At 33.4% G+C, this 72,089-nt stretch overlaps 3 protein-coding genes and 1 long non-coding RNA gene across 4 annotated transcripts; 2 read left to right on the plus strand and 2 right to left on the minus strand.

Moving 5' to 3' along the window:
- Nucleotides 1-12,411: 12,411 nt before the first annotated feature.
- LOC133033626 (polygalacturonase-like) lies at nt 12,412-14,196 on the minus strand. The gene is made up of 4 exons (XM_061108609.1): nt 14,017-14,196; nt 13,584-13,892; nt 12,959-13,480; nt 12,412-12,858 (listed from the first exon to the last, which is right to left on the minus strand). Exons 1-4 carry the CDS (start codon nt 14,143-14,145, stop codon nt 12,613-12,615), a joined length of 1,206 nt encoding a protein of 401 aa, XP_060964592.1. The 5' UTR covers nt 14,146-14,196; the 3' UTR covers nt 12,412-12,612.
- Nucleotides 14,197-28,180: 13,984 nt separating this feature from the next.
- LOC133035170 (uncharacterized) lies at nt 28,181-29,564 on the plus strand. Its single transcript, XM_061111009.1, has 3 exons — nt 28,181-28,190; nt 28,627-28,742; nt 28,851-29,564. The coding sequence occupies exons 1-3, from the start codon at nt 28,181-28,183 to the stop codon at nt 29,562-29,564; spliced, it is 840 nt and encodes a 279-aa protein (XP_060966992.1).
- Nucleotides 29,565-34,486: 4,922 nt separating this feature from the next.
- Nucleotides 34,487-37,867, minus strand: LOC133035175 (uncharacterized). The gene is made up of 5 exons (XM_061111018.1): nt 37,411-37,867; nt 36,524-37,356; nt 35,951-36,446; nt 35,707-35,791; nt 34,487-35,333 (listed from the first exon to the last, which is right to left on the minus strand). The coding sequence occupies exons 1-5, from the start codon at nt 37,865-37,867 to the stop codon at nt 34,487-34,489; spliced, it is 2,718 nt and encodes a 905-aa protein (XP_060967001.1).
- Nucleotides 37,868-52,705: 14,838 nt separating this feature from the next.
- Nucleotides 52,706-54,174, plus strand: LOC133029342 (uncharacterized). Its single transcript, XR_009683497.1, has 3 exons — nt 52,706-52,829; nt 53,433-53,494; nt 53,912-54,174. It is a non-coding gene; the product is annotated as an uncharacterized LOC133029342 (long non-coding RNA).
- Nucleotides 54,175-72,089: the final 17,915 nt, after the last annotated feature.

Raw genomic sequence — 72,089 nt, forward strand, 5'->3', positions numbered from 1 at the left:
GAGTGGCTATGATATCACCAACTGGACTGCGACTCCAGGCGGCCCTCCGATTTGACTTCGCAGCTTCAAACAATGAGGGCGAATATGAAGCCCTGATAGCAGGGCTGAAATTAGCAAAAGCTGTAGAAGCCAAAAGAGTGGAAGTCTACAGTGACTCCCAACTGGTCGTAAACCAGGTATCCGGAGAATACCAAAACACGCGGCGAGCGGATGGCCGCATACGTAACAATAGTCCGAGAGCTGCTCCACGAGTTCGCGGACTACAAAATAGAAAGAATCCCCCGAGAAAAGAACGCTCACGCGGACTGTCTGGCTAAGTTAGCCTGGGATAGCGAAATCGAAGAGCTGAGGGTAGTACCAGTGGAACGCTTGGCAAAGCCAAGCATCAAAATAAAAGAGACCACACTAACGGTTGGGCAAGAACCCAGCTGGATGGTCCCCATCATAAAATACATAACAACAGGTGAGTTGCCCCAAGAAAGGGCACTGTCTCAGAAGATTCAGTATCAGGCTCATCGTTATGTAATGATGGATCAAATTCTCTACTGAAGAGGACTCAGCATGCCTTCTTTAAGGTGTGTATCGGACCCTGAAGCTAGACAAATCATGCTAGAGGTCCACGAAGGGTTCTGTGGAGATCATACGGGAGGACCTAGTCTCTCAAAGAAAATATTGAGGCAAGGGTACTTCTGGCCAACAATGAAAAAAGATTGTATAGACTATGTCCAAAAGTGTGACTCGTGCCAAAGGTACGCGAACATACCGAGAGCTCCTCCAAATGAAATCACCCTGATGACTAGTCCCTGGCCCTTCGTGGTTTGGGGAATAGATCTTATTGGGTCCCTGCCAACAGGAAAAGGAGGAGTAAAGTATGCAATAGTAGCAGTAGACTACTTCACCAAATGGACAGAGGCTGAGCCTATGAAGATAATAACTGCTAAGAAAGCATTGGACTTTGTTATTAAAAACATAGTGTGTCGATATGGCTTGCCTCACAAAATAGTCTCTGACAATGGAAAGCAATTCGATTGCGAGGAATTTACTGACTTCTGCAACCAGCATCGAGTAGTGAAAAGCTTCTCCGCAGTGGCCAGACCTCAAACAAACGGTCAGGCGGAAGCAGTCAATAAAATCCTAAAGGTCACTTTAAAGAAAAAGTTGCTGGTCTGCAAAAACAACTGGCCTGAAGAGTTGCCAAGGGTGTTATGGGCCTACCGGACGACCCCCAGAACCACGACCGGTCACTCGCCTTTTTCAATGGCGTACGGTTGTGAAGCGATGGTCCCGGTAGAAACGTTATTCCCATCCCACAGGAGGACGACTTACAATCGTGCCACGAATAAAGCTTTGCTTCAAGAGGCTTTGGATCAAGTCGAAGAACTCCGGGATGAGTCTCAGATACGAATGGCAGCTTATCAGAAGAAGGTGACCAAGTATTTTAACTCTAAGGTTAAAAACAGAAAATTTGCTATTGGGGATATAGTCCTAAGAAGAGTCTTCCCAGCCACCTAGGAACCCGGAGTGGGGGTACTTGGGCCAAATTGGGAAGGACCATATGAAATCGAGGACGAAATCGGCTCCGGCACTTACAAACTAAAAAGAATGGATGGAACCATTGTGCCTAGAGCCTGGAATGCCAATCACCTTAGAAAATATTACCAATAGCAAAAATATAACTTAGACTTTGTTCAAAGAGTTTGTACCGTCCAAATGTATACCTCCTCTACATGTTGAATAAAACTGAGTGCCTTAAAAACAAAGTTTCTATGCCACTCAGGGGGGTACTAGGGTATACCGCACGGACAGACGAAAAACAAACTAAGTAAAATATCCTGACCCAAAGGGCAGGTCAAAAAATATGCACAAAAATAAAAAGCATAAGTATAAAAATCCTGATCCAAAGGACATGCCAAAAAAGAGAAATATGTGGCAAAAGAGAGATCACATATAAATATCTTGACCCAAAGGGAAGGTCATATATATACAAATGGCCCGGGGACAGGCCTTAAAAAAATTGTCTCCCCTTCAAATAAAAAACTGCTACCTAAATATATTGTCCCAAGGTAGGAGCAAATATGTACAAAAAAAAAAGAGATATAATAATAATAAAAGAAGTGGGTGGAATCCTGGTTGTACTGGGTTAATCTCGAAGCAGCTCAGTCAATGCGCGGAGGAAGGCGAGGTCCAATACGCGCCTCTACCATGGCATCAAGCTTCTTCTTCTTCTCCCAAAATTTGGCCATCATTTCCTCAAGTTTGGGGTAGAAGGTAAGCTTGATATTTTGGTCGTTGGTAGACCAAGCCATGAAGACTCCATCGTCAAAGCGCTTTGGGCACCGGCCGCAGGAAATAGGAGAAAGGAGCTCGGCTCTTTTTGCCTTCTTGGTGGCTTGTTCCTTGAAGTCCCTGAGCTCCTTCAGCTCCGCGGCTAGAGCGGCCCTGGACTCTAAGTTTGCTTGGTGAGTTTCCTCTAAGGATCTCACCTTGGCAACCATCTCGTCCAAGGCTTCCCTGGCCTCCCGGAGCTCCCGCTTGGCCTTTGCAACAGCCTCACCTTCCGCCCTCAGCTCCTCTTGATGCTGGGCCTCCAGCCTGTCTCTCTGCTGGGCCTCATCCCGGATCATGGCCTTCGCCTGGGCTTCCCTCCGCTTGGCTTCCTCCTCATTGGCCTTGCAGCCGCCACCCGGCGCTCAGCAGCCTCCTGGTAGAGCTGCCTCTCCGCAGTAAGATCCTGAAGGACCTTCCGGACGTCGTTCATGTCGCCAAAATCAGACAGAACGAAGCCATGGTTAATAATGTTCTTGGAGAGGCGGCCAGCCTCAGCAGCAAGCTGAACAACAACACAAGTGTAAGAAAGAATCCCCAAAAAGAAAAATAAAGGGAAAAGCAAAACTACAAAGCACTTACCACAATGAGGGAGTGGCTGAGGTCCTGGACCTGGAAGATAGAGTTCAGGGAGGCGCAAGTTGCGAACCGCTTAGGCGCGCACCGGGTTAGCTGAGAAGCGAACTCGCCAGTCATCTCCGCGGTGAAGGGAGCCAAGGTGGGCCCAAGGAAGCGACGGAACCAGTCCGATAGGGGGTCCAAGTTAAGGTCCCACGGATCATGGTACTCCGGGTTGTTGATGGTTTCCTGCACCTCAACCCGCAAAACCCTCCTAAGGGCTTCCACCTCGGCATACCCTCGGGAGTATTCGTCCATGGCATAGTTATGCTTGGCTATCCGCAGCTCTTGCCTCACCTCATCTCCAGGAACTGGAGTCAGCACAATGTTGGGAGGAGCAGGATGCTCTTCCATGGGAGAGACCCCACCATAAAGACCATGGGCCGGAGTGCAGCTCTTCGAGGCCGCTTGGGCTCGTCCTGGGCAATCACTTTGCCCTTGCGCTTGCGAATCAGAGTAATTTCAGGCTCTTCTTCACCTTCTTCAGCTTCCTCAGGAAGAGCCCGGAGCTCTCCTGCACCTTCTGCAACTTCCTCAGAAAAGTCGCATTGCTTTTCTTGACCTTCTCCCGGCAGCACCTCCTCGTCATCCACTAAATCAATAGTGTCGGGGGGAGCGCTGGAAGAAATCTTTAGAGCAGGGGCTATTGGGGAAGAAGTAAAGGCCGGAGGAGCCTCAGGAGTGTGAACCCCAGCAAGCTGATCCAAGATGGCGTCCATGGAGATACCTGCTACAACAAAAATAAGCAAGTGTTAGAACATCCGTGAGAAACCACTTACACAAGATATGGCAAATAAGCTACTCCTACCCGGACTTCCTAATTCGGCCTTAGCAAAGTTCTGAACTTTTATGCTGGCAACATCATCTCCGAGATAGCTGTCCGAAGGCCGAAACCAGCTGGATGTAATGTAAGCTGAAGGACCTAAGGGAACAGGTTCCGGAGGACCAAAACCCATCCGGGACCGACCTAGGAAATCTCCTAAGTTTGAAAAATAAAATTCCTTCAAACGATCCCCCCACCGGGTCGAGGGCATCCTAAACCTATACAGACGCTCGTCGAACCCTACGGGCCTACGACTGGCATATTCGCCAACAGAAGGAACATAATGAATTATCAAAGGAGACTTACCAACGGCGCCGGAAGTGCTGGCACCAGGAGCCCCAGTGTTTGGCTCTGGAACCGAAGGCTGTGGCCTGGGAGCCCTTCTCTCCGATGAATCCTCAATGTGAAGGGGCTTCCCGGCACGACGATCTCCAATCTCTTCTTGAAGAATCTTGTCAAAAAATTTAGCCTCGAACTTCCCGGCAATCGCCTGGCTTCTTCTCTCCACCGGGCTCCCCACACGGAGCACCCTCCCGGAGGCCGCCTGGGCCTTAGAGTACGCCTTCTCCTGGGCCTTCTGGTAGAGATAATCCTGGTATTTCTTCTCTGCCGTGGCAATGATCTCGTCTCAGAAGGTCTTCTCCGCGACCGGCGCCCTCACATCGGGACAGATGACCCGGGAGAGGTTAGAGTCCTCCACGGATTGATGCGGAAGGATAAGTTTGGCCTTCCTGCAGTTCTCCGTAGTGACCAAACCCCCGACGTCAAGATCGGCTCGGTCGTAAGAAGCAAAGGCCTGGGCTCTCCGGAGAAAGGTCTGGGTAGGGGCGGTCCGCTGATATGGAGGGATCCTCACCCACTCAGTGAGGAGCTTCGGGTGGTCCATTGCCCTAAATCCGGAGGAAAAGAAAAAGCGATGGCGATACTCCTTGACGTGAGTCTGCCTATTATACGGGACCATCCCTTCGTTAGCAGGGTGGATCCGGAACCCATAAAAATCGTCCTTAAGTTTGTCCCCCTTCTTGGGGACGGATACAAGTTCATAAAAGTACAAAATTTCCGCCGGGCGGGGAGATCCCCATCCTCGGGCGGCATAAAAAATAAACAAGCCTGAAAGCAGGCGGTAGCTTGGGGAATGAGTTGATATGGCGCAAGGCCGACAAAAACAAGAAAATTGACAAAGTAATCCTGAAGAGGAAGCATGGCACCGACCATCATGTGCGTTTGGCTCCAGGCTCCGAAGCCGCCGTAATTGTGGTTGGGCGTCTCCGCGTCGCGAGGTGGCCGATGGTAGGTTCCTGAGGTGGAAGGCTTGATCCCAGCAACCTCCACAATGTTCTCCAGTTGGTGGGGACAGGTTAAGGTGGAATGAAGCTCGACCGCTTCCCATCCAGTTGCCCGGGACTTATACCCCTCCTGGGCAACGGGTCCCAAGGAGACCTCCTCAAGAGTAGCCATGCGCTTTCCACTTTCTTTGAGGACTTTGAGCCAGAAGCAGACATTTTTCTATGCTGTGAAAAAAAAAAAGAGTAAAATTCCAGCAGTTAGGCTCCGTACCAAACCCTAAATCAAGAAAAAGGGAATGGGGGTCCCCTAACCGCTGGAAAGAGGCCCCCTCCGGACACGTGTCATACGGGAAACCCTAGAAGGATTCCCTGAACAAGTGTCGGGTGCAGTAAATTTGCAGAAGATGGCTTTACACGATAAAGGAAACAGAAAGAAAAGATCATATTCTATGCCCTAAGCAACCATTGTGCGAAGAGCGTATGGTCTTCTACAAAGAAAATACACAATAATAACAGAGGCATGACAATGGCGATCCTACAACTAGAGCAGTAAATTCAAAACAGACTACATGAAGAACTTAAACACTTGCATGCCCAGAAATGTCGAATGCAAACCCAGAAAAGAACAAACAGAATGAGTAATAGCATGCCATTCAATAATACCAAAGGATACAAAAAACTTACAATGAAGTGTTGAACTGGGGGTCCTGATACAAGTCGAGTGAAGACGAGAAGGACTGGTAGCAGCGAGCAAAGAAGAACTGGGAAAATCGCAAAGTGTTCAAAGGCTTCGTGCTAGGTCTGAGAATTTTCTCTCTAGGAAATTCGAGCAAAGTTGGCAAGAAATGGGAAGTAACCGAAATGAAGGAAAGATGGTGGCTTTTATAGGCAAAAATGCATGAGGAACAGGCGTCACCACCTACCAATCGAACGGTGGGGGAAGCGCACGATTCAAATACCCAAAGATCAACGGGCCAGATTAATTTACAATAAAGGCGATGGAAACTCTTGAGTATCCGTCTGACACCATTAATGCGCCGTATCAATCAATGGGCGTGAAACGAATCGACCTCTGCAAAAAGTGAATCGCTGCATTAAATGCCATCATTAAATACACCCTCACGCACTCTAAGCTTCTGCCAGGAAAGCGAGAAGTCAACCGGAGGGACCTGGGCAAGCCTTGTTTCATTTTTCAAATAAACAAGGCATGGGAGGTAAATGTTGCCCCTGATTTCGCCCAATATACGTGGACCAACCGGACAGGGACACGTGGATCAAGCAATTTACAATATTTGCTAAGTCTTTTATGCCACAAGGTAACGTCCCGGACATAGGTCCCGGAGAAGGCACACGGAGCTTAAGGTGCTCCCAGAGGCTCACACAGCGCTAAGGCATCTCCGCGAGGTGTCAGGCTTCTCCTGAGCAATCAAGTCGCATTAAATGCCGCATGGGAGGAAGCGTGTTGGGACTGCAACACGCAATAAAGTCTGACGGCACAACCTCCAACCAGCGGCCGCCTACAAGAATGATCATTTAAGTCTAGCGACGGCTACACTGTGAAGAGTCACGTCAATCAAAAGGCAATAAGGACATTCCACATAAAAACCCTACAGCACCTAGGGATTTGACCATGCATTACCCATGGTATATTCATTGGGAATACCCAACTTTATGGATACTTACAGATACACTTGTAAGGACAATTCTAGGGATTACCCCACCAAAACACTATAAATACCCCCTCCAAGCTCATTAAATGGGATCGAGAATCTTGGGATGCATATGAGCAAGTAGAGTAAATACTCACCAAGAACATTCTCTGTATTTATAAGGCCGACATTCCCCCAAGTATAATCTCTGTATTAAATACATCCATAAATAACAAAGACTCGTGGACTAAGGCTCATTAACGCCCCAACCACGTAAAAATCCTTCTCTCACTTTCTTACAGCTCAATAGTTTTATAATATTTTACTAGTTGCCGAAAACCTCGGTCAACAAATACAATTATTAATATAAAATTTTCTAGTAATTTAAAAAGAATATATAATTTTATTATCATATTGTTTCTCTTAGAATTAATTTAAGTAACTATTGTTTAATTAATATCATTTTAAAATTTGAAAGCTTATGTATGATAATTTAAAATTATACATTTTTAATAATTAAATGAATAAATTTTTGATAAAAAAATATAAATAAATTTGTAATAATTCTTTTATTTAAATTCTTATTAAATTTAAAATATATTAACTAAATCAAAATTAAAAAAAAACAATAAAAAAAATCTCACGTGCATGGAATTATTAATTTCACCCTGCTGGATGGGATAAATAATTCCAGACAAATAGGATTAGCTGGATTAGTTGTCCAGACTTCCAACATGCCCAAACACTGGAATAGACAAATTAGCATGTCTAATCCAGTCCAATCCTGCATACTAAATAGGTCCTAAATGTTCAAACAATGCAAATCTCGATTAAATCTCTGATTTTGTGAGATAGATTCGCACCAACAAGAGAAAGAAGGAAACCCACCTAGTTTCCCTTTTTATTTCTCTTGATTTAGGAAAGTAATTAAGTTTTCTTATTTATCTCTTATTTCTTTTAGGAAACCAAACAATATAATTATTCCCTATAAATAGTTGAGTCATATCACTATTTAGGGATCCAAAATATTATTCATTCGAGAGAACACTTAAGCTGCTAAAACCATGGTAAGAGCTTTCAAAGAAGATCAAGGACACCTTGCTCTCTTCTCACAAGTCAATACAAGAAAAAATGGAGTAGGCTATTACCACTATCACAGGGCCAAATGTCTACAAAAATCTCTATGTTCTATTTGCTAATTTATTATTATTAATTTTTTCTATTCGCTTTAATTGACTCATTATCGTTGGCTAAAAGCAAGATCAATAAGGAGTGTTTGATTTGTTGTGCTTGTAAAGAATATGGAGACCATTTATTCTTTGAGTGTCATCTTAGTTGGTCTTGCTAGCAATAAGTTAATGATTGACTAAATTGGAGGCACTACTAGAAAAAGTACAATTCTCGTCGGTTTCTAAGTGCCATTAAAAGAATTTGCGTCGGTTTAAAAAACCGACGTATATGCCGTAGTCGCAAATAGTTTTTTATTAGCGTCGTTTTTTAAATGACGCAAAAAACAATTATCTTCATTTTAAAACCGTCACAAAATATACTTTCTTCTTTTTTTTCTTCTACGTCGGTTTGGAAATGACGCAAAATCATTTGCGACATTTCGAAACCATCACTAAAAAGTTATACCGTCAGTTATAAAATGACATATAAATTGCTGAAATAATTTTTTTTTCATCTATTACGTCGGTTATAAAATGAAGCATAAATGTAAGTAAGGAAAAATTGTAAATTTTCATACAATTTTCCCCACCTGCATTATCAAATTTTAGAATAATTTTATATAATAATAAATACATAATACAAGAAAAAGTTAAAATAACGTTTATAAAACTTATATAAAATTAGTAATCGATTCTATTAACTAATTACATAACACCAAAATTGTTAATAGAAACGATCCTAAAATTTATATTCCATGCATCGTAAAAACTAACTACAAACTAATTACATAATGTAAAAGTTAATAGCAACAATCATAAAACGTGTTACTCATGTATTATAACAAAAGTAGTAACCTTGTACTTAATCAATGATCAAAGGCTTCACAAATTCGGCCCACTTTTCTCGTACTGTATTGATCTCATCGTTACTGTATGAATTACGCGTCTAAATAAACTGTAAAACAAAGATAAAAAATATTTATCATTACATTAAAAATATATTTAAAATAAAAACTAAATAAGTATAAATGCTAAAATTGAACTCTATATAATAAACAACACAATCAGCAATACAATTTTAAAATAAACAAAAATATTGGCTGAATATTTAAAGTAGCATAATTGAGAACGGATGCATTTGAAAAAGTGTCTTCAAACATGGCAGGTGATTACTTGCCTCAAATGTTTCATTGCTGTCACCATCAATAAATAAGAGAAGTGGTCTTCTTGTAAAAGGAACCAAGTCACTGGGGAAAATGCAGTTTATTCCTATAAAATGATTCATTTAGAATAACCAAAAACTTGAGAAAATCCTCAAGCCAGTAAGAAAATTATGTCTGCATCTCATTATAAATTCAATACTAAAGATGCCATATAAATCACATCGTTAATGTCACTGAGTATATCAAGAGAAAAAAAGCAAAGAGCAAAGAATACAAAAACAATAATACAAATACAAAAGTAACAATCACGAACTAAAATTATTTTTAGAGAAAAAAAAAAAGAAAAGACAGAAATAAACCTGAAGCTGGCAAGTAATTTAACAAAATTCCATCAGAAGGAGCTCCTCACATATTGTGGCAACAACTTGCCATAAAAAAGTGGACATATAAATTTAAATAAGCTTAAGAACACACCAATTTTTGAAAAATTTCATGCCCACTAATATCTTTTAAGCACCTTACATCACTCTGTAACAACATAACTAAAAGGAGGTAGGAGTAAAAAGTTTTCTCACTAAAGATTTCATGATTTTTCGTATGCAAACTTAAAGAGGTTAAATTAACTAGTAACCAAATAACTACAAGTATAAAGCTACAATATAAGTTAGAAAATTATTATTTGCAATAGTGATGTCCTTAAAATGATGGATTACTGACCAATGTCTATGATTTCTTTATCCAAAACTACCATAACTTTTAGGCTAATAGCAAGATAGCAGGAGGAATATGGTATCAAGAGTCTCAATAGTCAATCAAATTTAAGAATTATTGCAACGTTACGTGTTATAATAGTAGAGAGCATAGATGAATTTTCACAATTGTATAAAGCCTTTTTGAAAAATATTTATCATACTTACAGCTAAAAAATGTGTGATGGAAGGACGATTTAAATCCGCCAAGGCAATATAGGATAGAGAATATCTTTAGTCGCAGCAGAAGGTCCGTTGTGACAATTCTACGTTAGATTTGATTGGTAAAATAAGACACAGGGCTCCCACTCCAGACACTGAAGCATTCTGAAAGTGTCAAGAGTTACTTCTAAAAATTTTACCTGTGTATCACCAAAGATAACAACAACAAGAATGAAGGCTTCACATTCAGTTAGCCATAAAATGTGGTTTGGTTATGTTGACAGACATTATCAAAGGATATCAATTAACAAAACCAAACATATGGAACAAAGCATTTGTAATTGAATTGAAAAAAAGAAAGAGAAAGAAAACCTTGATCGATACCTAACCTCATTGTGATGATAAATGGCAAGAACAGCGTCTCGAAGCCTCAAATTCCTTGAACAGTTGTGTGGAGACAACGAATCGGAAAAAGTGTCCAACAAAACACTATAACTACGAGGCCTGATATTCATAGAATTGGTATCATATTTAAAAAATGTAAGAGTAAGATATACCAAAAACATAATCTATATTTACAGTTTAATATAAATAATGACAGATCCAAAAAACACTTAAAACACAGAGAAATTAAACACAAAAATAAGAGCAAAATCAAACCATATTGCAACTCAAAAGACTCAATCAACATATATATAAACTCATAAAAAAACCTTAATCGTAAGATGAGTTTAGGATTTCGGCAGAGCAACGATGGACGGTTAGAGGCGGAGCAACGACGAAAGACCAGAGGCGGAGCAACGACGAAAGACCAGAGGCGGAGCAAAAGGATTTGTGCACCAGATCTAAGAGAGAGAAACAGTGAGGGATTGACAAAAAAAACTAGTTGAGAAGTTTAATTTCATTTTTTTTCAAAAAACATTAGGTTTTTAGAAGAACCATAAAAAGTTGAAATCTAATCATGAGAACAACCAAATAGATGATAAAAATAAGTTATCAAGAGAAAGTAAAAAAAAAATGAGCTAAAAGGGTTATACGTACCTGAGACAAAGAAGAGATGTTGGCTTGAGGCATTTATCGAGCTTGAGCGCCAACAAAGAATGATGAATTGTCAATGATCTCTGAGACTGAAGGGGATAGTGAGAGGAGGTAAATGCAGATGAAAATTTTGAAGAATCAAAGTGGTGGTGTCGAACGACTGCCGAGAAAGAAGAAATAAAGAGAAATGGAGAGGGGAGGGTCATGGAGATTGTAAAGAAATGGAGAGAGGGTATTCATGGATGAGAAGAGAATGACGGGGGACATGAGTGGATGAGGCGATGTAGTTTCGAAGAAGGGAACGACGGGGGAGATGAGAGGGTTTCTCCAAAGCTTTTTCGCGATTAAAGGTTAGGGACGAGTGTGTGAACAATGGCATCTGATTTGGGGGTTTAGGGATTTCACACAATTTTGCATCATTTACTCACTCTCATCATCATATGTTGCGTTGGTTTTAAAACCTCATAAACAAAATATTTAGTTGTTTATAATACACGCAAAAAGAAAGAAATTTTTTATAATTTTTTGAGTTTTATTCGTCGGGTTCTTTTTTACCGTCATTTGATAAATGACGCAATTTGTATACTTTCAGCGTCGTTTAGGAACAGACGTGACTAAATTTTAGGCACTATTTACGACGGTCAACACAATGAACAGTAGTGTTGACCGACGTTAATTGTATAATTTGTAGTAGTGAGGACTTCGACCTCAAATATTACAGTGCTGAAGTGAATCTCAAAGGCTTGAGTGTCAAAGTTTGAAAAGCATGTATAAGCAGCAACTGTGGCCGCTATAGTATACCAAGTGTGGCAGAGCAAGAATGAAGCTTATTGGAATCAAAGAGTCCCAACGCTAAAGGTGACTGTCAAAAGAATTCAAAATGAGATTAAACACAGAATTAGAAATGTAATTCCTTGAAGAGTTAACACAAGGATAAAAATTTGTTTTTTGTTTTCACCTTAAATCAAGGTGATGTATAGGTGTAAATGGTTGGTTTTTGAGCAATACATGATTCTGATTTACCAAAAACAAATAGATATAAAAATTCTTATTTTTATCATATTACTAATCAATTACTTGTTACACAAGCTTTCACTGTCTTGTCTAATTACAAAAGGTGGGGCGTTACATTGCTAGTGGTTAGTAAACCATAGTTGTTAATTTTATATTAAAGATTACATACTTTTAATACATTACCGACTTATTTTATTAATATGGTATGATATTAATTCTTTTATACTCTTACAAGATCATACACTATATGAATTTTTTGATATTAATAAATAATATTTCTATAATTAACTTATTCATTTGTAATATATTTATATTTCATACATTCTCTAATATTTTATTCATTCAATACTTATTTTTATAGCATAAACCCTAATAACAAAGGTGTGAACATATTAAAGACATCATTAAGATTAATGTCATGCAACTGTGTAAAGTTGTAATAAAACCACATAAATTAATACAATACTGTGAAGGTCAAAATAATGACCAATCTAAAAGAAACAAAATGGAGATAGGAGACACTAATTAAGAATTGTACCCCATTTAATTCATTTATTATAAGTCATGATGAATAACTCATTATAATAAGGAATGAATGATTAATTGTTGTTGAAGATTATGCAGAGTCATCAGTAGTGCAAGGCGGTAGGTTTACAGTGCCGGACATCTCGGGTTTAACATTCGTGCAAACGGATTTGGCTGGCCCTTTAATCTTACTACCAGTAGTTTTGAGATCAATATTATTAAGTTGTATACCTTCGCACGGATATGCCCCACAAACAAGATACAAAACTTTAGGAGTTGAAGAAGTTCCCTTAATGTCTTTGAACACCACATCGCTAACTTTGATCTTAGATGGCTTCTGTATACGTATATATACACACACAAACACATAACATGTGAATTTAACACACAAAACAATATATATATAAATAATCTAACATATATATATAAATACGAACCCCTTCAAACTGTGTGCATGCGCCCCATGGACAATATTTCTGATCAATAATTATTGGCGTTTCAACATTATCCATGGTGAGTTTCTCAAAGTGCATGCCCTTAGCAACACCATCAGTAGACCCTTGCCATGTCTTGATCCTGACTCCATTTGAGGTTCCTTTGAATGTGCAGTCAGTGACAGTGATGTCTTCTACTGGAAGTTCATTCTGATACTTTCCAAGACTGCCAACACTGATTCCATGGCCCGGCCCACATGTTACCTTGGTGATCTTCAACTGTTTGGTTCCGTCTCCAATAGAGATGCAATCGTCGCCAGTTGCAATGGTGGTGTCAGTGATAGTGATGTTGGTCGAACGACCAAGGTGGATTCCATCCGTGGTCCAACTTTCTTCTGGAGCTATTATCTTAAGATTTGTGAATAACAAGTTCTCTCCTTCTAAGACTGTGAAGTGAAATTGTTTGCTGTCTTTTGTTGTGATACCCTCGATCACAGAGTCAGTTATAAAATTTAACCTAATGTTCTGTTTGTTGTGTTGAAATATAACAAGAGAAGCACACATTATTATTAAGTTTGTAAATAAAGTAAATAATAGTAATATAATAATGTATAATAAGTAAGCTTACAATTGGGAGTTGTTCACAATAATCTGTTCTCTTGCATTTTTTTCCCCAACTTTGTCCACCATTACCATCGAAAGTTCCTGTACCAGTGATAGTTAGGTGTTGGACCTTTTCAAAAGTGACCCACCCTTCTCCATCTTTAAAGCCTTTGGCAGCGCTCGGGGCCATTAGTATACCGTCCATCTGAAACACCACAGGAGACTTGCATGGTCCCAGAAAAAATGCTTTGTTTAAATTGTATGTCCCTTTAGGAACTACTATTGTCGCCTTAGATGGGGCTGCACATGCTTCTTTCCAAGCGTCCGCTAAGGCCTGCGTACACATTAGACAAACACCCATATTTTCTTTTAAGCTTAATTGATATTTACATATGTATAAATATGAATTAATTTATTATTATGCAAAGAGAGATAAGTTGATTAATATAATTAATTACCTGATCAATTTGACCATTAGGTTTTGCTCCATATTTGGTCACATCAAAGGTTTGGCAATTAATGGTTGCTACTGAAATTGCTAGAAGAACAACCAAAAAGGAAACCTTCTTGTTTCGTTGTAGAACCATTTTGTCTATTTTTTTTTTTTTTTTCTAATTTTAATTGAACACTTGGAATGAAGAATGAAATTATTTGTCTTGTTTCCATCAATTTATAGGCAACATACAATTCTAAGGACCACTAGATGTCAACAAATTATTACTAAATTTATCTTTTGAATTTTTCTGAAGTGATCCATCAAATACTCATCGTGAAAATAAATCAATGATCATGAATTAACTATATATATTTTTTTAGGAAATTTAAAAAAAAAAAAAAAGGAAAGCGAAGCCTTAGGCTTGCTGCATCAAGTTTTCTATATCTTTGATCATTAATGTCCAAAATGTTCCAAATCACATGCAATTCTGTAACATTATCACTCCTTGGTTGTCTACAAAAATGTCTCTACAAGAACAATAAAATATTATAGCTCATCAACATCAATTCAAAGATGCATCTATAATTATATATATATGTAACTTTTCTTACATATGGATATATGATTGGGATCTTACAATTGTAATTTGGAATAACCTTCGAAAATGTTACTTGAGAAAACTCATTTGTGAGATTTAATTTAATCAAACATTGTATTATTATGTAAAAAATAATATAATAACAGTTCGCCATTTTATTTAACTAATAATATTTAATTTGCAATATTTATTTAATCAATTAATCAAAACATTGTAATATAATATATAAAAATATTTATATATATATCCTCTATATACTATACATATATAATTTTTAAAGCAACAACAAAATCTGAGAATATCTGAAAGAAAGCCAGTACGTGGTTTGAACTTTCAATGAATTGAAACAAAATCTCTCTGGTTTTTGCCAAACACGATATTCCTATACATGCCATGGAAATCAAGTAAATCTACATATATATATATATATATTAGGTGATTGTTACGTGCCAAGCCACGTAGTGTTAGTTTTATTTAATATTTTAGTTTTTTATTTGAATTAATAATTAAAATAGTATAATTATTTGAACGATTTATTTTATAAAAATAAAATATGTGTCAGTATATTTAGTAAGTAAAATATAGTTGTGTTATAATAATGTATGTTATCAATAGTAAAATGTACATTAATCTTCTAATTGAAAAAAGTTCTATTATCTCATTTCATATCTAATAATAGCTACACAACTATATATTTATAGACTTTCACATTCTTTGCAAATTACTAATAAGCACCAATAATATTTTCATATTCTAATATTTTTCAACCTTCTCCTCTTGGTGGTAAAATTAAAAATAAAACTAAAAATAAGCACAAACATATAAGGTAAATACTAATTACAGCCCATTTTATCTTTTTTTTATTATTATTTTTTTAAGCCCAAGCCCAAAAATGTCTAAGCCAACACAATCAATATTCTTTTATATTATCTTTTCTAAATATTTTATCTATATTTTTTTTAAAAAAAAAATAAATAAAAAATTATTAATATTCTCCCAAGATAGGTTTGTTAGAGAGATATGTGGCTAAGATGATTTTTTTAATTTAAAAAGAGATTATTAATATTTAAAAGATTGTTTATTTAAAAGATTGTTTAATTTTTTGGGTTTAATTATTAATAAAAAATTATTAATATTCTCCCAAGATAGGTTTGTTAGAGAGATATGTGGCTAAGATGATTTTTTTAATTTAAAAAGAGATTATTAATATTTAAAAGATTGTTTATTTAAAAGATTGTTTAATTTTTTGGGTTTAACGGGAGATCAAACCTAATCGTTAAATTTAACAGAATATTCTTTTATTTTTAAGTATATTCTGTTAAACCAAGAATGTTAAACCAAGAAATGCCGTTAGATAGGCACTTTTAATATATAAAGATATAATATTATATATATTTATAGGTTCTCAAGTGGCTGGCTTTAATATTTAAATGAAGAGATAGATCATATTTGAACTATACTAGTCCTGATTATTTTATTATAATATATTAATGGCTATCTCTAGCTGGTTCCATCCATTTAGAATTTTGTAGCTAATAAAAAGGTTCATTTTTCACTGTGTGCTCGATCGAATGGCCTCATGATGCACGTGTTTTGATTGTGCATATATGCATATGATAAATTATTGGGAAATTTTTATAGGGAAATTTGATTTTCTATACTTAAAAGTTTTCAAAATTTTTTTTTTGAACCAATAAATTTTATACTATGAAAAATATGCCTACTTTACCTAAATCCCAAAATTACCCCTCTCAAAATCCCACACCCATCAGCCCTCTCTCTCTTTCGCCTCTCTTTCTTTCTTTCTCTCTTTCTCTCGGTGCCGCACCCACAGACCCACGGCAGACCAGACACCCACACACCCACGGCAGATCAGCCCTCTCTCTTTCGCCTCTCTTTCTCTCTTTCTGAGTTGACTGTACCGCCCCCTCTCACTCTCTTCGTCTCTCTCTCTCTCGAACAGAAAAAAAAAAAAAAAAAAAATATGGTCCGATGGTCGGACCACATGGTCCGATGGGGTCCGACCAATCGGACCCATCGGACCATGTGGTCCGACCACCATGTCCATCTCTCTTCGTTTTCCTTAAAAAAAAAAAATATATATATATATATATATATATGGTTCGATGGTCGGACCACATGGTCCGATGGGGTCCGATGTGGTCCGACCATCGGACCATATATATATATAGATATATTTTTTTTTTTTTCCTGTTCGAGAGAGAGAGAGACGAAGAGAGTGAGAGGGGGCGGTACAGTCAACTCAGAAAGAGAGAAAGAGAGGCGAAAGAGAGAGGGCTGATCTGCCGTGGGTGTGTGGGTGTCTGGTCTGCCGTGGGTCTGTGGGTGCGGCACCGAGAGAAAGAGAGAAAGAAAGAAAGAGAGGCGAAAGAGAGAGAGGGCTGATGGGTGTGGGATTTTGAGAGGGGTAATTTTGGGATTTAGGTAAAGTAGGCATATTTTTCATAGTATAAAATTTATTGGTTCAAAAAAAAAATTTTGAAAACTTTTAAGTATAGAAAATCAAATTTCCCTTTTTATATCTATACATAATAATTAAATCAATTACAATTATACCGTACAAAATTAATATTATACAATTACGGCAACACGTTTAACTATTATATACCTGAATGAAATTAATTATATCCCTGATTTAGTGTTTGTTTGTTTCCTTAAACAAGCTATCATGATATTTTCTCACTTCTTAAAACTTCAAAAATAAATTCTGACTACATTACTTATTATTTGAGCTCAATGACACTTTCATGATCTACTTTTCTAAAATATATATTTTGTCATTATTTCTAAAATCAAAATAAACCAATTAATTACCTATTATATATCAATAAAATAGTACAATTACATTTATACAAGCAACTTTATTTTAATTAATTAATTGAAGCTTAAATTTATATTTTAGCTGATTTTTGTATTATTTTCAAACTTAGAAACCAATAAATTACAATATAGGATAACAGAGATACTTATATAATTCAGACAGTTATTATATATAATTGATTTAGCAAAAAAGCTATGTAGGTAGTCACTAATTTTTTATCAATTATAAAAACTTATTTTATGTTTATATTATTTAAGATACATTTTTGATTATTTCTAATATTTATTTTGAAAATCTTAATATGCCAAATTAATTACATTTAGATTATATTATATATCTTATAATTATTTAAAGTGTATTTTGGTAACCTTTTATAAATTAATGAACAAATTATCGTGCTATCAAAAAATTACTATGTAGTAATTCAACATATCAAAAATACACTTTTTGTTATCTTTTTTTTTTTAAAAAAAAAAAAAATTAACTAATTAGTTGCTTTTACATTTTTTTTGTTTATTTTCACTTCATATTGTGTGAAATACCTTTTAGTTACTTTAAAATTGTAAATATCTTAATATACAAATTAGTTATTAAGTTACATATTAGTCACCTTCAAGTTTATTTAGAAACTAATAAATTGTAAACTACCATATTTAGCAAATAGTTCCATTTAATATAAGAAAATTTATAAATTATATGCTTTATATTAAATAATTATGTGCATAAAAATATATTAACAATTTATAAATTGCTATGTAGTAACACATATTATCAAAATGCACATTTTGTTATCCATTTATTTATTATTATTATTTTAAAATAAACCGATTTCTTTATTTTTTATATCATATTATCTAGAATACTTTTAATTACTTTAAAAAATTACTCCTAAACATCTTCATATATAAATTGTTTGTTAAGTTACATACTTGTAACTTTCAAGTTTATTTTAAAAACTAAATATAAAAGTAAAATGTAAATTATATAGAAAAATAAACCCGTGAATAACCAAGTATTTTTTAGCAACCTTTGAATTTGGTTTATATATCAAATTTTGTTTAATTTAAAAATTTAGTTACTTTTTGGCTAACTAAATGAAAAAATAAATAAACTACTCTTGAATGTAGTCATTTTAACATGTAAGAAATACATATATTTTTCATTTGTCATCATAATAAAAAGCAACTAAATCAATTATTTAGGTGTCGTTTAGTAACATTTTTTTAATCAGTTTTCTGTTTTTAAAATTGAAAAAGTGAAAATATTTTTCAAAAACATATTGTATAAAAATATTTTTACTTTTCAATTTTTTAATTAAGAATCAAAATTTTAAAAACAAAAAACAAACACTTTCAATATTTTTTTAAACAGTTTTTTTTTTTTTCTTGATCAATATCTTGGACTTCGATCATGACCCGGACCCAAATCCCCCCACGGTCTTGGCGCTGAACCCGGCCTCTGACTTGAACCCAAATCCGACCCCGAACCTAGACCCGACGTAAATAAAATCAAAAAATAAAAATGAACTTTAGAGAACACAATTTTTTTTTCTGATTTTAAATTAAAAAACAAAAGTGGTTACAGAACGCATTTTTATTTTTCAAAAGCAAAATTTTTAAAAACAAAAATTTTACTTTCATTTTGTGATTAAAAAATTAGAAAACAAAAGTGTTACCAAACAGCACCTTAGTTTTTGGTGATACCTAAAATGAAACTTAGAAGCAACTACGAAGTTACTTTTCTACATACAACACAAAAATAATTTATTTTTTTAATATGTATATTTTGATAAAAAAAAATAGTTGCTTAATGATGACAATAAAAAATATTGTGATGTTGGGATTTTTAGTGGGGCCAATGATATTTTAACTAGTAAATTAATCCTATACACCAATTGGCTACTTGTTTATAAAGTTTTTACTTTTATAATTATTTGTATACATTGTTGCAATTTAACTAATGAGTATATAACTTTTTGAAAAAAAAAAACTAATGAGTATATAATTAGTATAGTTAGTAATTCAGTAATTACTTTGATTCTAAAGAAGACAAAAAATATATAGTTCTACATCTCAAAATGATCATATTGAACATTAAATCGTAATTGTATAATTTTTGAGGCTAAACAATTAGTGGTGTGATTATAATTTTTTTTTTTAAGTTGCAGAAAAAAAATATTTATTTTATTTTTATTGTTTCTATGTGTAATTACCTAATTTTTAATTTTACAAGTCTTCCTTAAAAAGAAAAAAAAAAATGTGTGAGCTTAGCTATAAAATGTGAACAAAGACCAATAGTTTTAAAACGGTATAAAAGAAACGTTAAATTTGTTATTGAGATAGATTAGGTTATAGTTAATAATAAAAGACAAAAAGCGTGTCTATATGTAAATATCTCTAAATTATTTGGCCATGAAAACAATAAATTCCTATTTTAAGAATTTTTTCAATAATATACTTAAAATATAAATTATTTACAAAAATATTTTAATAAATCTCAATTATAGTAATACCTTTGCCACATCATTAATAAATACCTTAATTTCAAAATAATATGCCTTTAACAAAATTAATTCCAAATTTCGTTTTCTTACTATTTTCCTCGGTTTTCAAAAATAACCTTTTGGTTACTTATTATGTTGATAAGAAACTAATTAGGTACTCTTACGTAAAAAAATTTATTGTTAAATTATATAATTTCAGATACAATTTGGTTACCTCAAAAACTTATTTATAACCATCTTAACAATCAATTAGCTATTTTTAAGTTATATTATGCTATCTTATTATTTAAAATACATTTGGGTAACCTTAAGGTTTATTTTCGAAACTAATGAATTGTCATATAATATAATAAACTCTTTTTTTATTTACTAATTATTTTATAAACATTTTATGTTACTTTGAAACTTATGTGTTTAATTTTAGATTATATTAAATAAATTTATTATTTTAAATATTTTTACGCATCTTTTTTATTTTATTTTTGTAAAAATATTTATATTAGTTTCAAGTCTATTTAATAAATTAATAAGTTACAATAAAATTCAAAAAACAAATCACATAATTTATTGGTAAATATTTAAATTGTTAATTAATTATTTTAAAGTTATAATTTTGGTTACATTTAAATTTACTGTAGAAACTAATTAATTTTCATATAGTATAACAAATTATAAGCATAAATATAAAATAGTTTTATTTAATATACAATATAATTATATTTAAATAAAATTGTGTAATCTACATTTGGTCTTTCATATTTTTTATTATATATATATTGATTAATACATATAAAAAACAGTGAAATTTACAAGTTATTTATAAATCAAACAAATAACACATGCACATATTATTTTTTAAGAAAATAATAATAATGTAACTACAAAATCATTTCCATAAATAATATAATTTAATTAACCAAATGTTAAAAATAAACTTTACTTGTTAACTAAATAAAAAACACATTGGAGAATGTCTTGACTATTGTCATGGTTTGTTCGTACTCTGTTTTTATAAGTAGTCTGTTTTGATTTTTGTCTTTTGATTATGGCGTCATCTAGTAGTTCAAGCAATCAACTATACGACATAGCTATTGAAGATGAAACCGAAGGTGGCCTCGATTTGCAAGAATGGGATACGAGGGGGGAAGAGGAGTTTGTGTTTGATTGGCGGCTGTGCTTGTTGGGAGGTTTTATCACGGCAGGGACAGTGAATTTCCCGTCTATGCAACTGACTCTTGCTGCTCTGTGGAAGCCCGGTAAGGGAGTTTATATAAAAGAATTGGATGCTAACCGCTTTCTGTTTCAGTTTTTCCATGAAATAGACATTAAGCGGGTCATTGAAGGCAGTCCATGGTATTTTAATAGGAAGGCTTTGATTATCTCACGTATGAAGAATAGTTCTAATCCTCGATGTATCACCCTTGATACAGTGGATCTATGGGTACTGATTCATGATCTTCAAACTGGATGTATGACATCAACCATTTTGCAGGCGGTTGGAAATTATATAGGGACATTTGTCGAATCCTGACCTAATAATTTTATGGGCATGTGGAGGGATTATATGAGGATTAGAGTCACCATTGATCTATCAAAGCCTCTAAAGAGGAGAATGAGGCTTCGCAAGCTTGATGAAGAGTGGTTTTGGATCACTTTCAAATATGAAAATGTCCCCACTTTTTGCTTTATCTGTGAGATGTTGGGGTATTCAGAGAGGTTCTGTGCAAGGTTATTTGATACACTAGCACATGAAATTAAAAAACCTTATGGCGAATGTATGAGAGCACTGCTCCGTCGACGTACAAAGATCATCGGAGCTCAGTGGCTGCGTACTGGATTAGAAGGTATGAATGCTAGCTGTCATGGGAAATAAACACCAGCTATTGATGCCTCAAATCGTGGGAGTAAAGGAGTTGTTAATGTCCCGAATCATCAGGGGATATCAGACATGGCCATTGATCGTGGGAAGAAGCATATGTCAGGGAAGGAAATTGATGGTGGAAATAGTCAACTCAGTAACTCTCTACAGGACGTGATTCAGGAGTTGGTTACTAATCAGCCTGGTTTCAAAAAAGGAATGTGACTAGTTGAGACTAAAAAAAGAAGGACTTATAATGACATGGGCCATAGTGTTGCCATGTGTGTGGAAACTGAAGTGGGCCTAATATCTGACGAGGAAGAATTGAGTACCTTAGTTCCTATGGAAAACAGTGGCCCAAAAAACTTGTCTGGGGCGGGTTCCGAATCAAGGACCTGCCAAGGATTATGAGCATTTTAAGTTAGAATTATCGTGGGCTTGGGACCCCGTGGACCGTTCAATTCCTAAAGGATATTATTATCCAAAAGAAACCCAATTTTATTTTTCTTTGTGAAACACTTTGTCAAAAAGAAAAAATTGATAGATTGAAAATGGCCATTGGTTTTGAGGGCTCTTTTACTGTAGGAAGTCAGGGGCATAGTGGAGGACTTGCTGTTCTTTGGGGAAATAAGGAGGAAGTGGAATTAAGAACCTTTATCACAAACCATATTGACATGATTATATCTGCCCCTAAATGGCCTCAATTTCGTCTCACTGGAGTCTATGGAGAGCCAAATTGATCTAAAAGGAAACTCACTTGGAAGCTTATTAGTGATCTTGCAAAGTTATCCAGCCTTCCATGGTGCCTCACAGGTGACATGAACAATGTCACTTGTCAAAGTGATAAAAGAGGGGGAAGACCTTATCGTAATTGGCTCATTGAAGGTTTTCAAAGTGTGTTAACTAGCTGCGGTCTCATTGACATGGAGATGGAAGGATACAAATTCACTTGGGAGAGAGGAAAGGGTACATAAAATTGGATTGAAGTCAAGCTTGATCGAGGGTTTATCACCTCAAGTTGGCTTGATAAGTTTCCAAATGCAAGGCTCACTAATCTTGAAGTCTCTACCTCAGACCACTGCCCGATTCTCCTTGTCCCTGCTGTCCAAATCCAAAGACCATCAAGTCGTAACTTCAAATTCGAGAATGCCTGGCTCCGCGAGCCAATGTGTAGGTTGTTGGAATTATTTTACCAGGAACTTAGATCTACTCACAAGTATGTTGATTTATCCTTTCCTGAAAAAATAACAAAGTGTTTTGACGTGCTAGCCGATTGGGGAAGAGAGATCACTGGCAACTTTCAGTCCAGAATTTCTCAATGCAAAAAAAGAATTAAGCTGTTAAAAGGGAGATGTGATCATGATTCGGCCAAGAGATATAAGGAGGAAAATGAAAGGCTTGCTGAGATGCTTACTAAGAAAGAGATATTTTGGAGACAGAGATCAAAGCAGTTATGGCTAAAGGAAGGTGATCACATCTCTAAATATTTTCATGCTGCTGCCAAAACAAGAAAACAAAACAATCAGATTAATTCTCTCCGTAATGATTCTGGTACTATGGTTGGATGGGATGATGGACTTCAATATGTCATGGTTGGTTACTTTCAACAACTTTTTACCCCCACGGTTACTAGTTGGAATCAGGTGATAGATTGTATTCCAAAAACTATTACCCCGCTTCAGAATTCGCTAATTGTGGTACCGATTGAGGAGTGTGAAGTCAAAAAAGCCTTATTTCAGATGCACCCTGACAAGTCTTGGGACCAGACGGAATGAGTCCAGGATTCTATCAAATATTCTGGGATGTCTTGCGTCATGATGTCGTTCAGCTGGTTAGAGATTTTTTTCAGAATGCAACTTTTCCAGATCAATTACCTGCTACCACTATTGTCCTTGTGCCCAAGAAGAAACAACCAACTTCGATGACTGAAATTCGACCAATCTCTTTGTGCAATGTCCTATACAAAGTCATCTCTAAGGTACTTGCCAATAGAATTAAGTTGGTTCTTAATAAGGTTATATCTGAAACTCAAAGTGCGTTCATTCCTAGCCGATTGATTACCGATAATATCATGGTTGCTTTTGAGATAATGCACTACATGAACTAGAAAAACTGCAGGAAGAAATGGAGTCATGGCCCTCAAATTTGACATGAGCAAAGCATACGATAGAGTGGAATGGGGTTATTTGCAGGCTGTTCTTACTAAGATGTGGTTTGATAATCATACAACTTCTCTCCTAATGAGTTGTGTCACCTCGGCTAGATACCAGATTGCTCATGCTAGCAAGTTATTTGGCTCTATTATTCCTGGGAGAGGGTTACGTCAAGGAGACCCCTTATCCTCTTATTTGTTCATTATTTGCACAGAAGGCTTCTCGGCATTACTGAAGCATTATGAGCACAGACAACAGTTAAGAGGCATTCAAATTGCTCGTGGGGCTCCAACTGCATCCCATATGTTTTTTGCAAATGGTAGCTACATATTTTGCAGAGCTAATGAGAGAGCAGCTTCCAATGTGCAATCATTGCTGAATGTGTCCGAGCAAGCTTTGGGACAAAAGATAAATCCTAACAAGTCATCAATCTTTTTTAGCCGAAATACTGATGTTCATACAAGAGACGTCATTTGTGGTGATATGGGAATACATGAGGCTGATGACCATGGCACTTACTTAGGCCTTCCGAATATAATAGGCTTGAAAAAGTCAGCAATCCTCGAGTTTTTGAAAGAGAAAGTGCAGAAGCGTATTCAGTCCTGGGATGGTAAACTTCTGTCAAAGGCGGGTAAAGAAATACTGCTGAAAACTATTGTCCAAGCTCTCCCCACCTATGCAATGAGCGTCTTTCTGTTACCAATTGAAACAAGTAAAGAGATGGAACGTGCTATGTGCAAATACTGGTGGAGTTCTTCTTCCAAAAAGGATAAGAATATTCATTGGATGAGTTGGGATCGTATATGCAAGCCTAAATTGCAAGGAGGTTTGGGTTTTCGCAATCTATATGATTTTAATGTTGATCTATTTGGAAAACAAGGTTGGAGATTGATGGTACAACCTCCCTCTCTTGTTATCCGGGTGTTTTAAGCCAAGTATTACCCCAATGGCTCCTTTCTTTCAGCTGAGATAGGTGGCAGCCCAAGTTTTGTGTGGAGAAGCATCATGGAAGCTCAACTACTGCTCAAAAAAGGAGCTGCAATTCGGGTATGTTCTGGTGCATCAGTTAATATTCTAAATGACCCTTGGTTGCCTGATATTTCAGACCCTTATGTGCACACTGTATGTGATTCCCTCCTCGACAAAAAGGTATCTCAGCTAATGTCCATAGACCAAGATCAATGGGATATGGATATACTCCATGACATCTTCAATGAGAGAGATATTAACTTAATTGTTAGTATCCCTATTCAAGTCACAGAGCCGGATATTTTGTACTGGAAGAAAGAAAACTTAGGAAACTATTCTGTGAAGAGTGCTTATGCTATCATTCAAGAAGGGAAACAGCCGCTTGCAACACCTGACCTTTCAGGTTTCTGACGTAAGTGTTGGAATTTAAAAGTCCCTCCAAAGGTGAAGAACTTCTTATGGCAAGCCTCTACTAATTGCCTTCCCATGAAAACTCAGCTCCAAACAAAGCATGTGGCTGTCAATGCTATGTGTCCTTTCTGCAATCTCGAAAATGAAACTATAAACCACATTTTGGTCACATGTTCTTTCTCTAGAGCCTGCTGGACAGAGCTAGAACCAGGTATTTCTACTGATGTGGCTAGCACGTTTCCTAGTTGGCTCAATTGGATTTTCAAAAATTGGAGTGGAAGAAGTAGACAGCTGGTGGCTATGCTATGTTAGGCACTTTAGAAGAGTAGAAACGAACTGGTGTGGAATCAAAAGAATGTTGAAGTCAAGGATGTTGTAGTGTTGGCACAAACGGTTCTTAATCAATGGCTTTATGCTCAAGATAAAAATTTCGATTCATCTTTAGGATTACTTTTTCCTGAAGATGGTAATGAGCATTGGACCTTACCAAATGTTAATACGATTAAGATTAATACCGATGCTGCAATATTCTCTTCAACCAACTGTTACTGCTACTCTTGTGTTGCTAGATCTCATAATGGTACACTGTTGGAAGCCAAAGCCAAATGTGTAAGAGGAGTTGTCTCTCCTGAGGTTGTCGAAGCCATTGGTATACATGAAGCTTTGAGTTGGATTAAAGAAAAACAATAGAGTCGTGTGGAAGTAGAATCGGACTGCCTTGTTGCTATTCAATCTATCCGTAGCTCTTCTACCATGTTTTCTTATTTTGGTAGAATTATCACTAAATGCAAAAGGTTGTTGGATGAATTGAAAGATTGTTTTGTTTCTTTAAAGTTTGTTAAACGGTCTGCAAACAATGGAGCTCACTATTTAGCGAGATCCACTTGTTCTATTGCTGATCGTAGTTTGAGTTTGAGCAATGCTCCCTTGGAGTTCATTTCTGTATTGATGAACGATTTGATTATTTAATGAAGTTTATTCTTCTTTTATCAAAAAAAAATAAATAAATAAATAAAACACATTTGAGTAATCTTCAAGTTTATTTTCAAAATTATTGAGTTAATCATAAAACTATTGAATTGTAATCTAGAGTGTACAGTGAAATTTTTATTAATTGTTTTTTTTTCTATAACAATCTTTTGTTATTTGATTTTATAGTAATAAAAAATTAGTTGGAGGTAATACACCTTATGTATAAATGACAAATATTGTGATTTAAATATGTAACGTCATTATTGAAAATAAAATAAGAAAAAGGGTTCTTGATGTAGATTTTTCTTAAAATAATAGTTTTTGCGAAATTGGACAATCTCAAAATTTGGAGCAACTTATATACATATAGGAATAGAAGAATTCTCCTATATACAGTGTTTACTGTTTAGTTTTTTGTTTTTTTTTTTTTTTTTTTTTTTTTTGTAACATTACAATATTTTATAATAAATTGTAATTAATCCTATCTATTATATATGAAGAGAATGGACTCTCTCTTAGGGGTATTCATCCCATTCAATCTGTATTTTTTTTTGTCAAACAACATCCAATCCACATTAGGTGCGAATTATTTCAATCCGCATAACAATTTAAATCCAATCCAATCCAATCTCCAACAGTGCGGATTTGATCGATTATTTTGGATCGGTTGTTTTTTTTCATGATAAATTATATAACATTTCGTTAATTTTTTTTTTTAAAAAAAAAACTATTATTTCTTAATCTCCAATAATAATCTATTTTCATCTCTATTTATATACAAAAATAAAACCAATACACATATATGTACTCATCTTTAGATTTACACTAATATATAAATACTCATATTTAGATTTGCACTAATATATATGTATCCATTACTAAAATAAATAAGCTAATATATATTTAAATTTATGTGTATGTGTCTATATATGTAAATAAGAATATTTTTTTTTTTCGTGTTTTCTATTATAAAACAAATAAAATGTGCCAACTCAATATATTACTAAAAAATTAAAAAATTAAAAGTTTGTGTCTTTTTTGTAATATTACTAGAAAATTAATGTTTATTATATATTATAATATATATTATAATTTTTTAAAAATATATATAATTAAGTGCGCATTGGATTGGGTCGGTTATTTTTTGCGGATTTTAAATTTTTCAATCTTATCCAATCTGCATCAGTGTAGATATCTGCATTTTGCATATTGAATTAGATTGGATCGTGCGGACTGAATTGGATTAGATAGTTTGTGAACACCCCTAAACTACTAAATATATATATATATATGGGTGTGCTCTTAATGGGTATTACCCATAAACGGGTATTTAATTATTGACCATTAGATTTGATCAAATGGATAATATTTATTGTTATTAATTATTTTTTTAAAATTAATATTTTTTATTTTTACTTATTACATGATGATATGTCAGTCATTTTATTTTCAAACCTTATTCTTTTTATTTTATTCTTATTCCCGAATATAAAATAATTAAAAAAATATTAATTTATAAATATTCTCTCTTTCTCTCTTTCTTTCTGTTTCATTAGATATGAGTGATTTGTTTAAATCAAAGGCTTATTTTTTTTTCATGGGATGACACAATTATATTGTATTCTGAGTATTTGTTTGATTTAATGGTTTGAATTTTGCAGGAGCCTAAGCTTCTCCGAGTCCATGCAGAGCAAATTCGGAGGCAAATGTAAGAGGTTCCTGCTGATAATTACCGAGCTTTTATTGCTATTGATGAGGCCTTGCTCTCGATTCAAGGAGAAATATCTTCCATTGATAAGCATCTTGAATCTATGGTATAGTAGCTTCTTTATCTCAATTTTCTTTTGTAAAGATCTCCCTTTCCTCGATCTCTCATAGGCATGGGTAAAGGTAAGTATTCCTTAATTTTATTTTTTGATCTTGCTTCTACTCTTATTCTTGCTCTTGCTTTTATTAGATTTATGTGATATTTTCTTAATTTGTTAATCCTAGTTTTTGTGAATGGTTTGAACAATGTATTTGATCAAAGTTGAGCATGAGAAAGATTCTTAAACAATATTAGTTATGTTAGTTATATCCTATTAGGCTGTTAAGGTTAGTTAATTGTTTAACTAACTGGTTATTAATTAGTTGCTGATTTTCATCAGCCCTTGATGTATAAATACCTTAATTCTTCATTAATAAAATCATTCAGCTTTTTACTCTCAATAGTATTGTATCAGACATTTAAAACCTTTCTCTCTTCTTCTTCTTCGTTCCAAAAACTCTGTTCCACCATTGATATTCAACATGGTTTGAACCCGTGCTACTGGTTCTCGAAGTTCAGGCCAAAATCCCATGCCTCATACTTCCTTAACAATTCCAGCTGCTCCGACGAACGATGATCCGATCATCCCTCAAGTCTTTGCCATTTCTGGAGAAAACAACAACACCCAGAATCTTGTTTAACGTCCTGCCCATGAAGATAGCTCGAGTCCCTATTACCTCAGCTCCAGAGATCACCCTAGTTTAATCTTGGTTACTCCTCTCTTATTTGACAACAATTTCCAGGCCTGCAGACGTGATTTTGAGCTCTCTGTTGGTGCAAGAAACAAGACGGTGTTCCTCAAAGGCACATTACCAGAACCTCCGATTGAAGATCCCCTTCACCACCATTGGTTCCGCTGCAATCAAATGGTGATGTCTTGGATACTTCATTCCGTTACTCCTAAAATCAAGAGCAGTATAATGTTTCTTGACACTTCAGCTGCAATGTGGACTGAACTTCATGCCTGTTTCGATCAAGGTAATGGCCCTAGAACTTTTGAACTAAGAGAAACTCTCATCACTCTTCGACAAGGTGATGACTCTGTTAGTTCTAATTTTACAAAATTAAAGTGTATGTGGAATGAAATTCAGGAATTAAGACCTAGGATCCCTTGTACTTGTGCTGCCTCAATTGATAACCTAGCTTTCTTGAATCAAGAACAGGTCCTTCAATTTCTTACAGGGTTAAATGAATCCTTCTTCCCCGTTTGTGCACAAATACTCCTTATTGATCCTTTTCCTTCTTTTTCCAAAGTCTTCTCCATGGTTATCCATGAAGAACGACAAAGAAAGCTTAAAAATCCTAATTTTCCTTTTCTTGTATCTGTCCAAGAATCCACTCAAACCCCTGCAACTATTGCCCAAAACCCTTTTGCCTCAGCAGCTTCTACTAATCCTCGTCCCAACAAAAAGATGAGACCTTACTGTTCTAATTGTCACAAACCAGGACACTTATAAGAAAAATGTTTTTTTCTAATCGGGTTCCCTCCTGGTTATGGTGACAAAAAGAAACTTGAGGCACCATCTGTCCATAATGCTTAACCTTCAGCAGACCAATATGGCATTCTTGCTAATCTCACCAAGCAAGAAGAAATTCAAGCCATCATCTCTCTGCTAACTCAGAAACTGCAGCCTACAGATGCATCCAAGTCATTTGCATATGTTCCAAGCTTCAAATTTAACCTATTTAGTGTTTCTAGCTTTATCAATGATACATCTAACAGTATGCATTTTACATCTAAACTTTGTACATTACAGGATACTCAGAACAAGAAGATTGGGACAGCTAAACGCATAGGCAACCTCTATTTTTTGCTGCAATCTGTCCAATTTTCCAAATTATCATTTCCCTGTAAACAGAATATTAATACTTGTAATAGTGCCTATTCATGGCATTCTAGACTTGGACATCCTTCCTTGTCCACAACAAGATTACTGAATAAAAATTTACATTCTACTAATCAATCTTCCTTTGATTTGATACAGCTTGACATATGGGGTCCTTTCCATATTAATAGCATAGAAGGCTATAGATATTTTCTAACAATTGTGGATGACCACACCAGACATACTTGGGTTTATATGTTAAAATCCAAATCTGATGTGCAATACTTAATCCCACAATTCTATAACCTTGTCTTAACTCAATTTTCAAAACCTATCAAAGCTATAAGGTGTGATAATGCAAAAGAACTTAACATCAAGTCCTTTTATGTTCAAAAAGGTATTCAAGTATATAATTCTTGTGTTGAAAGACCTCAACAAAATAATATCAACACATATTAAATGTGGCTCGTGCCTTGGGCTTTCAATCTTTTATAGCCTTGACATATTGGCCATATCTTATCCAAACTGCTGTATACTTAATCAATCGAACACCTACCACCTTATTACAAAACTTAACACCTTATCAATTATTACATAATAAACCCCCTGCTTATGAACACTTAAGGAATTTTGGTTGTCTAGCATATGCCTCTTCTCTGCCTAGTACTAGACACAAATTCTCACCTAAGGCTCATGCATGCATTTTCATAGGCTACCCTAATGGAATGAAAGCCTACACTCTTCTCGACTTAGCAACTAACAAAATATTCCATTCTCGAGATGTTGTTTTCTATGAACAAATTTTTCCACTAAAAGGGTCCCTCAACACCCAGCAATTGGAAATTTTTTTTCCACAGCTCCTGTACCTACTTTCCCACATGCTGCTGAAACTACATCAAATCCTCCTACTGGACACAAAACAACAGCACCTATTATTTCTGCTTCTAAACCAGCAGACACACCAGCTGCAACACCATCAAACACACCAACTACTGATATCACACCAGTAATCATACCTGCTGCAGAATTCACACCAAGAAGAACATCACTGAAAATTCACCAAGCCGCCGCAAAGTCACCAAGAAGAACAACCGTTGCAACATCACCAAGAAGAAAAATAGTTGCTCAATCAACCAAACCAGACTTGTTTAATTTCCCCTAAAAATCCACCAAAGATAGGATCTGCAAACATCTAAATTCTCACAGCATCCACCACTTACCAAAGCAAGTAGAAAATCTCTTCCCCCTGCTCATCTTAAAGACTACATCTACCAGTCTTCTACTCATCATCCCTTGGTAAAATATTTGAATTAAGACAAGCTAAGTATTGCTTTTCGAAATTTTATTTTTCATGCTTATACCCAAAATTGAACCTACTAGTTTGAAACAAGCATCCAAATTTTCTCAATGGTTAAAAGCCATGGACAATGAATTTTTTGCACTCAAGAAAAATAACACCTGGTCTGTTGTCTCTTTACCACCAGCTTATCAACCAATTGGAAATAAATGGGTTTATAAAATCAAATATAATGAACAAGGTGAAATTGATAGGTACAAAGCTCGGCTTGTTGCCAAAGGGTATTCTCAACTACATGGCATTGATTACAGTGATACCTTTGCCCCAGTTGCAAAATTCAACACCCTTAAGCTTTTCTTAGCCTTGGCTGCTATTAACAACTGAACCCTTCACCAAATGGACATAGATAATACTTTTCTCCATGGAGAACTCAATGAAAAAGTTTACATGACACTCCCCAAAGGTTATGTCCATGAGGGGGAGTTACCTCCAAATCATGTTTGTCTCCTACATAAAAGCCTTTATGGTCTCAAACAGGCTTCTCGGCAGTGGTTTGCAAAATTAAGCACCACCTTGATTGAACATGGTTTTCACCAATCGGCCTATGATCACTCACTCTTTATCAAAAAATCCTCTACAAGTTTCCTTGCACTTTTAGTCTATGTCGATGACATAGTAATTGCAAGCACCAATGCTTCTGAAGCCACTTCCTTTAAGGCCTTTCTAAACTCAATATTTAAACTCAAAGACCTCGGCCACTTAAGATTCTTCCTTGGCCTTGAAATTGCAAGATCCAAAAGAGGCATTTCTGTTTCTCAAAGACATTTTACTCTGCAACTACTAAATGAAACTAGTCTCCTTGGCTCTGAGGCTGTTTCTACTCCCATGGATGCCAACCTTTCTCTAAGCAAAGACATTGGACTTCTTGTCAATGATGCTACATCTTACTGGAGTCTAATTGGTAAGGTTTTCTTCCTTACCATAACACGGCCTGATATTGCCTATGCCGTGAATAGACTCATCCAATATAATAGTGATCCTCGACAACCCCATCTCAAAGCTGCTTATCGGATCGTCCAATATCTCAAAGGCACTCTTGGACAAGGACTCATATTTTATTCCAACTATGCCTCACAGCTTCCTACAGAATGACTTCTCCAACTTTAAGCCTTCTCTGATGCAGATTTGGGCACCTGCCCTGATACACGCCGCTCTATTACTGGTTTTTGCATCTTCATTGGCCAATCCCTCATCTCTTGGAAGTCAAAGAAGCAATCTACAGTGTCTAAATTCTCTGCCGAAGCTGAGTACAAGTCCCTTGCCAATACAACTTGTGAGATCATGTGGCTTCACAACATCCTTACTGATTTCAGCATCTACACATCTCAACCAACAACCATTCATTGTGACAATCAAGCCGCCATCCATATATCTGAGAATGCAGTCTTTCATGAGCGCACCAAGCATGTTGACATAGACTGCCATATAGTTCGAGAACAAGTCAACAAAAATCGCATCAAGCTCTCCTATGTTCCCTCTCGGCACAATATTGCTGACATAATGACAAAAGTTCTATTCCCTACTCAATTCCAAACTTTTTTGTCCAAGATGAGTGTTTCCAATCTTTACACTCCATCTTGAGGGGGAGTCTTAAACAATATTAGTTATGTTAGTTATATCCTATTAGGCTGTTAAGAAGGTTGTTAAGGTTAGTTAATTGTTTAACTAACTGGTTATTAATTAGTTGTTGATTTCCATCAGTCCTTGATGTATAAATACCTTAATTCTTCATTAATAAAATCATTCAGCTTTTTACTCTCAATAACAAAGATTAATAGTTTTTGGTGTAGGTGTATTTTTTGGAAGTATTTTTTGTATTAAGTTTATACTCTGAAAGTTGTTGAATTTACATTGCAAGAAAACTGTTTGATAAAATGTCTCAAAGTTATTTGGTAGAAGCATGATTTTAATGGATTCTCTTTCAATTCTTTTTTTTTTTTGGCTACGAGTGATAAATTTATCTTCTTTTTCTGCTGGTTATTGTTATTTTGATCATCTTATAAGAAGATTAGGGATTCTAATCTATGTTTTAATGGTTCTCAAAGACTAATGTGCCATTTTCACAAAGCTTGAGTGGAGAATGGATAAGGAAGTTGAATTTAAGGGGTACCAAGATAGAAAATGGTGTAAGAATATACAGACATTCAATTCTATCATTCTTTTACTTTAGGCTAAATACATATTGCAGACAGGTTGCCAGCATGGGATACACCTAGTGGAATTCCTTACAACATTATCAACTTAGAACAAGGAAGGCCACACAACCCAAGTTGTCTCTAACTTCTTCTATGGGGAACCTTTTATATATGATGATAGGCCTTTACAAGATTGGTTAAAAAGATCATGAAACATTTTTTCTGTACTGAATTTGCTAACTTACGCAATACATCTTTGTTTTTATTGACAAAAGATATTGTTTGCAGCTTTTATGAATATTTGCTTAAACATTCTTAAACTTTTTATATATGTTCTGTCTCGTTTCTTTCTTTGCCGTCTGAAGACTTAAGCAACTCTACCAGTAATTTTTTCGTGCAGCAGCTTCCCTAGTCCTTTCCTGATCGACGAAGATAGTGGTTGTTTGGGGTTCCCATAGCGGTTCGCGGTTCACCGAGGTTCGTGGCTGTTCGGAGTTGATGACAGTTACTTTTTGATGGCGATTAGTGGTCGACGATGCTTCTTGGACTTGTGGTTGCCATTGAAGAGGTTGAAAATATTTGGGATTAATTTTCTTTTTATTTTTGTTGTTTTGGTCATGCTCATATATGGGTTTGTAGTCCTTTTTCTTAGCTATTTTGTTCATGCCTATCTTTGAATTTGTAGTCATTTCTGTTAAGATTTTATGTTTTTATTTTATTTTGAAATGCTTATTATTATTTCTATATTGAGTCTACTTTTTCTTATAACCACAATTCCTGCACAATATGAGAAAGTCAATGCTTCTTGTTCAATATCTTTTCAAATATTTTAGTTAATTATTTGTTTGTCTTGGTGTTCATTTTAGTCATTCTCAATATATATTAATGCATAAGATTATATAAATAGAATAATGGCCTACTATTACCCCAAAGCATTATGTATTTGTGCAAATTCTTTTTTTTTTTTTTGAACAAAAGGATAATTTTATTCAAAAGAACAGAACAATACACAACAAAGGCCGGAAGGGAAACCAACCGCCAGCAAAGAGAAAAAGAAAAGGCTACCAACTATTGAGTAACCTCAACACATATTGATCTTTCTTCTTTTGACTAGTACAAAAAAGCCCAAGAACTCTAGCCTTAACAACACTCTTAATCTCTTTGCTAAGTGAAGCAACTGAATTACAAACCATATTAAACAAGCAGTCATTTCTATTCTTCCACAGTAAATACAAGGCAGCAGCAGTAATGGCATTCATGATTTTAGAAGCTAAGTTAACTTTAGCTGGAAGAACCTGGTCATGAAGTTCTGAGATGTTTTTCGGCCAACGCATCTGCCCAGCCCATTTTTCTACAAACACAATGAGATTCCTTGTGAAGATGCATTCAAAAAATAGATGATTATGGGATTCCGGAGCATCATCACAGACCAAACACAGCCCTGAATGAATGGGAAAAAATCTGCTCAAGTGATCACGGGTGAGCAGGTTTTCATTTATGATTTGCCAAAACATGAACCTGTGTTTAGGAACAATATATTTATGCCAAACAGTAGCAGTATAGGGAGTTCTAATAGGTCCAATCAACTCATTATAAAACCTGTTCACTTTGAATTTATTACCTTTCACCGCCTGGTTCACCATGTTTGCATTCGTCACATTTCTAATCTTCAAAAGCTTCTTGAAGTACCAACTCAGGTCTGGTTTTATCGGGCAAGACCACGCGTCCTGATTCTTTAAGTAAATGGAGTTGATCCATTTCACCCAAAGATTATCTTGCTTGCTCAAAATCGCCCACAAGTGTTTGGCAACCCTCGCCATGTTCCATTTCTTCCCCTCTCTGAAACCAATACCACCGAACTGTTTAGGGAGACAAACTTTTTCCCATGATGGCATATGCAGCTTACTCCTATTACCATTCACACCCCAGAGAAAGTCACGACATTTTTTATCCACGGCTACCACAATTTTTTGGGGTAGAATAAATAGACTCATCCAAAAATTCTGGATCCCAAGCAAAACCGAATGAATTAATTGCGCACGGCCAGCAAAGGATAAATTCCTACTAGCCCACCCAATTAATTTCAAGCTAAGCTTATCCAAAATGACACCACAATCTTCGGCTCTCCACTTTGTTGGTCTAAGTTTCACACCCAAATAATTGAGCGGGAAAGACCCCTCTCTTCCATTTGAGTTATTTCCAAGATTGCATTCTTGATCTCCTCCTTGACGCCCCCCCCCCCCCAAAACAGATGTGGGACTTCTTTTTATTAGCTACTAACCCAGTCGCTTGGCTGAAATCTTGAAAAGCTTCATTGACTAACTCCACAGAATTCATATTTCCCTTACAAAAAATAATGAGATCGTCTGCAAAGCAAACGTTCGTTAATCTCAAGTTCTTACAAAGAGGATGGAAGCCAAATCCTTTTTTTTTCGAATAATGAGATAACAACCTAGACAAGTATTCCATAATCAAGACAAACACCAGGGGAGACAAAGGGTCCCCTTGGCGGAGACCTTTCTCACCTTTAAAGGAACCTTGAATTCTACCATTAAGCAAAAGGAAGTAAGTAGTACCTCTAAGACAAACAAGCAACCAATGAATGAATCTCGAGGGAAAGCATAAGCTGTTTAGGAGGTCTTCCACAAATTGCCAGTCGACAGTATCGTAGGCCTTACTCAAATCAATCTTCATTATGCACCGAGCATAAATGTTTTTCCTTGTGTATCCTTTAAGGAGATCTTGGAAAATCATAATGTTGTGGGCAAGCAAACGATTTTTGACGAAAGCTCCCTGGTTGTCATTCACAAGACTAGGAAGAACTTCTGTCAATCTAGAACAAATCATCTTGGAAATACATTTATACACAGTATTACAGCAAGCAATAGGCCTATAGTCACTAGCATCCTTTGGCTCTTGGGTCTTCAGGATAAGAGTGATGACTGCATCCTTCAGTGAGGTTGGCATAATGCCCTCCTCAAAGAAATTAAGAATAGCCGTAGAAACATCATGTCCAATATCCTTCCAAAGACTTTTAAAAAATCCAGAACTGAATCCATCTAGGCCAGGCTTTTCATTGAGTGAATTCCAAACATTGCCTGCTTCACATCTTTCTCTTTGAATGGTCTTATCAGTCTAAGTTGTTGCTCAATAGAAAGGACCGGCCCCTGATTAATACAATGTTTATCCAGCCTTTTAGTTGCAGAACTTTTCTTTCCCATAAAATTTCTGAAATGGTTAAGAAAATGCTCTACAACTTGGTTATAATCATCAACAATCATCCCATTCCTCTCAAAGGTAGTGATTCTATTTTCTAATCTTCTTTTCTTCAAAAAGGAGTGAAAATACCTGGTATTATCATCACCATTCTGTAACCAAGACACTTTACTCTGTTGCCGAAGAAAAACAGAGTATTGTTTCAAGGCTGCAACATACTCAAGACTTTTCACTTTCTCTTCTTGAAGCAGGATGTTGTTGTTCGGTTCTCTGGCTAGATTATCCTGAGCTAAGATAAACTCATCTTTGCAATGATTATATCGCTGCTCAATATCTCCTGCCTCCTCCCTATTGAACTTCTTCAAAATATGCTTCACTCTCAGTAATTTCTTCACTAAACCGGCAGTGTTCTTAGTATCAAAAGAATTGAACCAGCTGCTTAGAGTTCTCTCTCTGAATTTACTATGTAAAGCCCAGTGATTGCAGAATCTAAAAGGTCTCACACCCACACTACCGATTCTGTTGTTTTTGACAATGCAAAAGCTATGATCTGAAATGCACTCCCATTTAAAGCAAGCTTCATTGTCGGGGAAATGGTCCATCCAATCTTCATTAAGAAGAACTCTATCAAGCTTTGAGAAAATTCTAGACCCAAGATCATGCTTGGTAGACCAAGTGAAGTAAGATCCTGAGCTTTTGATCTCATCCACTTTGCCTAAAGCAAGCCAATTCTAAGCATCTTCAATGTCTTTAGCCAAGACTTGCTTACCTCCATTCCTATCTTGAAAACAGAACATCGCATTAAAGTCTCCAAGGATTAACCAAGGCTTATTAACCATCCCTATTCCTGCCAACTTCTCAAAAAGAGACCTCCTTTCCAAAGCCGAATTACTGCCATAGACTGCAGTGAAGTAAAATTCCTCCCCCAAGCCTATCACTTTCACCCTGCTGTGGACAAATTGGAAATCCTCCTCTATGATCTCAACATGAACAAATTTCGCTTGCCAAACCAGAATTATTCTTTTACTAATAACAGAACTCGAGTAGAACTCCCAGTTGGGAAAACTAGTAGTCACAACCTCTTTAACCTTGTCATGCTCTATTTTAGTTTCTAGAAGAGCACCAAGCCCTACTTTATTCTCTCTAAGCACATCCAAAACCGATCTCTGCTTATCCCTTTTATTCAGACCCCTACCATTCCATCCCATTATGTTGCAGACTTCCATAGGATATCAGTATTTTTTGTGACCAATTCTCCATCCCCCGTATCTCGCTAGAATCTCATACCCATTACTAGTGGCTGCCTCTCCCCCATTCCTAACAGCTTGTTTAGAACCTGTTTTACGAGGAGTAATCCATTTTGAATCATCAAAGTTGTTCCCAACTCTAACCTGCTTCTCATGAACACCATCAGCTATTGTTTCTGTTTGGCAGCCCCTATCATCCTTAGCTATCATTTCTGGCATTTCATCAACATTAGACACATTCTTCTCTACCATAGTATCCTTATTTTTTTGTTCACCAGCCCCTTTTTTCTTCCAAACAATCGGTCCCTTCTCCTTGTTACAGTTAGCAATAGTATGTCTAAGAAGACCACATGCCCCACACTTTGACGGAAGCCATTCATATTCAACAGTCTGTTCTGCAAGTTTCTTTCTCTCATTGATATATGCTATTGTTTTAGGTGGACAATCTGAAATCTCAATGTCCACTAAAACTCTAGCATATTTAATCATAGTTCTACTTAAAGTGACCTTGTCAACCATCATTGGTTTGCCAATGGTACTAACAAGCGCACTAAGATTGTTTCTACCGCAATATTGCAAACCAAGACGATTCAAGTGCACCCAAACAGGGACTGACTTAACCATTCTCTCAACATCCATATCTGCCGTCTAGGGTCTTAGAATAACAGGTTTTTTATCAAAGTGGATTATCCCTGTTTCTAGTATAAGGTCCCTTGTCACCTCATCTCTGAAACTAACAAGAGTGAAACCCGAATTCATTCGCGCAATCCTCTCAACCCCCAGATTACCCCAGATTCTTTTAATAAATCCCTCAAAAACCCTGAAAGGGGGGTTAGCCCCTAACACTAAACAGACAATCGAATTTTTCCACAGAGCAACTGTTGGGTTTTATGCCCTAAATAAAACTCATTTCAATATAATCAGATTTACTTATTAATATAGATCAGAAATAACATTTAATGTGGCATGGTTCACATGATTTATTTCATGATTATATGTACATAATGTATAAATTCATCTGAAACCCTTTTCACATACTTGATCCTATTTATTGTGCCGTCAACACATTGGAAAGTAAACATGACTATGTGAATAAATTTTCCTAGATTTATCAGACATAGGGTTTTACTGATATGATAATCTACAACAAGAGTTTACTTGCATTTGGAGAAATGCTATGTTCTTTCCAGAGCATTGGTTAAAGTAAAGCTCAGGTTGGATGCATGGAGTATGCATCAGAAGGGACCGATATTGAACTTTGACTTAGATTTAATTAAACTTACCGTAATATCTATTCAAGTCAATATCGCCTAGTTGATCCTAGATCAAATGTTCTTAATCCTGATATGATTAGGCTCTATCTCGAAAGGCTATTCGTGTTCTTTGATTTGTTAGTTAAGCCTACTTTTAGGTCAGGGTGATACGTACATTTTGGGAACACGGTAGTGCAATTGAGTGGGAGCGCTAACATAAACATGGAATCTATAGCTTCTATCTGGCGAATAGTAAGCAAAGGATGATCTCCTTCGAGCTTGACCAAACGAACATAAATGGTGGAGTACTCATTTCACATAAGCTGAAATATCATTTATACGGGGTCAAGTGTTTTAAGGAATAAATACATTGTAGGGTGTAACGGTAATTTAATCCCTTTACAGTGTAGATCATTCATATAGAGGATCATTGATCACATTAGGATTATAACAATGGATAACTAATGATGTGTCAATATGGTGGAACATATAGAGCATTCTATATACTGAGAGTGCAACTCTAAGTTCTATGCGTGGATTCAACGAAGAATTAATAAGTTAGTGAATTTTAGTGATAAATTCTTGATCTACTTATTGGAAGCTCGATTATATAGACCCATGGTCCCCGCACTAGTTGAGATAATATTGCTTGTAAGACTCATATAATTGGTTTTGATTAATCAATTATAATTCTCAAATTAGACTATGTCTATTTGTGAAATTTTCACTAAGTAAGGGCGAAATTGTAAAGAAAGAGTTTATAGGGGCATATTTGTTAATTATGATACTTTGTATGGTTCAATTAATAAATATGATAAATGACAATATTATTTAATAATTATTTATAGTTATTAAATAGTTAGAATTGGCATTTAAATGGTTGAATTAGAAAATTGGCGTTTTTGAGAAAATCAGATGCAGAAAAGGTAAAACTGCAAAATTGCAAAAAGTGAGGCCCAAATCCACTAGTATAGGGCCAGCCACTTTTGTAGGAAATTTAAACTGATATTTTCATTATTTTAATGCCAAATAATTCAAACCTAACCCTAGTGTAATGCTATAAATAGATAGTGAAGGCTTCAGGAAATTTACACTTAAATTTTCTATTTTTCCTTCAGAGAAAAACCTGAGCCTTCTCTCTCCCTATCTTTGGCTGAACCCACTCTCTCTCTCTTCCTCATTGAGATTTCGAAATTCTTTGTGTGAGAGTAGTGCCCACACACAGCAAGTGATACCTCAATCATAGTGAGGAAGATCGTGAAGAAAGACTTTCAGCAAGAAGGAGTTTCAGCATCAAAGATTCAAAGAAAGAGATCCAAGTTCAGATACTTATAATGCTACAAAAAGGAATCAAGGGCTAGATATCTGAACGGAAGGAGTCATTATGTTCCGCTGCACCCAATGTAAGGTTTCCTAAACTTTATATGTGTTTATTTCATCGTTTGAGAAAGTTCATATTTAGGGTGTTAATAAACATACTTGTGAGTAAATCTAAGATCCTGGTAAAATAAAATTCCAACAACTGGCCTCAGATCCATGGTAATTGATTTACTTGCAAGAAGTTTGGACTTTAAAACGATTGTTTGTTTGTTTTTGGATGGTATCATGTTGTATTGAGTGTTATTTGATGATTGATTGGTGTTTGTGAGTTTTCGTTAAAAATAATTGAATATCTGTTTCTGAAATTATTTTTATTGGATAGTATGGAAAAAATTAAGCAAGTTATTTTTTTACAGAACTCAATTTCGATTTAATTTGAATTAGTTATGATTTTTTGAAGATTCCGAAAAATCGGAGCTGTGCTGAAATTTTCCTACGATCGCGAAAACTGTCCGTACAGCTCACAATTTTTTCGTTTTTCTTCGTTTTTTCATGCTTTTTCATGGAATTAACTTCCGATTTTTTGTGTAGTTCTGTATTTATACTATTACTATTCCTAATTCAATTCTAATTATCATTTTGAATTAATTTAATATTTTTTAAATTTAATTCAAGATATTAGTGTAATTTGAATTTAAAATAGTTAGTATCTATCTTATCTGCTTAATAATCTATCTTATTTTTAAATTTGATTATATGTTATCTTATTTTTAAATTTAAGGTCAGATTTTAAATTTTTAAATTAAATCTTTTTTAAATAATTTGACCGTATTTAAATTTAAAATAAGATAACTATAATCATGTAATTTTAAATAGATATAAGATATTTTGCTAACTTTTAAATTTTGTTATTTTATTTATTTAAATTACATTTAAAATCTGAAAAAGATATTCATTTATCTTTTTTAATTTTTTATTTAATTTTTATTTGTAAAATAACATTTAAATTTTAAAAGTAGTTAGCAAATTTTGAAATGATATTTAGGTTGGTTGAACCTAATTTTTCAAAATTGTAGGTTTAATTTTAAATTTAAATTATTTTTTTTTTAAATTTTCGAATTTTTCAAATTTTTTTAAATTTTCAAAAATTATTTTTTAATTAATTAATTATTTCGAAATTAATTATTCAATTTAAAATTAAATAAATCCTACATCCAACTATCCAGCTAACCTTGTTGCAGGAGTATGTGTTTTAGCTTGTGTGTAAGTTTTCAAAACCTATTATTACTTGATTGCAAATAGCCATGGTTACTTTTTGCCAGATCTAATGATCTGATGGCTCCCTTGGTCAAGTTAATAATTTGTAACAGGTATATTTACAATCTTCTTTCATCTGTGTATGACCTAGCAACATGATAGGACCCATCCAAAATGTGCCTGTGTGAGCCTATGTGTTTAATTTTATTATAGATGCATATAGGTTGTTGTTGCTAAATAAATTATCATAGTTCTTGATAGAATTTATTTAGGCCCATTTAGTTTTTGGGACTATTCAATTAATAACAGTTGTTCTTATTAAGGTTAAATTCCTCTCTTTTGGGCCTTGTGTGAGAGTTGGGAGCCATAGAAGTGGGTACGATATACTAAACCCAGCACCCCCTCACATGAACCACCCCAATTGTGAAGGCCCATTTGCCTGATTTGAACAACTGTACTAGGTTAATTACACTAGTTTAACCTAATAAAATTGATTAGCAACATAATTAATTTCATTTATTTTGAAATTAATTTAAGAAAATTATAGTTTAAAGAATTCTTTATTCTAAGCTAAACTATATGTATTTTCTTGTATTTAATTAAATATAGAATTATAACCATCTAGATTCTTTCTCGAACTTAATTTAAATTTTTCATTAAATATTCTTATTTAAGTTGATATTTAGTTATCTACAACTAACCAACTTAAATCCGAATATCTTTTGAATTTCAAATTTCAAAATTAAGTTGAGGAATTTTAGGCATTGGTTATTAAGATTCTTTAGATATTTTTTAAGTTAATATCTTTTCGAATATTAACTTAAAATGGAATATTTTTATATTAAGTGGTTACAACTTAATTTTTGATATTTAATTAAATTTAAATTTGAAAAATATTTAAGTTCTAGATTTTTTTTTTCTAATACAACTTAAATTAGATATTTTTTCAAATTTTGTGGAAAAGATACTTAGTCAAATAAGATATTTTCTAGATAGTTATTTCTAGACTACTTATTATTTCTAATATTAAATAGGAAAATATTATAAATTGTGAAATTAATTATTTAAATAATTAATTTTGGTACAATTTATTTTAAGTATATTTTTTCCTAGTATTAAACTAGAAATTAATAATTAAGCATTCTCTACACTTAATTATTTATTTCTTGAATTTAATACATTTAATTAATTTGAAAAATTAAATATCTAAGTTGATTTTCATCATGATACTTAAATATTTATTTTTCATGACACTTAATTAAATAGAAAATTATTTTTAGTTGAAATTTATTTTTTCAACTAAATTTAAATAATTTTCAAAATATATTTTTTCTTTATTTTATTAATCAAATTTCGAAATTGCATTTCTTAAATGCTGGAATTTCGAATTTTATTTGAAAAATAGATTAAGTTGTAAATTAATTATTTATTTTAATTAATTCTTGGATCAACTTAAATCAATGATTTTTTCATTTATTGATTAATTTAAAATAAATTGAATTAAAGTATATTATTAGAAATCGAATTAATTAGTCAAAGGAAAATCTAGATAGATGATATTTTTGCTTGAAGTATTTTTTTTAGTGTATTTAATTAAATAGAAAATTAATATTTAAGTTGATTTTCATCATCATACTTAAATATTAGAAATTTTTCTTATATATTTAATTAAATAGGAAAATTATATTTTTTGTTGTAAATTAATTTTATTAATTAATTTTGGGCCAACATTAAATTAGAATAATTTTTCCAGGATTAATTTTTAATTTTAACATGCATTTTCGAAAATTGTATTCTTCAATACTTTAATTTTTCGAAATGCAATATAAATTTATAGAAAATTAAATTTGAGTTGTAAATTAATTTATATTAATTTTGTAACAACTTAAATTGAATATTTTTCTAAATATTTATTGGAAATTATTACTAAGATGGAAGAAATACATGTTATTTTCATATCCATCTAAGTAAAATTTATAAATATTAAATTAAAATTTATTTTTAGAATTTTTCATTCTAAATTGGAAATTTTAAATAAATATATATTTAAAATAAATAGATTAAATAAAGAGAATCAAAGAAAATACAACTCACTTTAAATAATGAGCTTGATTATTATTAAGATATTCGATCTCCATTGTTGGTCTTACAAAAGTTAAATATTTTCAATATAACCTCGAGACGCTAGACTTCGTCCCCCTATGGATGGTTATTCGTTGAACGCATTTAACACCGTAAGATTTCATTTGATAAGTGTTTTGTGAGTTTTCGTCTCTATTTAGACTCTCCCCTACGGTGACTACTTAGAGATAAACTCATAAAACATGAAACAATGGTGGAAGCTCATAAAATGAGAATAACCTTGACTCTCGCCTACCGGGACAACGTTGGATTCTTATTTTGATCGAATAAAAGGTTGATAGAATGGTTTCTATTTTAGATGAGCTGACAACTCTATTCAATAAATGGTACTTTGACTCTCGCCTACTGGGACACTGTATCAGTTTGTTGAAAACCTTGGAAATTATTTAGGATTGTATGTTTTAGTATTTTCACTAGTCATTCCTACTTGCTATATGTTTATAATTTCTGAATTGTGTATGAATTTATATTGAACCATGTTATTTTCTGTTATTAAATTGTAGTTTAATTTCGAATCTTCATTGTTGGTCTAACATGTTTGTTTTTCTAATGAGATAAATCCCTAATGGATTTTTACCATTAGACATACATAATAGTGTAAGATCTCGAAAGATAAATATTGTATATGCAACATCTAGCTGTTCATCAATTGATGACACCTTAGACTAGTATTTTTACAATATGAAACAAGAAGATTACATAAATAAGATTACTTTGTCTTTCGCTAATCGAAGCATCGTTGGATTCTTATTTATAAACGAAATTATCCTAATTCCTCTTACCTTATTCATTTCGAATTAGCTTCAAAACATATCATTGGATGAATGGTCTATAAATCATTTCATGTCATTCTATATTTTCTCTTAAGAAATTAAATGACGCATATGATTATAATCCCGAAATTCTATTCCCAATTGATATAAATCCTCAATCTTAGAAATCTCCTACTTGTATGGGCAAATCTGACTTAGAGTTTGTATTAGTAGTGGTGGTCCAAGATAAAATTACTCATTTTATTTGGTATAAATTAAGTCTTTGACTTTAATTTTAGAATCCAAACAGAAATTTTCTTATATTTCTAATTCTAGAATACAATACAGTTACACCTTCACAAGGGTTTAATATCCATCTTCTATTAATGGATTAAAACTGTATGGAATATGAGTTAGGTATTCTGTGACCAGGATCCACTTGCAGTATTCTAAGAACTCTTTGATGTAACTAAATCTAAGTCATCAAAAGACACTACCACATTTTTCATTAATCTATGGCATTTGTATCTTGTTCATAGTGGATTTGACAAGATCAATCTCTGCAAAGAGTTAATATGCCTATATCCACTGAAAGTAGTTCATCTCATTCGCAGATGGATGTACATTCAGGGGTGGATATGAGTTTTTCGTTGTATTCTTAAAACGATAACTCTAGAATTATACCTTTTAGCAAGAAATTTGAAATGTTTGAAAAATTTCATTAATTTCTAGCAATGGTTAAAACCATTAAGGTAAATGGTTAAAGATCTTGCGAACTGATAGGGGTGGAGAAATAGTTAGTAGATATGCAGTTCAAAGATCATTAATTTGATTTTTAAATTATATCCAAACTTAGCTCCCCAGAAATTTCGAGTTGCATGTTGATGATTAGTTACTAGTCATTGCCTAATTCCTTCTATGGTAATACAATTTCAATGATGTAATGGTTGTATACTTAATGTAAATCATTACTAGATTCATGGGTGACCTAATCAAAATCTTAAGAAAAGCTAGAACTGTTAACCATGGTTTGTTAGCTGTTCTAAGTGATTAGGGGTGGACCATCCCATTGTCAATAGATAAGAAAGTGTTTGTTCAAACAAATACTACTTTTCTAAGATAATGACTAAGTCTGAAAACAAGTAGCAAATAAAGGAGATATTTTTCTTGATTCCAAAAGTGTTCTATCATCTTATATAACATATGATGATCCCACTGTCTCTGTTGTCTTGTCACAACCGAAGAGATCAATACCATTTAGTTTTCTTCGACATAATTCACGGTACCTTGTCGTAGTGGGAGAGTTTCTAGGAACTCACCTTCTCATGACTTGGGAGACACTAGTGATTAAAATCCATAGTGAGTTTAAACAAGTAATGGATTGTCAAGATAAGAAACTACGAAGAAAGCCAAAAGAACTATGGTTTAATCCATTCACATGGAATAACCTTAAGTTTTTTATTACAAGGACATAAAAGGAAATTTTCGTTTATAAGTCCATTCAATGGACTTAACAAAACTTCATGTTCCTAGTATTATAGGTTTGAGTTTATCTAAACCTATGGCTTGTGGTATACCTGGTAATTACTTACTCTAATGCAAGCAACTTACTTTAGTAAGATGCTGAAGCATTTTCTTTCTGATGGCAATCTATAGAAGCTTCACAACTTCTTAAACATAGATTTTATTTATCTAACGAAAAGTTTCAACTATTCCAGAAAAGATAAAGCCATGAAAGAATTTCTTATATCAACAGTGAGAGGTCTTAGATATGCTTTTGTATGCCTTAGACCAGACACCTGCTGTTGATTGGGAGTAATGAGTAGGTATCAGATTAATCCAGGAGAAGAACATTGGAAGACAATCAAGTAAATCCTAAGATTAAGAAGAGGAACTATATGTTAGTCTATAAGGGTGTGTTTAAAACTCTTAGACTACACCATATCAGATTTCAAAATTTGCCTTTGTGCTAGTAAATCTTTCTGATAAGATGGTGGTTACTCTGGGAGTGGAATAGTGATTTTGGAGAAGTGTAAAAACCTATCTGAAGTCTCTAGGTCTACCAGAGAGGGACTGAATGTTAAGGTTGCAGGAAAGGTACTTATTCAGTCTAAGGAAAGTTCTATACATTTTTGGCATCATTCCAAATTGCCTTAAACTACTAGTGTTAATTTCCTAATTAACCGAAAGTAGTTGCCAAAGATATAGAATCCAGTATCCCAAGAGAGTAGACATATAGAGAGGAATTTCACATTATCAATGATTTTGTGATTAAAGGAAGAGTAATGGTGGAGAAAAGGTTGTGTTTAATTCAACCTTTCAGATCCTATTACGAGGAGTTTACTACTACTACACTTGATTTGTATATCAAGGTGTTGAGATTATTTGAAACGCACTTTTTGTTTTATATTAGTGCAAGTGGGAGTTTGTTGGGTTTTACGCCCTAAATAAAACTCATTTCAATATAATCAGATTTACTTATTAATATAGATCAGAAATAACATTTAATGTTGCATGGTTCACATGATTTATTTCATGATTATATGTACATAATGTATAAATTCATCTGAAACCCTTTTCACATACTTGATCCTATTTATTGTGCCGTCAACACATTGGAAAGTAAACATGACTATGTGAATAAAGTTTCTTAGATTTATCAGACATATGGTTTTACTGATATGATAATCTACAACAAGAGTGTACTTGCATTTGGAGAAATGCTATGTTCTTTCCAGAGCATTGGTTAAAGTAAAGCTCAGGTTGGATGCATGGAGTATGCATCGGAAGGGACCGATATTGAACTTTGACTTAGATTTAATTAAACTTACCGTAATATCTATTCAAGTCAATATCGCCTAGTTGATCCTAGATCAAATGTTCTTAATCATGATATGATTAGGCTCAATCTCGAAAGGCTATTCGTGTTCTTTGATTTGTTAGTTAAGCCTACTTTTAGGTCAGGGTGATACGTACATTTCGGGAACACGGTAGTGCAATTGAGTGGGAGCGCTAACATAAACATGGAATCTATAGCTTCTATCTGGCGAATAGTAAGCAAAGGATGATCTCCTTCGAGCTTGACCAAACGAACATAAATGGTGGAGTACTCATTTCACATAAGCTGAAATATCATTTATACGGGGTCAAGTGTTTTAAGGAATAAATACATTGTAGGGTGTAACGGTAATTTAATCCCTTTACAGTGTAGATCATTCATATAGAGGATCATTGATCACATTAGGATTATAACAATGGATAACTAATGATGTGTCAATATGGTGGAACATATAGAGCATTCTATATACTGAGAGTGCAATTCTAAGTTCTATGCGTGGATTCAACGAAGAATTAATAAGTTAGTGAATTTTAGTGATAAATTCTTGATCTACTTATTGGAAGCTCGGTTATATAGACCCATGGTCCCCGCACTAGTTGAGATAATATTGCTTGTAAGACTCATATAATTGGTTTTGATTAATCAATTATAATTCTCAAATTAGACTATGTCTATTTGTGAAATTTTCACTAAGTAAGGGCGAAATTGTAGAGAAAGAATTTATAGGGGCATATTTGTTAATTATGATACTTTGTATGGTTCAATTAATAAATATGATAAATGACAATATTATTTAATAATTATTTATAGTTATTAAATAGTTAGAATTGGCATTTAAATGGTTGAATTAGAAAATTGGCGTTTTTGAGAAAATCAGATGCAGAAAAGGTAAAACTGCAAAATTGCAAAAAGTGAGGCCCAAATCCACTAGTATAGGGCCAGCCACTTTTCTAGGAAATTTAAACTGATATTTTCATTATTTTAATGCCAAATAATTCAAACCTAACCCTAGTGGAATGCTATAAATAGATAGTGAAGGCTTCAGGAAATTTACACTTAAATTTTCTATTTTTCCTTCAGAGAAAAACCTGAGCCTTCGCTCTCCCTATCTTTGGCTGAACCCACTCTCTCTCTCTTCCTCATTGAGATTTCGAAATTCTTAGTGTGAGAGTAGTGCCCACACACAGCAAGTGATACCTCAATCATAGTGAGGAAGATCGTGAAGAAAGACTTTCAGCAAGAAGGAGTTTCAGCATCAAAGATTCAAAGAAAGAGATTCAGGTTTAGATATTGATAATGCTCTGCTACAGAAAGGAATCAATGGCTAGATATCTCAACGGAAGGAGTCATTATGTTCCGCTGCACCCAATGTAAGGTTTCCTAAACTTTATATGTGTTTATTTCATCGTTTTAGAAAGTTCATATTTAGGGTGTTAATAAACATACTTGTGAGTAGATCTAAGATCCTGGGAAAATAAAATTCCAACAGCAGCCTCACTTTCAACCTCATCCACATCTAATTTAGCAATCAATTGATCCCCTACTTTCATAGGTTCAGTAAATTCCAGTCGGGTAGAAGGGGTGCAAACCTGATTTGATTTGAATTTACTCCAGATATCTTTCGATTTGGCATTGAAATCTGCTTTCTCTACTTCCTCAGCCCAGCTCACTGACTTCGGCGAGACAAACAGACCGTCGTCAACTGGATCTCCTTCCAAGTTCTCGCTCGAGTCGCGAAAAATCTCAGGGGCAGGCAGTTCGTTATTCTCGAATGGGGCAAGTTGTTCGTCTATCGCGATTGGGGGCGGAATAGCTTCAGAGACATTCTCTTCAGGTTGGATCGAAGGGAGATCGGAGGTGTTCTCGACATCAGCGACGATTTTGGGAAGCTTCGAAGTCCCCCGTTTCTTCTTCGCCATGAGAGGAAGCGGAGGACTTCACACGCGTTCCCTAAAAAATTATACTTTATTTGTGCAGATTCTTCATCTTAGAAAAATATACAATTACGACCAAAACATAATAATTGTTACAACAATAGAATATGACAAAGAACTTGAGTTTTAACTGTTTCAACAATAGAATATGACAAAGAACCTGAGTTTTATGCTAGCACAAGAGAATAGGAAACAGGGAGAAATACATTAAATAATTTAACAGACATATAATAAAAAAATGATAAATTATTAATCATTTTTGTAAATACCATCCGTATGAATTAATTTTTTATTATATAGTGGTCTAACTTGAAGTCACCAAGAGAGTTTGTGATATCCTAATAATATAGCCCACATACAAATCTTAGTGCCATATAAAAAAAATACCTCCTTATCTAATACATTTTTATAATGGAAAATTTTAAATATGTACACTTAACACATTTATCGTGACACATCATTATTTAATAACGAAATGGAATTCATATCACATTTTTTAAATTGGTAACAATCTACCCCAAAAATTTCGCACGAGCGGTTACCATTCAATATCATTGTCGACACTGCACAATGCTCTGACAAAAAAAAACGCCATTGTCAACATTGTAATAGATTCAATAAAATCTACCACCAAGCAAAGATCAACTATTGCAATCGAAACACAACAAAGAAAAAAAAAAATCAAACACTAGCACAAAAAGTAAATTATACATATAGACATATTTCAATTACACTAATTATCCTGATTAATTTTTTAATTTAAAGTTATCTCTTATGCGAAGTAAATAAGAAACTCATGAGTATTTTTTTCATTTTAAAATTAACTAAGGAAATAAGAAATTAATTAGTAACTTTTCATTTGAAATTTAACTCGCATACCATTTGATCAATTAGATAAGAAAAGTAATAAAAGTACTAAAGTGGAGTACTAATGAAATGTCACCACTATTTTAGTATACTAAATTCAAAACTTTATGTATATCAAATCTAATACCCTAAATAAAGAACATTGAAAAACTACATCGTTAATAACTAAAGAGATAAAATATAATTTTTTAAAAACAAAAGAGTTAAAATAGTAGCTAGTGTGTGGGCTTATATTCTAAGCTCCACACGCTCACCTAAGTAAATGTCATGATATTGTTGTTCTAATATTAAAAAGGCGGTATCATATTAATGATTCACGTTATATAACAATAGTAAAATTGATATTAATTTAAACAAAAGTATAATTATAATAAAGAATAAATAAAAGATTGTAAGAATGAATTTCTCTTTTTATAAACCTTTTTTAATGACATCAAGAAAAATGAACATGTTTTGAAAGAAAAAAAGCCAATGTGTTGTTGCTCCCAACAAAAAGATCCTCCATGTTTAATACATTTTTATATTTAGTGTAAAGATAATATAGTAATTTAAGCAAAGTAAATTTATTTCTAAAAATAATTATTAATTGGTTAGAATCATCATAATTAAGAAAATAAATATAGTTTTTTTTTCTAAGAAAAAATTTTGTTGGTCACCTACTATACTACTATAGCAGGTCACCAAATTGTCACCTCATTAATTTTTTTATTATCCATAAATAAATATTACTCATTGACAAATCATCCATATATATATATATCTTTATGAAAGCAGCATGAATAGACAAAGAAAATTAATTAAGATTAGATTTGAGAAGACATAATTTCAAGAAAATAAAAGATCGGATTGGATTTTTCTTTTTGTTTTGTTTTTAATTTGAGGCTCACGTGAATGTTGGTTTGGTCCGCAAACATTCACGATGACTAATATTGTTGGTCATTTGTAAGAGGCAGTTTTTCCTTGGTTTTAGAATTAGTCGCAACTCACAAGTCCTATTACATATATAATATACACCAAATCCTATAATTGAGTACCATAAAATAATAATAATTAAGGGATAACAAAATTCTCAAATTATACAATAGTTAATTAGGATTTTTGTCCTCTAAATTTTGATATGTATTTAATCATACTTTTAAATTTTTCTAATCGTTAATTTTTTTTTTTTTTGAACTATTGAAATTGCTAGATTTAAAGATTTTTGTCCAATTTTATTCGATTTTACTAATTCGATGATTATTTATGTATAAAATCATGCTCCCACACTTTGATATTTAATAAATCATGTCCCTCAAATTTTTAGCCTCCTGAATTTTCATTTATATTATACTTTTTTTTGTTATAATTGGACAAAAATCTTTAAATCTAACAATCTCAATAGTTCAAAAAAAATATTTAACGGACTTAAATGTTCTTGTAGAAAATTTTGTAAATGGAAACTATTTTTCAAAGTGATTATATTTAGTTAAAAGTATTGGAAAAGGTTTGTTATTTTGTAAACTTTATCTGTTTTGGTATTTAGACAATTTTAGTCTAATTTTTTTATAATTGCGTACGTTGTAGTTATTTAGAATCACTTATAAATTTTTAAAAAATTCTAAATAATTTATAATGCAAAAGTAAGATTTAAATTGATATTTTATTATAGGTATAAGAAAAAAGTAGTTGCGCGTATAAAAAAATATGAATTTTATTTTCGACACTATAAGTTATTCAAATTTTCTTAAAAAATTTACAAATCACCCTAAATAATTATAATATATAGAATCATAAGAAAAAAAAAATAAACCAAAAAATTCCTTTGAATGTCGATAGAAAGTCTAAATACCTATTTAAAGTGTACAATGTTGACAAGTATTTTACTTTTAGTAATCGTTATGTATACCATAGTGGAAGTCAATAATTTGTGGTATAAATACTTAAGTTTATGTAATGACCGCTCTAGTAATGTGGATTAGTAAAGACAATTAGCACTAATTTTTATTATTTTATTATTATTTGTGAATTAATTTATTTGTGGACCCCAATATTTAGAAATAAATGTTAGAGTTATAATTTCTCAATTCCGGAGATTTTATTAAACTCTAGGGGTATTATTTAGTTTATATGTGAAATATGTTAATTTTGTGATTTTTGCTCGGCGACAACGGAAAATGCGATGGATGGCTAGATAATCACATGAGTAAGTTTAGAACCCTATTTCATAGTGGGGAATATTTTAGAGGAGATAAAGTATCGGGATTGAGCGGGGTTATGGAAATTGACCATTTTACCCCTAGTTTCAAAGAAATACCCTAGTTTAAGTCTAAGGGCATTTTTGTCATTTGAAAGGGATAAGAGATAGGTGGCTTTTTGGTTGATTGACACCTAGCAAAGATATTTTCAGCAAGGGGAAAATTGATTTTCCTTAGGTTTTTTTTCCCATTTAGAGAAAATAGAAGAAATAGAAAAAAAAGAGATCAAATTAACCTTTCCTCTCTCTTTCTTGCTTTCGGCTGGGGAAAATCAAAGGCAAACCAGAATTTTTCATCTTGTTTTTCTGAGATTTAGCAAGGAATCAAGGAGGATTTATCTAAGGTAAGCCCTAGAACTCTTGCTTATGTAATTTTTGAGCTTTTACTTAGTTTGAACATGTGATTTTGGGAATAAGTGGCTGTTAGGTTTAGGTAGGTTTAGGATTCGAATTTTAGGGCTCTTTTGAGTTGATATTAGCTCCTAGTAGCTGGTTTTGCAGTGTGTTGTTGATTTTATTCAAGTTTAAGTTCTAAGAGCAAAGCTTTGTTCATTAATGGCAACTTGAGTTGTGATGGTTTGTTCTGTGAATTGCTGCCTGGAAATCATTGTATATGCATTGTATAGGTATACTGGAAAGTTTGGTAAAGTTTGGGCTTGATTTGAATTAAGGGGGGAAGATTTTTTGGTTCCCAGCAGTAGAACCGGAATTCCGGTTCTGGGTGGTCTGTACCAACCGGTCGACCGGTTGGTGACCCAGAACCGGGATACCGGATGGGAACCGGTTTACCTGTTGGGGGATTTTCCAGAACCCTAGTTTTGGCCAATTTTGAGATATATAGGGTATTGCCTTGAGGTTTATCGATAGGGAAACTTTTAGTTTCAAGTTTTAAGTCCCGGAAAGTGATTTAGCGAGTCACTCATCTGTATTACCATTTTTGTGATTAGGGCATCCATCTAGCACGTGAATTCCGTTCAGGTCGGCCAGCACACTTGAATTCGGAAAACAGGTAAGAACTGTGTATAATGTATGATGTGATTATCTGAATGTATGTATATGCGTTTATATATGCATGCTTGAATTATGTTAAACGCTACCAACACTTGTATGAATAAGTTATAGAGTGTATTGGTACAGTGATTGTTGTGATACAGTGATACCAACACAAGCATGGAAAAATGCTAAGGTGTGTGGTACATCACTCAGTGTTACTCAGTGATCGGGATAAACCCTACCAACACTCGTACAGTGAGGTGCGATGTGTATGTGGTATAGTGGTTGTACCCTGGTAATGAACGTTCATACTTATCTGTTAAGCTCTGTAAATAGGTGTATGGGCGCCTATTTACAGGTCGGAAATTATATGGTATGTTATATGCATTTCTTACTGAGTCTGTTGACTCACAGTTTCTGCTTCCATGTGTAGGTAAAGGAAAGGCGAAGGCTGAATAGGAATGAACCTGAGCTTGGGTGAGATTGTACATGTCAAGCGGCGCGACCTGGAGTGTTCGGTCTCGGGACATCTGGGTGTTGTATTTTGAAAGTCGCTGTGCGACCCAGAACTTGTATATTTTGAATGTAAAGTTTAAACAGTAAATTTTCAAAAGTTTGAAATCGGGATCCCGGAATTTGTAAATATTATATTATTTTACAAAGTTTAATGTTTAAAGCAAAAATTTTAATTTGACACGTTTTTCGAGAAATTTCTTTGATTAGCAAAGATTGCACAATAATTGAAAAAGCACTGTAGCGTGCCTTAGTATTAGGGTGTTACAGTTTAACTCCTGGTTCCAAATAAATATTTAAGTTTAATTCTTAGGAGTAATAATACCTAAATTATAACTTTTAAACTTCTGTAAGTACCTAACGGTTAAGTGTTAATTAAATTGTCATGTGGGGAATCCTGATTTGGTCCAGGTTATTATTATTTTTATTTTTTTAAAAAAATTTAATTTAAATATATCAATAAAAAAATGATACATGGATAATAACTTGACACTAAACTACCAAATACCTACATAGTTTCAAAAATATAACTTAAGTATTAATAATGCAAAAAATTAAACTTAATTATTTATTTATAATCAAAAATTAAACTTAAATATTTTTACCACAAATTACTCAATATTTTATTACAATCCTTAAGCTAAGTAGTAATTAATATCACACTGTTTAAGGGCAATCAACCGCCACCATTGGTTTTACTCTTGGGTTCTTGTATTTTTTTTTTTTTTAAGATAAAACTTTGTTATTATAAATTAAAGATAGTCATTTACAATAACAGAGTAAATAGTAGGAGGAAAATTCTCCCACAAAAAACAAGCCTCATCCAACCCTAAGGCAAACTTTGTCAAACTATCTGCAACTGAATTAGCATCACGTTTAACATGTGTTACAGATATATTAGGGAAAAAAGAAATGAGGCAAGAAACATCACTAATTAAATCATGAAAAGCTGAAATGCCCACTGTTCTTGACTGCAAAGCATTTGAAACCAATAATGCATCTGTTTCAACTATAGAGACTTGTAGCTGTTGTTGAAGTGCCCAGTTGAGGCCGTGAAACATGGCTTTGGCTTCCATCTCGTGTGAGGCAAAGTGACCAACAAGAGGCATTGAAAAAGCTGCAATAACATATTTCAAAGAGTCTCGGATAACCGCACCTACCCCAAATTTGGAGCTACTCTTATCAAGAGCAGCATCAATATTTAGTTTAAAAGAACCTGTAGGAGGTGGCTGCCAAGGAGTGCGGTCAGGGGCTGATGAAGACGACTGCTGTGAAATTATTGCAGTAGGCCGGTATTTGTGTTGAGCAGCTCGATAATGATCCAGATATTGCAGAGAGAAGGCAGCAAGAGATGTTGCAGATTTTGCCTTTTTGCCGTGAACTACCTGGTTTCTTTCAGCCCATATGCACCACATATTGCATATAATTTGCTCCAGTTCAGGTTTAGTGTGGATGGAGGATAAATGCTTCAAATAATCACCTTTATACATTGAAATTGCCTTATGCCAGTCAAAAGTGTGTTGTGAAGAACACCATACAGCTTTAGCATAGGGACAACCGAAAAATATATGCCCAATGGATTCCCACGCCTGTCTACAAACTGAGCAAGTGGCATCTGTGATGATTTTCCGTTTGACAAGGGAAGTTGCCACAGGGAGGGCATCATGAATGACTCGCCAAGCAAAAATCTTGATCTTCTCTGGCAAATTTATAACGACCAAAACGATTTCCACCAAGCCGAATCTGAAGTGGAGCTAGAGGAATGAGATTGTTCAGCTAGAGAAGTAGCCAAATGGTAGCCTGATTGCACTGTATAGGAACCGTTGTTGCTGTGTTGCCAAATCAAGCGATCATTACTTGGAAAATAACTTAAAGGAATTGTAAGGATGCGCTCAACATCAGCAGGAATGAAGTATTGATTTAAAAGCTCAGTGTTCCACTGCCGGTCTTCAGTTATTAGATTAGCTACAACCGCATCATCAGGTCCCTTATAAAGGAAAGGGAGAAAAAATTATTACCAGGTATCCATGGATCCGTCCCACAATGAATATTCCTTCCCTCTCCTATCTTCCATCGCAGACCAGATAAAAGCAATTTCCGACCATATAAGATCCCCTGCCAAGATAAAGAATGGGAGTGTCCATGAGAGGCCTCTTGAAAGGAGTTGAAAGGAAAGTATCGGCTCTTTAAAATTCTGCTGAGCATAGAGGAGGGGTTATCAATAAGTCTCCAGGCTTGTTTAGCAAGTAGAGCTTGATTGAATTGCTCAAAAGATCGAAAACCCATTCCACCTTCAGCTTTGGTTTTGCAGATCATTTCCAGTTTCTCCAGTGAATGCAAGAACCATTTTCAATTCAACCCCACCAAAAGTTTGACATCATCGATTCTAAATTTTGACAAACCATTAGGGGTAAGCGGAAGCAGCTCATGGCATACGTTGGGATTGATTGTACAACCGCTTTGAGAAGTATTTCTTTGCCCCCAGCCGAGAAAATCTTTTCATTCCAAGTGTTCATTAACCTCCAAACATTTTCCTTTACATTGCTGAACATTTGTTGTTGGTCTCGCCTAGAGTATGCCGATAACCCAAGGTATTTTTCATGACACTCCGTGATTGGCATCGAGAGCGTTCTGTGGAAGAAAATTTGGGCTGCTAGAGTTGTATTTGGAGAGAATGACATGATCGGTTTGTCAGCGTTGAGAGCTTGACCAGAAGCACGGTGATAAATGTCCAAAACACGCTTAATAGAGAGGCATGAACTCTCATTGCCATAGCAGAAAAGCAAGCTATCATCAGCAAAGAGTAAGTGTGATATGTTGGGTTTTATGCCCTAAATAAAACTCTTTACAATCTGATTAGTTATCAATATAAGAAATTTGAAGTGATTAATGTTTGCATGAATTTTACATGCCAATGGTTTAATATGTTTATTACTTTCACACACACAAAATCAGTTAAATCTAGATCATATGTTTATTCACAATTACAACATCGTCAACACAGTGGAATGTGATTGTGATCATATGAATCAAAAGACTAAGTCCCTGTTTCATCAGTGTTATTGGATTTACACTAATATGATAATTAGCGATGATGTGTACTTACACTTGGAGTAAGTGTTATGTTCTTTCCAGGACATTAGTAAAGTATACTAGTTTCGAATGTATGGAGTATACATTGGACTGGACCGATATTGCAATTAAGTTAAGATATTACAAACTTACCGTTATATATCTTTCCAAGTCAATATTAGTAGTTGATCTTAAGATTAAAAGAATCTAAATCCTGATATGCTTAGGCTCAACTCAGGAGTGTTATTCATGTTCTTTGATTTATTAGTTAAGCCTACTTTTGGGTCAGGGTGATACGTATATTTTGGGAACATGATAGTATGATTGAAAAGTGGGAGTCTTTGAACATAAATATGGAATCTATAGCTTCTACTAGTATATAGAAGTCAAGTGATGATTCCCTTCAAGCTTAGCAAATAGAGGTAAATGGATGAGCTCTTGTTTAACTGACTAATTATTAGATCACTAAACACCATTTACAGGTAGCTAAGTGTTTTAAGGGGCAAAATACATTGAGGGGTGAGAACGGTAAAATTATCCCATCTCGATGTAAATCATCTATATAGAGGATCTTTAAATCACAATAAGATTATAACAATGGTTAAATGAGATAGCATATTGATATCTTGGAACATATAATATGCTCTACATAAGTCTGAGAGTGCAATTCTAAGTTCTAAGAATGGATTCAACGAAGAATTAATAAGTACGAATTTACTTGGTAAATTTGGTTCACTTATTGGAAGCTCAACATATAGATCCATGGTCCCCATTCTAGTTGAGAACATTCTTCTTGTAAGACTCATTAATTGATTCGTGATTGATCAATTATAATTCTAAAGTTAGACTATGTCTAATTTATGAATTTTCACTAAGTAGGGGTGAAATTGAAAAGAAAAGAGATTCTAAGTTTATTTATTTATTAATGGACTTTATATATCTAGTTAATAATTAAATTAAATGACAATATTATTTAATAATTTATTTTAGTTATTAAATAATTAGTTTTTGCATTTAAATGGTTAGAATTGGAAAATTGACGTTTTTGAGAAAATAAAAATAAAATTTGTTAAAACTGCAAAATCAAGTGGGGCCCATTATCACACCATGGCCGGCCACTAATTGTGGAAATTCAAATTGAGATTTTTATTATTTTAATGCCAAATAATTCCTAACCTAAACCTAGTAGTTTCCTATAAATAGAAAGTGATGGCTCAGTCAAAACAATACATTCATTAGTTATCTGACAAAAATTTCTCTCTTCAGAAAAACTGAGCCTTCCCTATTTTCTTCTATTGGCCGAAACCCTTCTTCTCTTTTCTCTTCCTAAATTTCGACCCTAGTGAAAGAGTAAGTTCCCACACACAGCAAGCAGTAACTCAATCATAGATTGGAAGACTGTGAAGGATCAAACTCAAAGAGAAGGACATTCGGGCTCAGATCTTGATAATACTCTGCGACAGAAAAGATACAAGGGTTAGAGACCTGAGTGGAAGGAGACCTTATTTCCGCTGCATCAATGTAAGGTTTTCTTAACTTTATATGTGTTTATTTTATCGTTTTAGAAAGTTCATATTTAGGGTGTTAAACAACATATTTGTGAGTAGATCTAAGATCCTGGTAATATAATTTCCAACAACTGGCCTCAAAGCCATGGTAATTGATTTGCTTGCAAGAAATTTGGACTTTAAAACGATTGTTTGTTATTTGGATGGTTTCATGCTGTATTGAGTGTTATATGATGATTGATTGATGTTTGTGAATTTTCGTGAAAAATAATTGAAATTTTGATTCTGAATTATTTTTATTGGATAGTATGGAAAAAATTAAGCAAGTTACTTTTTTACAGAACTCAATTTCGATTTAATATGAATTAGCTATGATTTTTTGAAGATTCGAAAAAAGATAGGGATGCTGAACATCACCCACGCGCGCAGACAGCTTGAATTCAGACAAGCAACGACCGAGCTTGCTGTCTGAATTCCCCCATGCGCGCGCCGAACCCTATCTGAAGCCCCTTACGCGCGCGAAAATCATGCTGATTTCCTCCTGCGCCGTGATTTCTCGGCTATTCCCTCTGTGAGCGCGCGCGGACAGGTATGCAACGCATGCCGTCCGTACAGCTCACAATTTTTTCGTTTTTCTTCGTTTTTTCATGCTTTTTCATGGAATTAACTGCCGATTTTTTGTGTAGTCCTAATTCAATTCTAATTATAATAAGTAATTTATTTAATATTTTTTTTAATTTAATTTATGATATTAGTGTAATTTGAATTTGAAAATAGTAAATATCTATCTTTTTTGCTTAATTATTTATCTTATTTTTTAAATTTGATTATATCATATCTTATTTTTAAACTTAAAGATCAGATATTAAATTTTTTAAAATTAATTTTTTTTAAATAATTTGACCTTATTTAAAATTAAAATAAGATAACTATAATCATGAAATTTTAAATAGATGTAAGATATTTTGCTAACTTTTAAATTTTATTATTTTATTTATTTAAATTAAGTTTAAAATCTGAAAAAGATATTTAATTTATCTTTTTTTAATTTTTATATAATTTTTATTTATAAAATAACATTTAATTTTTAAAAGTAGTTAGCAAATTTTGAAATGATATTAGGTTAGTTGAAACCTAATTTTTCAAAATTGTAGGTTTAATTTTAAATATTTTTTAAAAATAATTTTGAAATTAAATAATTTTTTTTTAATTATTTTCGAAAATAAATAAATATTTTTTTTAATTTTTCGAAAATTAAATTTTATTTATTTTATTTATTTATTTAATTATTTCATTTTCAAAATTTAATTATTTAAAATTAAATAAATCCTACTTCCAACTATCCAGCTAACCTTGTTACAGGAGTATGTGGTTTTAGATTGTGTGTAAGTTTTCAAAACCTATTATTACTTGATTGCAAATAGCCATGGTTAACTTGTTGACAGATCCAATGATCTGATTTTAACTCATGGCTCCCTTGGTCAAGTTAATAATTTGTAACAGGTAAATTTTACAATCTTCTTTCATCTGTGTATGACCTAGCAACATGATAGGATCCATCCAAATGTGTGCCTGTGTGAGCGTATATGTTTATTTTATTATATAGATGCATATAGGTTGTTGCTAAATAAAATGTCACACCATGATAGATTTTATTTAGGTCCATTTAGTTATTGGACCTATTCAATTAATAACAGTTATTTATTTTAAGGTTAAATTCCTCTCTTTTGGGCCTTGTGTGAGAGTTGGGAGTCATAGAAGTGGGTACGACATACTGAACCCAGCACCCCCTCACATGAACTACCCCAATTGTGAAGGCCCATTTGCCTGATTTGAATAACTGTACTAGGTTAATTATACTAGTTTGACCTAATAAAATTGAATTAGCAAAATAATTAACTTTTAAAATATATGAAAATTTATTTTCATTTTAATATTTTAAAGTTAATTTCAAGAAAAACACTTTTAGTTTTAGATATTATTTCTAGACAAACTATTTGTATTTTTCTTGTATTTAATTAAATAAAGAATTTTAACTAACTAGATTTTTTCGATAACTTATTTAATTAAATATTCCTATTAATTTATAAATTAGTTTATCAACTGATTTTTCATATCTAACTTAAATTTGAATATTTTATTTAAATTTTAAATTAAGTTGAGGAATCCTAGGTATTAGTTATTAAAGATTCTTAAGATATTTTTTAAGTTAGTTTTAAACTTAAAATGGAATATTTTTCAAATTAAGTAGTTACAACTTAATTTTTGATATTTAATTAAATTTAAATTTGAAATTATTTAAGTTCTAGATTTTTTCTAAACAACTTAAATTAGATATTTTTCAAATTTTTGTTGAAAAGATACTTAGTCAAATAAGATATTTTCTAGATAGTTATTTCTAGACTACTTATTATTTCTAATATTTAAATAGGAAAATATTATAAATTGTGAAATTAATTATTTAAATAATTAATTTTGGTACAATTTTATTTAATATATTTTTCCTAGTATTAAACTAGAAATTAATAATTAAGCCTTCTCTACACTTAATTATTTATTTCTTGAATTTAATACATTTAATTAAATTGAAAAATTTAAATATCTATGTTGATTTTCATCATGATACTTAAATATTTATTTTTCATGACACTTAATTAAATAGAATATTATTTTTAGGTTGAAATTTAATTTTTCAACTTAAATAATTTTCAATATATATTTTTTCTTTATTTTATTAATCAATTTCGAAAATTGCATTTTAATTATGCAATATTTTTGAATTTATCTTGAAAAAATAGATTGAGTTGTAAATTAATTATTTAATTTAATTAATTCTTGGGCCAACTTAAATCAATAATTTTTTCATCTATTGATTAATTTAAAATAAATGAAATTTAAAATATATATATTATTAGAAATTGAATTAATTAGTCAAAGAAAATCTAGATAGGTGATATTTTTGCTTGAAGTATTTTTTCTAAGTATTTATTAGTATTTTCGAAAATTGGTATGGCTTTATACTTTATTTTTTCGAAAACAATAAATATATTCTTATGGAAATTTTTAAGTTGCTAAATTGATATCGTGGAACATATAATATGCTCTATATAAGTCTGAGAGTGCAATTCTAAGTTCTAAGAGTGGATTCAACAAAGAATTAATAAGTAGGAATTTACTTGGTAAATTTGGTTCACTTATTGGAAGCTCAACATATAGATCAATGGTCCTCATTCTAGTTGAGAACATTCTGCTTGTAAGACTCATTAATTGATTCGTGATTGATCAATTATAATTCTAACGTTAGACTATGTCTAATTTATGAATTTTCACTAAGCAGGGGTGAAATTGTAAAGAAAAGAGATTCTAGGTTTATTTATTTATTAATGGGCTTTATATGTCTAGTTAATAATTAAATTAAATGACAATATTATTTAATAATCTATTTTAGTTATTAAATAATTAGTTTTGGGATTTAAATGGTTAGAATTGGAAAATTGGCGTTTTTGAGAAAATAGAAATAAAATTTGTTAAAACTGCAAAATCAAGTGGGGCCCATTATCACACCATGGCCGGCCACTAATTGTGGAAATTCAAATTGAGATTTTTATTATTTTAATGCCAAATAATTCCTAACCTAAACCTAGTAGTTGCCTATAAATAGAAAGTGATGGCTCAGTCAAAACAATACATTCATTAGTTATCTCACGGAAATTTCTCTCTTCAGAAAAACTGAGCCTTCCCTATTTTCTTCTATTGGCCGAAACCCTTCTTCTCTTTTCTCTTCCTAAATTTCGACCCTAGTGAAAGAGTAAGTGCCCACACACAGCAAGCAGTAACTCAATCATAGATTGGAAGACTGTGAAGGATCAAACTCAAGGAGAAAGACATTCGGGCTCAGATCTTGATAATACTCTGCGACAGAAAGGATACCAGGGTTAGAGATCTGAGTGGAAGGAGACATTAATTCCGCTGCATCAATGTAAGGTTTTCTTAACTTTATATGTGTTTATTTTATCGTTTTAGAAAGTTCATATTTAGGGTGTTAAACAACATACTTGTGAGTAGATCTAAGATCCTGGTAAAATAATTTCCAACAATTGGCTCAGCCAGTCGAGTGATCTTATATCCATGGATATTACCTAACATTTCCTCATGTTGCAGAAGCCGAGAGAAGCCTTCAGAACATAGCAAAAAAAGGTATGGAGATAATGGGCATCCTTGCCTCAGTCCTCGGGTAGGAGTGAGTGAACCAGTTGTTTCCCCATTTAGAAGGAAGGTGAAGTGGTTTGTTGTGAGGCAGGTCATGATAAGAGTAACCCATTCAGAGCAGAATCCCATCCTTTCCATAACTCCCTTAACAAAAATCCATTCAACGCGATCGAAAGCCTTAGACATATCCAATTTCATAGCAGCAACACCTTTGCAACCAGCCGTTCTGATTTTGATACCATGGATTAGTTCAAAAGCCACTAAGATATTATCCGTGATGAGACGATTAGGCAGAAAAGCACTTTGGTTCTCAGATATGACAAGGGGGAGGATAGGTTTGAACCGAGCCACAAGAACTTTAGTGATTAGCTTAGAGATGACATTACAAAGAGCAATGGGACGATAATCTTTCACGAACATTGGTTTTTTCTTCTTGGGAATGAGTGTGATTATTGTTGAATTTAGTGGTGAAGGATCGACTCCATCGTTGAGAACATTTAGTACAGCAGAAACAACAGAATCACCAATAATATCCCAATGTCTTTGGTAGAACATAGCCGACATACCGTCAATCCCGGGGCTTTTGTCAGATCCCATTGAAAACAGAGCATCTTTAACCTCTGAAGGAGTGAAAGGTTTGATTAGATTCATATTCATTTCAGGAGTGATGGTGGCTGGTATACAATTCAAAGTGGCTTGTAGAGCATCCTCATCTACAGTTTGGCTGTGAAAAATATTGGCAAAATAATCTTGTATAGCTTCGGCCATATCATGTTTTGATGTTACACGAGCTCCTGATTCAGTTTGGAGAAATTTAATCTTATTGTTGGCTTTCCTTGCAGAAGCTTTTGAGTGAAAAAACTTTGTGTTTCGGTCTCCAAGTTGAAGCCAATCTACGCGGGATCTCTGTTGCCAATACATTTCTTCCTGTTCTAAGAGATCGTCAAGAACGGACTCCGATTGCTTCAGAAAGGCAGCAGATTCAGGTTAATGAGAGTGGACATTGTTGAGAGCAGTAACCGAAGCTGGGGCATCAGTTATTCATTTTTTCATATTCCAATACTTGCGAATGTGCCACTGCTGCAGTGATTCAGCACAACAATCAAGTTTGTGAATGATATTAGAAATGGGATCATTATTTGAGGCAGCAGACCAGCAATTGGAGATGATATCCTTACTCTCCGGATCAGCCAACCATAATTTTTCAAAGCGAAATCGAGGACGCCTTTGTGTGGATGAAGCTGCAGAGTTTAAGGGTGTAACAATTGCAGAGATGGCACGGTGATCCGATGAGAAAAAATCCAAATGTGTAACAGCAGGACATTCAAAAAAAGAATCCCATGAATGATTAGTGAAAACCCAATCCAGTCGTTCCTTAATAGTGGTGAGTGTATTTCTGTTTTTTATCCAAGTGAATCGGTCCCCACTGTATGGTAATTTTTTGAGCAGACAATGATCCAAGGTTGAACGGAAAGCAGTCAATTGTGCCTCGTTACGTAAAGAGCCACCCGACTTATCACTTTGAGATAGGATTTCATTGAAATCTCCAACAAGTATCCATGGCAAAGTAGGTGCGATATCATGAAGTCGGGTAAGAAGAGTCCAAGAAAGAGCTCTGCTAGAAGTTGCAGGAGCGCCATAGAAGGCAGTTAGGTGAAAAAGAGGGCCATCATCAACAGATAAACAACAATCAAAGTATGTAGAACCAAAAATATTGAGCGAAACATTAATAATATCCTTCCACAGCAACATTAAACCACCACTTAATCCCACCCGTGGAGATTCAAGACCATGGCTGAAATTTAAAGATTGTCTAAACCGATTGATTGAATTACTACCAAGACGAGTTTCCATAAGAAAAGAACCTGGGGAGACTGCTGACGAACTACCAGCTTCAAGTATCTGAACGCATTGGGATTCCCCAGCCCCCTAGCGTTCCAACAAATGATTTTCATGGTGAAGAGCGGGGTTGCAACACAACCTCAGCTGGATCGTCAGAAGAATCATCAGAATCCATCATAAGAGTGGAAACATTCAGATTAGAGCAATCTCCTTGAGACAGAGAAGGAGCAGCTAGGCCACCATTATGGTTACGACAACGTTTCAAATATTTCCTCATTGAAATCTGATCACTTGGTCTCTTTGACAGCTTATTTGGGTTAAAGTTTTCCTTGTTGTCTGGTATGGGAAGGTTGTGGGAGATGGTAGGTGAAGAAGAGGTTGTGAAGAGGGGATTGTTAAGTGATGGTATTGTACTGACATAGGGATTTGGTGTTGGAATTTATTTTACCAGGATCTTAGATCTACTCACAAGTATGTTTATTAACATCCTAAATATGAACTTTCTAAAACGATGAAATAAACACATATAAAGTTAAAGAAACCTTACATTGAGTGCAGCGGAATATAATGACTCCTTCCGTTCAGATATCTAGCCCTTGATTCCTTTCTGTAGCAGAGCATTATCAATATCTGAACTTGGATCTCTTTCTCTGAATCTTTTATGCTGAAACTCCTTTGCTGATGATCTTTCTTCACGATCTTCCTCACTATGATTGAGGTATCACTTGCTGTGTGTGGGCACTACTCATACACTAAGAAATTTCGAAATTTCAAGAGGGAAGAGAAAGAAGAAGTGGCAGCTAAAGATAGGGAGAGAGAAAGGCTCAGGTTTTTCTCTGAAGGAAAAAATAGAAAATTTTAGTGTAATTTTCCTGAAGCCTTCACTATCTATTTATAGCATTCCACTAGGGTTAGGTTTGAATTATTTGGCATTAAAATAATGAAAATATCAGTTTAAATTTCCTACAAAAGTGGCAGGCCATACACTTAGTGGATTGGGCCTTGCTTTTTGCAATTTTGCAATTTTAACACCTTTTGTATCTGATTTTCTCAAAAATGCCAATTTCCTAATTCAACCATTTAAATGCCAATTCTAACTATTTAATAACTATAAATAATTATTAAATAATATTGTCATTTATCATATTCATTAATTGAACCATACAAAGTATCATAATTAACAAATATGCCCCTATAAACTCTTTCTTTACGATTTCGCCCTTACTTAGTGAAAAATTCACAAATAGACATAGTCTAATTTGAGAATTATAATTGATTAATCAAAACCAATTACATGAGTCTTACAAGCAATATTATCTCAACTAGTGGGGGGACCATGGGTCTATATAACCGAGCTTCCAATAAGTAGATCAAGAATTTAGCACTAAAATTCACTAACTTATTAATTCTTCGTTGAATCCACGCATAGAACTTAGAATTGCACTCTCAGTATATAGAATGCTCTATATGTTCCACCATATAGACACATCATTAGTTATCCATTGTTATAATCCTAATGTGATCAATGATCCTCTATATGAATGATCTACACTGTAAAGGGATTAAATTACCGTTACACCCTACAATGTATTTATTCCTTAAAACACTTGACCCCGTATAAATGATATTTCAGCTAATGTGAAATGAGTACTCCACCATTTATGTTCTTTTGGTCAAGCTCGAAGGAGATCATCCTTTGCTTACTACTCGCCAGATAGAAGCTATAGATTCCATGTTTATGATAGCGCTCCCACTCAATTGCACTACCGTGTTCCCAAAATGTACGTATCACCCTGACCTAAAAGTAGGCTTAACTAACAAATCAAAGAACACGAATAGCCTTTCAAGATTGAGCCTAATCATATCAGGATTAAGATCATTTGATCTAGGATCAACTAGGCGATATTGACTTGAATAGATATTACGGTAAGTTTAATAAATCTAAGTCAAAGTTCAATATCGGTCCCTTCTGATGCATACTCCATGCATCCAACCTGAGCTTTACTTTAACCAATGTTCTGGAAAGAACATAGTATTTCTCCAAATACAAGTAAACTTTTGTTGTAGATTATCATATCAGTAAAACCACATGTCCGATAAATCTAGGAAACTTTATTCACATAGTCATGTTTACTTTCCAATGTGTTGACGGCACAATAAACGGGATCAAGTATGTGAAAAGGGTTTCGTATGAATTTATACATTATGTACATATAATCATGAAATAAATCATGTGAACCATGCAACATTAAATGTTATTTCTGATCTATATTAATAAACAAATCTGATTATATTGAAATGAGTTTTATTTAGGGCATAAAACCCAACAAACTCCCACTTGCACTAATATAAAACAAAAAAGTGCGTTTCAAATAATCTCAACACCTTGATATGCAAATCAAGTGTAGTAGTAGTAAACTCCTCGTAATAGGATCTGAAAGGTTGAATTAACCACAACCTTTTCTCCACTATTACTCTTCCTTAATCACAAAATCATTGATAATGTGAAATTCCTCTCTATATGTTTACTCTCTTGGGATACTGGATTCTATATCTTTGGCAACTACTTTTGGTTAATCAGGAAATTAACACTAGTAGTTTAAGGCAATTTGGAATGATGCCAAAAATGTATAGAACTTTCCTTAGACTGAATAAGTACCTTTCTGCTGACTTTAACATTCGGTCCCTCTGCGGTAGACCTAGAGACTTCAGATAGGTTTTTACACTTCTCCAAAATCACTATTCCACCCCCAGAGTAACCACCATCTTATCAGAAAGATTTACTAGCACAAAGGCAAATTTCGAAATCTGACATGGTGTAGTCTAAGAGTTTTAAACACACCCTTATAGACTAACATATAGTTCCTCTTCTTTATCTTAAGATTTACTTGATTGTCTTCCAATGTTCTTCTCCTGGATTAATCTGATACCTACTCATTACTCCCACTCAACAGCAGGTATCTGGTCTAAGGCATACAAAAGCATATCTAAGACCTCTCACTGTTGATATAAGAAATTCTTTCATGGCTTTATCTTTTCTGGAATAGTTGAGACTTTTCCTTAGATAAATAAAATCTATGCCTAAGAAGTGGTGAAGCTTCTATAGATTGCCATTAGAAAGAAAATGTTTCAGCATCTTACTAAAGTAAGTTGCTTGCATTAGAGTAAGTAATTACCAGGTATACCACAAGCCATAGGTTTAGATAAACTCAAACCTATAATACTAGGAACAGGAAGTTTTGTTAAGTCCATAGAATAGACTTATCAACTAAAATTTCCTTTTATGTCCTTGTAGTAGAAAACTTTAGGTTATTCCATGTGAATGGATTAAACCATAGTTCTATTGGCTTTCTTCTTAGTTTCTTATCTTGACAATCCATTACTTGTTTAAACTCACAATGGATTTTAATCACTAGTGTCTCCCAAGTCATAAGAAGGTGAGTTCCTAGAAACTCTCCCACTACGACAAGGTACCATGAATTATGTCGAAGAAAACTAAATGGTATTGATCTCTTCGGTTGTGACAAGACAACGGAGGGCGAGTGGGATCATCATATGTTATATAAGATGATAGAACACTTTTGGAATCAAGAATTAAATATCTCCTTTATTTGCTACTTGTTTTCAGACTTAGTCATTTTCTTAGAAAAGTAGTATTTGTTTGAACAAACACTTTCTTATCTATTGACAATGGGATGGTCCACCCCTAATCACTTAGAATAGTTAAGAAACCATGGTTAACAGTTCTAGCTTTTCTTAAGATTTTGATTAGGTCATCCATGAATCTAGTAATGATTTACATTAAGTATACAACCATTACATCATTCGAAATTGTATTACCATAGAAGGAATTAGGCAACGACTAGTAACTAATCATCAATATGCAACTCGAAATTTCTGGGGAGGTAAGTTTGGATATAATTCAAAAATCAATTTAATGATCTTTGAACTGCATATCTACTAACTATTTCTCCACCCCTATCAGTTCGCAAGATCTTTAACCACTTACCTTAATGGTTTTAACCATTGCTAGAAATTAATGAAATTTTTCAAACATTTCAAATTTCTTGCTAAAAGGTATAATCTAGAGTTATCGTTTGAAGAATACAACGAAAAACTCATATCCACCCCTGAATGTACATCCATCTGCGAATGAGATGAACTACTTTCAGTGGATATAGGCATATTAACTCTTTGCAGAGATTGATCTTGTCAAATCCACTATGAACAAGATACATCGCCATAGATTAAAAAAAATGGTAGTGTCTATTGATGACATAGGTTTAGTTACATCAAAGAGTTCTTAGAATACTGCAAGTGGATCCTGGTCACAGAATACCTAACTCATATTCCATACAGTTTTAATCCATTAATAGAAGATGGATATAAACACTTGAAAAAGTGTAACTGTATTGTATTCTGGAATTAGAAATATAAGAAAATTTCTATTTGGATTCTAAAATTAAAGTCAAAGACTTAAATTCAACCAAATATAATGAGTAATTCTTCTTGGACCACCACTACTAATACAAACTCTAAGTCAGATTTGCCCATACAAGTAGGAGATTTCTAAGATTGAGGATTTATATCAATTGGAAATAGAATTTCGGGATTATAATCATATGCGTCATTTAATTTCTTAAGAGAAAATATAATGACATGAAATGATTTATAGACCATTCATCCAACGATATGTTTTTAAAGCTAATTCGAAATGAATAAGCTAAGAGGAATTAGGATAATTTCGTTTATAAATAAGAATCCAACGATGCTTCGATTAACGAGAGTCAAAGTAATCTTATTATGTAATCTTCTTGTTTCATATTGTAAAAATACTAGTCTAAGGTGTCATCAATTGATGAACAGCTAGATGTTGCATATACAATATTTATCTTTCGAGATCTTACACTATTATGTATGTCTAATGGTGAAAATCCACTAGGGATTTATCTCATTAGATAAACAAATATGTTGGACCAACAATGAAGATTCGAAATTAAACTACAACTTAATAACAGAAAATAACATGGTTCAATATAAATTCATACACAATTCAGAAATTATAAACATATAGCAAGTAGGAATGACTAGTGAAAATACTAAAACATACAATCCTAAATAATTTCCAAGGTTTTCAACAAACCGATACGGTCCCGGTAGGCGAGAGTCAAAGCATCATTTATTGAATAGAGTTGTCAGCTCATCTAAAATAGAAACCATTCTAGCAACCTTTTATTCGATCAAAATAAGAATCCAACGTTGTCCCGGTAGGCGAGAGTCAAGGTTATTCTCATTTCATGAGCCTCTACCATTGTTTCATGTTTCATAAGTTTATCTCTAAGTAGTCACCGTAGGGGAGAGTCTAATAGAGACGAAAACTTACAAAACACTTATCAAATGAAATCTTACGGTGTTAAATGCGTTCAACGAATAACCATCCATAGGGGGACGAAGTCTAGCGTCTCGAGGTTATATTGAAAACATTTAACTTTTGTAAGACCAACAATGGAGATCGAATATCTTAATAATAATCAAGCTCATTATTTAAAGTGAGTTGTATTTTCTTTGATTCTCCTTATTTATTCTATTTATTTTAAATATATATTTATTTAATTAAAATTTCCAATTTAGAATGAAAAATTCTAAATATAAATTTTAATTTAATATTTATAAATTTTACTTAGATGGATATGAAAATAACATGAATTATTTCCATCTTAGTAATAATTTCCAATAAATATTTAGAAAAATATTCAATTTAAGTTGTTACAAAATTAATTTAAATTAATTTACAACTCAAATTTAATTTTCTATAAATATATATTGCATTTCGAAAAATTAAAGTATATAAGAATACAATTTTCGAAAAATGCATATTAAAATAAAAAATAAATCTTGGAAAAATTATTCTAATTTAATGTTGGCCCAAAATTAATTAATAAAATTAATTTACAACAAAAAATATAATTTTCCTATTTAATTAAATATATAAGAAAAATTTAAATATTTAAGTATGATGATGAAAATCAACTTAAATATTAATTTTCTATTTAATTAAATACACTAGAAAAATACTTCAAGCAAAAATATCATCTATCTAGATTTTCCTTTGACTAATTAATTCAATTTCTAATAATATACTTTAATTCAATTTATTTTAAATTAATCAATAAATGAAAAAATCATTGATTTAAGTTGGTCCAAAATTAATTAAAATAAATAATTAATTTACAACTTAATCTATTTTTCAAGATAAAATTCGAAATTCTAGCATTTAAGAAATGCAATTTCGAAAAAAATTGATTAATAAAATAAAGAAAAAATATATTTTGAAAATTATTTAAATTTAGTTGAAAAATTAAATTTCAACTAAAAATAATTTTCTATTTAATTAAATGTCATGAAAAAGAAATATTTAAGTATGATGATAAAAATCAACTTAGATATTTAATTTTCAAATTAATTAAATGTATTAAATTCAAGAAATAAATAATTAAGTGTAGAGAAGACTTAATTATTAATCTCTAGTTTAATACTAGGAAAAATATACTTAAAGTAAATTGTACCAAAATTAATTAATAAATAATTAATTTCACAATGTATAATATTTTCCTATTTAATATTAGAAATAATAAGTAGTCTAGAAATAACTATCTAGAAAATATCTTATTTGACTAAGTATCTTTTCCACAAAATTTGAAAAAATATCTAATTTAAGTTGTATTAGAAAAAATCTGGAACCTAAATATTTTTCAAATTTAAATTTAATTAAATATCAAAAATTAAGTTGTAACCACTTAATTTGAAAATATTCCATTTTAAGTTAATATTCGAAAAGATATTAACTTAAAAAATATCTAAAGAATCTTAATAACCAATGCCTAAAATTCCTCAACTTAATTTTGAAATTTGAAATTCAAAAGATATTCAGATTTAAGTTGGTTAGTTGAAGATAACTAAATATCAACTTAAATAGGAATATTTAATGAAAAATTTAAATTAAGTTCCAGAAAGAATCTAGATGGTTATAATTCTATATTTAATTAAATACAAGAAAATACATATAGTTTAGCTTAGAATATAAAATTCCTTAAACTATATTTTTCTTAAATTAATTTCAAAATAAATGAAATTAATTATGTTGCTAATCAATTTTATTAGGTTAAACTAGTTTAATTAACCTAGTACAGTCATTCAAATCAGGCAAATGGGCCTTCACAATTGGGGTGGTTTGTGTGAGGGGAGTCTTTGGGTTCGATTATGTCGTACCCACTTCTATGGCTCCCAACTCTCACACAAGGCCCAAAAGAGAGGAATTTAACCTTAATAAGAACAACTGTTATTCATTGAATAAGCCCAATAACTAAATGGGCCTAAATAAATTCTATCAAGAACTATGATAATTTATTTTAGCAACAACAACCTATATGTATCTATAATCAAATTAAACACATAGGCTCACACAGG

Source organism: Cannabis sativa, chromosome 1 (genome assembly GCF_029168945.1).
Source record: "Cannabis sativa cultivar Pink pepper isolate KNU-18-1 chromosome 1, ASM2916894v1, whole genome shotgun sequence".
NCBI lineage: Eukaryota > Viridiplantae > Streptophyta > Magnoliopsida > Rosales > Cannabaceae > Cannabis > Cannabis sativa.

Bases quoted from the DNA above. Each gene is read 5' to 3' on its own strand.
- LOC133033626 (XM_061108609.1), bottom strand. From the start codon at position 14,145: ATGGTTCTACAACGAAACAAGAAGGTTTCCTTTTTGGTTGTTCTTCTA. The intron at 13,893-14,016 runs GTAATTAATTAT...ATGTGTACGCAG, and splicing joins CTAATGGTCAAATTGATCAG to GCCTTAGCGGACGCTTGGAA. The intron at 13,481-13,583 runs GTAAGCTTACTT...CACAACAAACAG, and splicing joins ATTGTGAACAACTCCCAATT to AACATTAGGTTAAATTTTAT.
- LOC133035175 (XM_061111018.1), bottom strand. From the start codon at position 37,867: ATGGAAGTCTGCAACATAATGGGATGGAATGGTAGGGGTCTGAATAAA. The intron at 37,357-37,410 runs GTAAGCAAGTCT...GGCTTGCTTTAG, and splicing joins TTTTCAAGATAGGAATGGAG to GCAAAGTGGATGAGATCAAA. The intron at 35,792-35,950 runs GTGAGAAAGGTC...TTTGCTTTGCAG, and splicing joins AATTCAAGGTTCCTTTAAAG to ACGATCTCATTATTTTTTGT.
- LOC133035170 (XM_061111009.1), top strand. The intron at 28,743-28,850 runs GTTTAACGTCCT...AACAATTTCCAG, and splicing joins ACAACAACACCCAGAATCTT to GCCTGCAGACGTGATTTTGA.